This window comes from Mauremys reevesii, unplaced genomic scaffold (genome assembly GCF_016161935.1).
Source record: "Mauremys reevesii isolate NIE-2019 unplaced genomic scaffold, ASM1616193v1 Contig1, whole genome shotgun sequence".
NCBI lineage: Eukaryota > Metazoa > Chordata > Testudines > Geoemydidae > Mauremys > Mauremys reevesii.
Window position 1 is genome coordinate 3,827,720 of NW_024100715.1, and position 62,638 is coordinate 3,890,357.

The following is a 62,638-nucleotide window of genomic DNA, read 5'->3' on the forward strand; positions in this document are numbered from 1 at the left end:
CTCCAACACAGTAAGATGCAAATGTTATTGCACTATAGAAAAGGGGGGTGATTTGGGGCAGGGGCAGTGTGGTATAGCGGTATAGCATGCTGGACTGGTGTCTAGGCTGCAGGGGTTCTACAGCTGGCTCTGCTGGTAGGCTGCTGTGTGACTTTTGGGTAAGTCACTTTGCCTCCTTGTGACTCTTCTTCCCCATCTGTAAAGTGCTTTGAGATCTACAGACAAAAATGTTCTACAGGGCAGCCCAGAGGATTCAGGGGGCCTGGGATCTTTGATGGCAGGGCCCCTCTGCTTCAGTGGTAATTCGGTGACGGGGGGTCCTTCCGCTCCGGGACCCACCACCGAAGTGCCCCGAAGACCTGGAGCAGAAGAAGCTCCAGGGGCCCGGGCCTGGGCCCCGCAAGAGTTTTCTGGGACCTCCAGAGTGAGTGAAGGACCCTGCTCCAGAGGCCCAGAAAAACTCTCATGGGGGCTCCTGCGGGGCCCAGGGAAAATTGCCCCGCTTGCCCCTCCCCCCCACGCGGCCCTGATGTTCTGTAAGAACTAGGTGTTACTATTATTCTTTGTTCTGATTCTCCTGCCTCAGTCCCCTATTCTCCTCTTTCATGTTCTATATTTCCATCCATCTCCATGCATTTACTTCTCCCTACAAGACCTGTGTATCCTTTAAGTCCCCCTTGAGTCCCACTTTTCTTTCGTCTTTGTTGATTTTTTATAGAAACAGTTTGCTAAATACTTAAAATGTAATAAAGTGATTCCTATGTTAATTAACACATTTTAAAGATTGAGCATGCAGTCTGTTGTAGGTGTGTTGGTTCTAGGATATTAGAGAGACAAGGTGGCTGAGGTGATACTAGGAGGACCAGATGTCCTGATTTTGTAGCAACAGTCCCAAAATTCAGGGCTTTGTCTTATATAGGTGCCTATTACCACTCACCCCCATCCTCATTTTTCATACTTGTTATCTGGTCCCCCTATGTAATATCTTTTACTGGACCAGCTTCTGTTGGGGAGAGATTCAAGCTTTCAAGCTTACTCAGAGCCCTTCTTCAGTTTACCAGACCTGAAGAAGAATTCTGTGTAGCTAGAAAGTGTCTCTCTCTCCAACAGAATTTGGTCCAATGAAGAGTATCACCTCGCCCACCTTGTCTCTTTAAAGATGGAGCATTTCATTTACCCCAGTGTGTCCGACCAAGTTGCCATCAGAGAGACATAAAGGAACCTGGCTTACAGCCAGCTTCTACTGTACAGATCTCATTAACGTGCCTTAGGAAGTGTTGTGACTAAGAAGAAATCGCTAAATAGAAACCTGTTCCCAATCTGGAAACTCAGAAGGCTCGCCAGGGGTTGCTGTGAGGCGAAATCTCCCACTTACCAAGTGATAGATTTATCAAGATAAAGAAGCCCAGAACACTGCTTCTGGCAGGATGCCTGACTCTCTGCAGGATGCTTGCTCAGGGCTGTGAGCGCTGATGTATCCAGCAGGGCCCAGTTGAGGCTGGGAGGGGTGAGTTTGGCTGCTGCGTGCGGGAAGAGGAAGAGTTTGTAGCTTATGATTTATTTCTAAGTCAGGTGTGAGGTGCAGTGTTTGTATGGTTTTGGGGAAACGGCGAATAACCCAAATCCACCTGCCTGGATTGTAAGGGTTAAGTTGTTGTGGGGAAGCATTCTGTCCCTGCACACTCTCCCTACCTACTCACCTCTGCTGCTCCAGGTGGTAGTCAGTATTTCATGTCCTAGAGGTCAAGCCCCTTGTAAGTGCCCTAGGTAGACTAGATCTCCCTCCTCACCCCAACACACAGATCCAGCATGTGGGTGGGTGGGTCTCTGTGCTGATTGCAGGGAGATGAGGGGAGTTGGTTTAGGAAGCAGGAAAGGTGCACCCCTCATTCTGTCTGTTGTCCTGTCCTGCAATAATTATACCTGGCCAGGAAGTCTGAGAATGAATGTGGCAACTCGTATGGGGTCTTTTGTCAAGGTGTCCAATCTGAAAAGCTTCTCTTTCCTTATACTATTACATTCAGAAGTGTGGGCAGGTGTTAACACCTGCTCCTGCCACATCATGCAGGGTGCATATAATCTTATACTTGTATTATCCTATCACTTAACTCGAGCATACAAGGATTATATACGACGTAACCTGCTAGTTGATTATAACCATACAAGAAATGAGCAATAAACTAATACCATTGGCTACAGAAGCTTTATAATGATCAACACAAGGAGCTCAAACTTTCATTGAATTCAATGGGAGTTAGGAGCTGAAATACCTTTGTGGATCTGGGCGTCCATGTTGTTGAACTGGCAGTGAGTGAGAGAGGAATTGGCCACAAGAAGAGAGCAGAGGTGGAATGATTTTGGCAAAGCTCCCAGGATCTCCCCGGAGACTTGTGGGGCCTGAACAATGGGGAGTGGTTATCAGAATGGGGGAAGACGGATGTTGAGACATCCTAACTCAGTTCATGTCCTGGGAGGTTTTGCTGTGATGGCTGACAGCCTAGGGACTGAACCAGGGACCTCCAGAGCTAAAAGCAAGAGCTGCTACAGCTTGAGATAAGGCCCCAGTAGCCTAAGCTAACAGAGACTCTCATGCATTAAGATCCCCTACAAATCCCTGTCAGTTCTTTCTGTACTTCCACACTCTCCCCTTTTGTAGTTCTAGTACAACAAATATTTTCAAACCTCTATTTGCATTAAGCCATGGATTTCAGATTCTACACCAGATGTTATAACCTTAGGGGTTTTGATTGGATGTAATGACAATGCATGATTAGCATGGACATGAAAGGTATTACTTTTAGTACAGCCTTTACTACAACAACAACAACATAATCCTAAACTAACTAATAGCAATATAAGCAATAACATTCCCATAGCAATAATATGATGGGGTTGTTGTACAGTTTTAGTCACAAAGCACAATACATCATACTTAGTACATAAAATAGACACTCTATAAGCTGTATGAAAGGCAGGGCTGGCTCCAGACACCAGCCTACCAAGCACGTGCTTGGGGCGGCACCTTGGGAGGGGGCAGTGATTGGGGTTTGTTTTTGGTTTGGCCAGGCGGCGCTGGGGAGGGGGCCGGGACTTGGGCAGCAAGACGCGATGCTCGGGGGGGGGCACTTGGGCGGCACTATGCAGCGCTGGGGGGGCGGGGACTTGGGCGGCCCGACACGATGCAGTGCTGGGGGGGCGGGGACTTGGGCGACCCGACGCGATGCTCGGGGGGGTGGGGACTTGGGTGGTGCGATGCAGCGCTGGTGGGGCGGGGACTTGGGCAGCCCGACGCGATGCTCGGGGGGGTGGGGACTTGGGCAGCGTGACGTGATGCGGCACTGGGGGGTGGGGACTTGGGCAGCACGACGCGGCGCTGGGGGGCGGGGACTTGGGCGGCGCGACGCAACGCGATGCTCGCGTAGGGGTCGGGCGGTGCTCGCGGGGGCAGGGCGGCGCTTTTTTGTTTTGCTTGGGGCGGCAAAAATGTTAGAGCCGGCCCTGATGAAAGGCATACTTTTCAACTTGATATATATTTTGAAACATGAATTTGCCCTTGTATTTCAGAGATTCTTTGAACCTCTGGTAACAATGAAAGCAAATCTTGAAACCATTCAGGTACTAAACTAGTCCAATTAAAGGGTATCTGGAACCTAAGGCTACTTGCAAAATTCTATCTGCAGGCCAGTAAACAATATGATTGGCTGCAGTGGTAATGAGATTAAAATGTATATCTTGCAATGTGGTAGTTTTAACATACACACAGCTATCATTAACTTGAAAAAGTAGGTGTCCTGTCAGGATAGTTCCTTGTCCTCTACCCTCCCAGCAAATGTTATCATGAACAGTGACAACTTCCCCTGGCTTCAGTTTATGGATACACTGAAGCTGTAGGGGTTCTAACAGCCAAAATGTCCATTGACTCCCTATTCCTATCCAAAATGTCAGGTGTTATTCTAGGGGCACTGACTGTAAATCAGTTAGGTATACCAGGTGGTCTAATCTCCCAGATGTCTCGGTGAATAATCCAGTCCCACATGCATCCTCCCCATGGACCCATCAGGATTCGGTATGTGGGAGCCTACACCCCCCTAACCGGTCCATATGCTTGGAAGGAGCACTGTGAATGTTCACACTTCCACCCAGAAAGTCTCCAGTATGTCTCCATGACCACAGATCAGATGGTACTCCTGATGTGTCTGTAAGGGCAGTGGGCCAAGCCTGGTGCTCAAGATCATTCCGAATGGCCATCAGCTGGTCATTCAGGAAATCCTGAATTTCCGAACATGCTAGATCCCACTGCAATGCCTTCCCAGCCTCAGTGATATTCAATACCATCTCTGTCAGTAACTTCTGGGTTATTGAACTAAGGGTGGAAATGACATGTAACTCACCAATTCCAGCCTGTACTTGGGTTAGCTGAGCTCCAGAAATAAGGCTAGTGGCCTTTTCTAGTTGGCCCAATTTCTCATCATGTTCCTGGCTTTTAAGAATATTCCAAAAAAAAACAACAACAAAAAAAACCCTGCACTATTGGCCCCATCCCATAGGGATCCGGTCAAGTCCCTCTTCTTCCAGAAGAAATAACCCAGGTCCTCACTTGCACTAATCTAATGGCAGCTCCTTGTGAGCAATTTGGGTATGTAGAGGTGATCTGGAAACTGGATAAGGGCAATGTAAATTTGACAGTCCCTAGTGTTATATTAATCACAGTCCATTGATATCCTAATACATCTCTCTTTGGTGTAGTACTATATCACATCTGTTATTTAACTATTCTCAGGTACTTTCAAGAGGCATTGACACTAACAGCATAGGAGGGGGTGTATTGAAATAAGGTACAGGTTACATTATTAGTCACTGGAATGGTTTCAATACAGGTAAAATTTCCGGTGGCAGAACAAACTCTTTGGGTATTCATTTGATTATTCACTAATTGGGTAACCAAATAACAATAAGGGTCTCTTTCATGTAAAACAGTACAAATTCCAGGAATAGCCATCATATCTACTTCACTATAGAACCCATCAATTTCAATTACAGATTCTTGGGGTTCATTTGTAGTGATATCATATACTTCTATTTCCACTGATCCATTTATTCTCCACTCAAATGTTTGCTTATATGGGATATCCTGAACTTTAAACATATTTTTTCTTTTTTTTCCAAACAATCTTTAAATAAATCACTAAAGTGTGAAGGCCTTGGCCATTGGTTTTATCAAATATATGGCATTGTCTGTATTTGGATGTAATACAGGGGTAATAGTGTAATGGAGGAGATGGCAGGGGCAGTGGCAACAAGGTGCCTTTGGTACTTGTCATTTAACATCCAATTAGGGAGAGCAATACATGCTGAAGGATTTATCCAGAACACAGGGCGCAGCCTGTAGAATAAACCCCCAAATCCAATCAATACCACATTCCCAAGCAGGGGTCCCACAAATTTCTTCCTGCCAGTTTATAATTCTTTGTTTCTTCACCAGGATCAGTTCTTAGTGTCCTTTTTGGTCAGGAATTCCTGGACTTTGGCAATTTCAGTGGAGTGAGTGTTCCTTCTTCTTTCCCGAAACAGTCGTGGTTCAGCATCCTACAGGGGAGAGGTTACCAGCACATCACCCTGTAATGGTTTTGCTTCTTCTAGAAAAATTCAAAGGCACAGTAGGTCTGTTAGTGGACAAGGGAGAGGTTACTAGCACTTCACCTTGTCCTTTTTCCCTGCTGTCCAGAAGGCACAGAAGGAGAAATAGGCTAATCATCAGTAGGAGAATTCTCCCAAGATGGAGGGATCTTTTTGCAGTGAGAATCATTGGTCCAGGCAGTCAGTCTTTGGCACTTCACAGCGGTGTTGGTAGTCAGCAGGACTTAATAAGGGCCTTTTCAGCATGGAGCCAAAGCAGTCTTTTGTTGGTGGACCTTTACATAGATCCAGTCTCCTGATTCCAAGGAGTGGCAGGGCTGCTAGGGTCTTTGGGTAGCGCTTCTTTACCTCTGAGAAAAGAAACCTAACACATTTCATTAGTGCCTGGCAGTGTTTTGCAGATCTCATAGCTGCTTGGGCACATTCAAGCCCCACCTTTTCTTGGTTGTCAGCCAAGTTTTAGCTGTGAGCAGTGTCCTTGAATGGGGCCAGTGTCTTATCTTTAGACTGAGCATGCTAGCTATTTTTTTTCCAGTTAATTCATTCTGTTCTTTTTCCTACTCCCCTTCTTGGCTTATTTTAACCTACAAAGGAAACTTCCACTCTTCACTCATACACCTTTTCCCAACCATGAACACATAAACATTGCCATTATACAGTACATTAGTCTTATTATTCAATGTATGCCACGTATACCCTTCCATTAAAATAACTTTTATTACAGAGCTTTGGAGCAACAAGCTAGGACAAGCACACCCACTTTGAGGAGTTCACTCAATACAACCTCTAGTCCAATAGCTTCCCACCATCCCCAGCCCTCTGGCTAGAAATCTGAGGTAGCCAGAAGATCCCATGTGCAATATGGGGAGTGGGTTAACTTTTCATGTCCTTGCTTCCAAAGACTGTCGGTATGCAAATTTTAATAACAATTGTCAATTAAAAGATTTGGCTAATGAAGTTTCTTTTTCTTACTTAAGGAAATGTTCTAGACTTTAGTATATCACATTTTCTGATTTATGCAAACACTTTGTGTTCCAAGCTGAATAAAACAAGTATCTGCATTTTAATTTAACCCTTCTGTTTGATTTTAAAACTAGACTATCCTAAGAAAATATTAAACATAACAATTCTGGCCACGAGACAACCACCACAAGACAGGACATAGAACACAAAACATAATTCCTATTGTGCAAGTAAATGCATGGTACGTTAAATGCTGTCCAGCTGGCATCAGTTTTCTCTGATTATCTGAAAGACAAAAAACAGAGGTCTACCCTTCTGGGCAGTCAATCATCGCTTAAAATATACAAATACCCTTGTTGATTTCAGGCAAAAAAGAGGAATTACCCCATATTTTCTTGTATTTGTTTCATAGGCAGCCCAGGTTTCAGTGGCTTCTACCTTATCAGTTAGATAATTTGCATTAATACAGATGCGTTCTGGCTTGCTTCTGGATCCAAAGCTATTCACAGCTTAAAGATTCTTACCTTAAAAGGGACATAATTAACTTTTACCAGAATTTTGATGGCTTTTTACTTCTAACTCCTGCTTTCAAACACACAGTGATCTGAAAGAAAAACACTTCTTATAGTGCCCCTTAGAGACACAATAGCACTGTATACATTCTTTAGCTAATTCGACTAAATTGTTCATAGCCAAATAATTGCAATCTAATAATTTCTTTGCCTGAATTTATTTACAAACATTTCAAAGACACCAAGAACTTTCCTCTTTAGCATTTTTACAATGTTCAACTTCTGTTCCCTCCAGCAACTACAGAGTTAACTTCTCACTCTTTCCTTAAATCACTTGCTTGTCTCCCAACAGCCACTTTTATCCACTCAAATCACCATTTCAAGTATTGTCCTGGGTATCTGAAATCCCCATGCTTATATTTACTTACTCCTTCCTTCCACTACACCTCAAAAGTTTCCAACCTGTTTTCCAATCTCTCTGTCTGTTGCCTGCCCGCCTGGGCCCGATCCTGCTTTTCTCGCTGAACCGTCCCTTCCATGGGCACCAACTTTGTTCCACTACCAGTTTAGCTAGGAGGGTGGGCTTCTTAACTAGCCCCCACCCTTCCTGATCTCTTCCCTTAAACATTCTTACTCACAAGACTACCTGAGTCCTCCCTCGTGAGGCTTGCCACCTGGGCAAAAACACATGGCCCATTGGCGTTTAACTATTCAATTTCCTCTTGTGGCAAACACACTGCTGTTATGGCATATGCTGAGCACAAATGGTTACATTTTGACAAGTTCCTGAAGGACCGGTACTTGCTTAGCCAGGGCTTCCTTTTCTAACTGGAAGTCCTGTCTCAAGGCCTGCAACTTGCCCTGGGCGTATGTTTGAGTTGCTGCCTGGTTCATGATCTGTGCTCTTAATTGCTCAATTCTAGTTCTCAAGTACACATCTCCTCCCTTTTCTCCAACTACTCTATTGCCCAGTCCTGCTACGACTGGGGTAGATCCACCTTCCACCCTTCCCGGTCAACCAGGGTGGAGAGAGGAGAACTAAACCCCTCTCCATTTCTCAGACTTACTATGGCTGAGTAGGCACACCTTTAATCATGCAGTCCTCAACATATAAGACCAACATTACCAAACAAAGCAAACATAAAATAACAAGGGTAAAACAAATAGATGGTGTAAATTCTGCAGGGCTTCCCCCTTCTCAATTGTTCACCAAACTGTGACAAATTTCTGTTACCAATCTATCCCTCATGTCAGGTGATCAGGCTGACACTATGGGATCGTTGGGGGAAGATAAAAGAAAACACACCATATGACTGAATTTTTAAAGCTTCATTAATAAAATAATAGAACAACAACAGAGAGTGTTGGGAACGCTCCCACATCACTCAGGAATAACATTAATGCCCCAAGCCCTAAGCCATTTTCATACTCACACACGTACATCCAGACTGGCCACGTCTGTGTAAAACGTTCGGAGAAGGGGAATAGGTGGACGGGAGATTATCCTGTATACAGCTTGTCCAGAATTTCCAACATGCTTCCGCTCTTGGGAGGGCTGTTCTTTTACACCCTGGAATCTCCTGCGGTGTCTCTTTCAGAGATTCCAGTCCAGGTCGGCTGCCTGTGGCTTCTTCAGTGTCACCAAGCCACCCCGGCTCCGGGGTCGCAAAGGCACACTCTTGGATCTCACTGGACAATTAAGCTTTGCAAATGTAATCTCAGTTCTGTAACTTGTATTGCCTTTGGTTTGCCTCTGTCTATGTATATATTTTTTTTCACAGCCAGCTGGGGCCTAAAGCAGTTTTTCTTTGTACTTAGCATGGTCTGCGTTGATTCTTGACCTTGAACACAGAGCAACTTTCTCTTTATCCCTGGGCCAAGCTGAATTTCAAATTAACTCATTCCTTTCCTCAATAGACAAATTGCTCACACTGTCAGAGGCTTTTTTTGGTGATTAAAAGCGCCTCTTAGATGTATGATCTTATCTAGATTGAAGGTACCTTCTAGTGGGCATTGTTTAAATGGATTTTCACATGTGTAAAGATTCCAATTGTCTAAATACCTGCAGGTTTTAGGACCATAATGTACGTACATGAAATAAGATGGGGTACCCTTAGGGGGTGAGGTGGAATGCTTAGACTGTCCCCCACCCATTTTCCACTCACACACTCACAGGGGGGATGCCCTGTCTACGCTAGCGGCACATAAACTAAGGGTCTCTCCCTACAGGGTACTCACACAGGAGAGGCTAACGAGGATGGCCATGACCCTCCTACATTTCCCTTCAGCAAAGAGTGTCGGCTAGTCTCAGAGAGACGGCGCCGCTTACTGTGATTGCATCTAGTGAGATGTTCAGACTGTCAGTAGCCCACATAGAAAGGAAGCGGGGAGGGAAGATGGGTTCACAGGCTCCTAGACCCAGGTAGCTTCCTCGCCGGACGATGCCAAGCCGAATCAGCCCACCGTGGGTCGGATCTTCTAAGATCCTCTAGTTACCGGGCTTGCGTTAGAGTAGTCCTGGTCGCGAGCTTTCGCTTCGCAGAGTACTCTGGGCGTCTTCCGGTAACAGACACTCACACTGGTGTGTACAAACACACATACACACACACAAAAAACCCAAGGCCTTTATTTCCATATACCACAATGCATCTGTACCTTACGTCCGGACCCAATACCATGAGGCGGTATGACAACCCCTCTTGAGGCGGTAAAAAACCCCTCAGCCCCGGTACATACCTAATGCATTTCCCTATGCATTACCTAATACATTTCCCTATGCATTAACCTTGTTGGCCAACCAAGCAGTTCCCCAGTACTGCTTCAACCTAACCTTCTTGGGGGGTGGTAAAACCATTCCCCAATACCACTCTGCATCTGATCTTGCTGCACAGTCAGTAAGTTCAGATGGCATAAGCCCAACAGGGACAGAAGGCCCCACGGACAGTCCTCCTCCGATACCCCAGTAGAGATTTCAAAAGGTCTCATACCTCTCTTGTGGCGCCATGGGGTTCGAAGGGGAACGATACATAGCAGCTGCCTGTGTCTCAATAGGCGTTGCCATCCTGGACGAGCCCCCACATTGTCGGAGAAAAACTCAGTTCTCGCTTTTTGTTTGGGTGCAGCAGAGTCAGATACTTTATTCTGTTTAGCAGCTACAACAGGGAGAGAGTGCACTAGGACATAGGGTCTCCCCTTCCTAGACAGGTCTCTCAACAGGTAAACAATTACAGCAAGCATTTATACTTTTGTTACAGACAATAATAAGCAACAGCTGCATTTTGTTTATACATAGGTCATCCTGATATCTTGTTTTTCTCACTTAAGAGACGCCAGTCTACATATTGTATTATCTACACAAGGTCGAAAAACAACTTCTCACACAGTTCTTTTCCACTCGCCTCACACAATCCTCGCTTCTACAAATCTCGCGTTATTAGGGTTACAGTTAGCATAACTCTGGCCAACAGAGACTGTCATGCATTAAGATCCCCTACAAATCCCTGTAAGTTCTTTCTGTACTTCCACATCTGTCTAGAATTTTTATACGCAGGGGTATTCATGACCTTAATAAAATTTGTAAAACAAACAGACTTTGTACACTTCTGCCCCAATATAACGTGACCCGATATAACACGAATTCTGATATAACGTGGGAAAGCAGTGCTCCAGGGGGGCGGGGCTCCGCACTCCGACAGATCAAAGCAAGTTTGATATAACGCGGTTTCACCTATAACACGGTAAGATTTTTTGGCTCCCGAGGACAGCGTTATATTGGGGTAGAGGTGTACTTGTGAATGTCTGTGTGGTCACTCCCTTGATCTTTATTTGTTCCTAGGGACTCCAAATCTGAAGTAAGTAGCAAACGTGACTTTCACTCTGTTAAGCTTGAAACTGTAGGGACCACATCCAAACGCACAGTGGTGTAATACCACATTACAAAACTCACTTGAAATAAAATACAAGGCTACACTGCTATCTCTTCAGCTAAACAAAGAGAAGGTGAAGAGGTGACTTGATCACAGTCTCTAAATACCTACATGGGGAACAAATGTTTAATAACGGGCTCTTCAATCTAGCAGAGGAAGGTCTAACACAACCCAATGGCTGGAAGTTGAAACGAGACAAATTTAAACTGGAAATAAGGCATACATTTGTTAACAGTGAGGGTAATTAACCACTGGTAGAATAACTCAAGGTTCATGGTGGACTCTCCATCTCTGACCATTTTTAAATTGAGTGGATGTGTTTCTAAAATATCTGCTCAGGGGGTTATTTTGGGGGCAGTTCTCTGGCCTGTGTTTATATAGCAGGTCAGATTATATGATCACACATGCCCCTTCTGGCCTTGGAATCTATGAAGATGGTGAAACTGAGGCCCAATGGGATGAAGAGATTCCTAATCCTCTCCTTGTTTTATTATCAGACCTTGCTGTCTCCCAGAGCTGGGACTAGAACCCAGATGGGCTAATCCAAGGCCCTGGAATCAGTAGGAGCCAAAGGAGAAACAAAGGAGCTCTGATTTATAGCCCAGTTGCAGAGCAGATGGTTGATTTAAGAACATTTGAATCGCAGCTACGACCAAGTCGTCCATGAAACCTGAGCCCCTGCTGGGATGCTAGGAGAGATTCCTTTCCAAACACGCACAGCCCTGCACTACAGCTCTGTGGAATCTGAGCCCAAATGTGCAAACTTCAGAATGAGCAAATCATAGAACTGGAAGGGACCTCGAGAGGTCGTCTAGCCCAGCCCCCTGCACTCGTGGCAGGACTATTATCTAGATCATCCCTGACAGGTGTTTGTCTGACCTGCTCTTAAAAACCTCCAATGACAAAGTCTCCACAACCTCCCTAGGCAATTTTATTCCAGTGATTAACCACCCTGACCGTTATGAAGTTTTTCATAATGTCCAACTTAAAAATCCCTTGCTGAAATTTCAGACCACTGCTTCTTGTCCTGTCCTCAGAGGTAAAGGAAAACAATTGTTTTCCCACCTCCTTGTAACAATATTTTGTATACTTGAAAACAGTTATCATGTCCCCTCTCAGCCTTCCCTTCTCCAGACTAAACAAACCCAGTATTTTCAATACTCCCTCATAGGTCATGTTTTCTAGACCTTTACTGATGCCCTTCTCTAGACTTTCTCCAATTTGTTCACATCTATCCTGAAATGTGGTGCCCAGAACTGGACACAATACTCCAAGTGAGGCCTACTCAGCGTGGAGTAGAGCGGAAGAATTACTTCTTGTGTCTTGCTTTCGACACTCTGCTAATACATCCCAGACGGATGTTCTCTTTTTTTGCAACAGTGTTACACTGTTGACTCCTATTTAGCTTGTGATCCACTATGATCCCCCAGATCCCTTTCCGCAGTTCTCCTTCCTAGGCAGTCATTTCCCATTCTGTGTGTGTGCAACTGATTGTTCCTTCCTAACAAACCTACAACTGTGGAGGAAAAATGTATCTTAGTCACAGTGAATCTGCAGGCAACACTCACAGTGTTTGATTTAAAGGGGAGCCGTTCACCCAGGTCCAGTTCCTGGTGTGGGATGTGTTGTTCAGACCAATCCAGACACGGTTTGTACCATCTGCGATCAGGGCCGCCCGGGGGAGGGGGGCGAGTGGGGCCATTTGCCCCGGGCCCCGGGCCTTGCAGGGGCCCCCACAACAGCAGAGCAGCTAAGGGGGAACCTGGGGGGTGGCGCCGATCCCCCACTGAGCACATCCCCCTAGAGCGCCCTTAGGGGAACTGGTCAGAAGGTAGCAAGGTCTGGAATCCCTCCCCGCAGAGCACGACACTGCTGATTGGCTGCCGGGGCCTATTGAGCTGCTCCCATTGGGCCTCCAGCAGCCAGACCCCGCCCCCTCGCGCTGCCTCAGCACTCTGTGGGGGAGGGGCTGTGGGCTGGCAGCGGGATTAACTTGGGCTCCAGATGCAGCTGGGGCTGGAGCTGCGTGGGGGTGAAAGGAGTCCCGGGGATCTGGGGGAGGGGCGGCTGGTTCAGGGCAGGGGCGGAGAGGGCGGCTGGTTTGGGGAGAGGGGCTGGGGCAGTCAGGGAGCAGGGGAGGGGCGGCTGGTTCGGGGGGGAGAGGGGCGGGGGCAGTCAGGGAGCGGGGGGAGGGGCGGCTGGTTCGGGGGGGAGAGGGGCTGGGGCAGTCAGGGAGCAGGGGGAGGGGTGGCTGGTTCGAGGTGGCCAGAGGGGCTGGGGCAGTCAAGGAGCAGGCAGGAGGAGGGGTGGATGGTTGGGGTGGGAGAGGGGCTGGGGCAGTCAGGGAGCGGGGGGGGGGTTAGAGGGGAGGAAGTCTGGGGGTCTCTCCAACAGCAAAACACAAGCCTAGAAAAGCAGCCTTCAGTGGGCAGTGCTCTCCGCTGGCCCGGGCAGCCTGCACGGCCCCCAGCCTGCTTGCCTGAGCTGTATCATTAATGCATTTTACTTGGAAGATGCAGCCTGAGTGATTTAAAGGCCCCGACGGCTGCTGAAAGAGCTGGGAAAGTTGCAAACTGTCTCTGCTGGGCTTTTCATCTGGGTCGTACAATGCAAACCTGCCTGAGGCACCGCACAAGAGCTATGTATTGAGGCAGGCCATGCAGCTCACAGCTTAAGCTCTTCTAAGCTTGCAGCCATGGCAAAGGATTTGGGAGCAGTTAACAATTCTGTGTGGGTAAGAGATTTTTCATTTCCTGGGCCCTGCTACCCAGTGCCACAGGGAGACTGAGTGAGTAGCCTGGCTTGTCCTCTGCAGTCTCTTCCCTGCTTCTTTCCCTTGTGTTTGCAACATGCTGCATCTAAACCCCCGCCCCCTCCCCCAGGCCTTCCCTCCAGAGACCCAACCGCCTGGCTTCTCCTCCTTCCTCACTTTCTTCTTCTTCTCCCTCTCTGTGGTTTTTCTCCATGCCCCGTCCCTTGTCTGTGCTCCCTCTCCACCCCATGCACTGGATTAAGCACGTCTCTGCCTCTCTTGTTTATGGGCTCTGTGCTGGGATGGCAGAGGCAGGGGTATTGTTGCGTTCTCTGCTAGGTCTGTTGGGATCAGACTCTAAAATCAAACGCTCCCTTTGCTAGCAGTATCCCTCCGCCTGCTCGCAAAGGCTTCTGGCTAAACATTAAATCCAGGTGCTAGGGCAGAAGCAGCTACCCATGTACCCTCAATGGCAGGAGCTGAGCGTGGTTCCTCGCCCCCCCCCCACACTTTGGATTAAGGGGTGTGTCTTGGTGTATATTGGGGGTCTTGTCAGGGGGCGGGGAGGGGTTTGATGGGGCGTGGGAGTCCTGGCAGTCTGTCTGGGGGCAGGGGTGTGGATAAGGGTCATGGCAGTTGGGGGACAGGTAGGAGGTAAGGTTCTAGGGGGGCATTTAGGGACAAGGGTCCCAGGAGGGGACAGTCAGGGGACAAGGAGTGGGGGGATGTTGGGGGTTCTGAAGGGGGCAAGAAGTGGGAGGGAGTGGATGTAATTAGTAATTTGATATGTTGAGTGGAGCCTTTTTTTGTTTGTTCGTTTCCCCTGATGTTAGAACCTGCCTACGCCACTGCCCACAAGAATATATTATTCTATAGTATTACAGCTTTTTTTTTATGGAAGGGGCCCCCAAAATTGCTTTGCCCCAGGCCCCCTGAATCCTTTGGGCGGCCCTGAGGCGAAGACAAACAAATGCGGCTTGAGAACATATGCAGGCTGTTTATTTTGTCAGAATCCCATACGTAAAATTTATAATTTGTGTTTAACAGTCAGAGAAAGCTTTAACTTCTTGAATCTTAACATCTACTGTCATTAATGATTGTCAGGCCCTCTCATTGGCTGAACCTCCCCCAACTTTCCAGAAATATGAACATTTAAATAGACACAAATAGAAAAAAAATGCTTAAAACTAAACCAGTGTTATGCATGGAAATTACAAATTGAATACTGCCAAGCTTTGCTGTAGGTACTGGGTTAAGGAGTGGGGCTTTTTTTTAATCTATATGGTTATATGGCTACTGGGGCCATCATGCCCTTCATAGCTTGTGGAGGCTGGGCACCAGCGACTCCTTGCATTCCTCCAGTCCCCAGAAACAGGCAAATTAGGGATTAGTGGCACTGTTGGGGCCTCTCTCCACCCCTTCAGCCTGCAGTGCCCCTCGCTCCCCCCAGCGCTCCTGCCGGGGAGCAGGGGCTTCCTGAGGGTATGTCCACAGTGCAGCGGGGAGTGAGAGTCTCAGCTTGGGTACACAAACATGCTAAAAATAGTCTCATCTTCGCTGCAGCCCCAACCCCAGCCCCAACTGCACCATCTACAGAGCTATTTTTAGCATAAGTCCATGGACCCTCTTCTGGGCCGCTCGCTCCCAGATGTGGTGTAGACACAGCCAGTACATCCACCATCACTTGCTCGTCCTAAGGCGTGCGAGCTCGGGACTCCCATCTAATCATTTTGCCCCCAGAGCTCTCAAAGCGCATCACAGAGTTCAGTGTCATTACAACATTGTATAGGTGGAGAAACTGAGGCACGGCACAAGAAAGGGATTTGCTCCAGGTCACGTGACCAAGCCAGGAATAGAATACACCTTTCCTGGTTTCCTCTCTAGCCACTGGGCACCCGCACACAGACACCCGCACACAGACAGACACACACACTGCTCCCAGCAGCACTAGGGAACAAAGGGACTAGATCAAGGACTCAAATTCCCTTATTTTGGCAACTGTTGCGCCGTATCAGCTTAGAGGAAGAGGGCAGAGTCTCTATATAAAGACCTTTGAATTCATCCTCATGGGGCAGGAGCGCTTTCCTGGGCACTGACGTTCTCATTTCTTCACACCGTGACAGCGTCTTTCTGGCAAATCCACTTGAATTCGGCGCTGCAGGTTTCCGAGTTGATCCGGTTCCCCTTTACCACCCCGCAGCTGTTGGATGCAACAGGACCCGAGACCGGGAACCTGCAGAGCGAAGGAGAAAGGTAGTGATAGATGGATTAGAGAGACCCTCCTTTTGCAGTGATGGGACGTTGGGATAGGGGCTTTGATGATAGTGTAACCCATGGCCGAGTGCCTCTACTAATCTCATGGGATGGCTCCTTATCTCAAGCTGTAACAGCTCTTGCTTTTAGCTCTGAAGGTCCCCGGTTCAGTCCCCGGGCTGTCAGCCATCACAGCAAAACCTCCCAGGACATGAACTGAGTTAGGATGTCTCAACATCCGTCTTCCCCCATTCTGATAACCACTCCCCATTGTTCAGGCCCCACAAGTCTCCGGGGAGATCCTGGCCCCCCTTGAAGTCACTGGGAGCTTTGCCAGGATCATTCCACCTCTGCTCTCTTCTTGTGGCCGATTCCTCTCTTGCTCACTACCAGTTTAACAACACGGATGCCCAGATCCACAAAGGTATTTCAGCTCCTAACTCTCATTGAATTCAATGAAAGTTTGAGCTCCTTGCGTTGATCATTATAAAGCTTCTGTAGCCAATGGTATTAGTTTATTGCTCATTTCTTGTATGGTTATAATCAACTAGCAGGTTACGTCGTATATAATCGTATGCTCAATAGAGTTAAGTGGTAGGATAACAGAAGTATAAGAATGATTAGTATCTGGAAGGGTTAATTATATATTCGGTATCTAAGTAACAAGGGCTGAAACACACGGCTGCAGGCTGAGGCCTGCAAGATTTTAGCTTAGCTGTTGGAGTTAAGAAATGCTGAGATAAGCAAGTGACCGAAGAACAACCCAATGCCCTAAGATTATGGAAAAAGTGGTATCAAGTGGTGTCATTGTGAAAATCTAGCTGGAAGACTCATTTTAAATCATAAAAATGCTGTAAAGGCGCATCTGTTTCCAACATGTATCTTAACCACAGGACACAGGTTGTGCATCAATGCTAGTGAGAATAGAGAGAACCTACACGACCTATAGAAATCGGGGTACTGTATGTTTCTAGAGGACATCAAACCAATAAGGAAAAAGAGGGTTGACGCTTCTATGGGCACGCACAGAATGTAGGTATAGATCGAATCACATAAGGAAGATGCCCAGAGCAGGAAAATTGAGCTCCTTATGGGAAACTCCAGCAGGAACCATCCCTCGGTTGATGGGCAATCCATGCGAGACACATCAGTCCCTAACACTACTGTTAAGGTTGTGAGTATATTTGTAACTTGTGCATATGTCTGTGTAGAATTTCTATATGCAGGGGTCTTCATAACCTTCATAAAATTTGTAAAACAGAGAGACTTTGTACTTGTGAATGAATGTCTGTGTGGTCACTGCCCTTGGTCTTTATTCGTTCCTAGAGACTCTAAATCTGTAGCAAGTAGCAGAGGTGACTTTCACTCCATCGAAACTGTAGGGACCACATCTGAACGCACAGTGGCATAATACCACATTACAAAACTTACTCAAAATAAAATACAAAGCTACACTGCTATCTCTTCAGCTAACCAAAGAAAAGGTGAAGAGGTGACTTGATACCTACATGGGGAACAAATGTTTAATAACACGTTCTTCAATCTAGCAGAGGAAGGTCTAACACAACCCAGTGGCTGGAAGTTGAAGTGAGACAAATTTAAACTGGAAATAAGGCATACATTTGTTAACAGTGAGGGTAATTAACCACTGGTAGAATAACTCAAGGTTCATGGTGGACTCTCCATCTCTGACCATTTTTAAATTGAGTGGATGTGTTTCTAAAATATCTGCTCTGGGGTTTATTTTGGGGGCAGTTCTCTGGCCTGTGTTTATATAGCAGGTCAGATTATATGATTACACTGGTGGTCCCTTCTGGCCTTGGACTCTATGAAGATGGGGAAACTGAGGCACAATGGGGTGAAGAGGTTTACTCAGCCTGGGACTAGAAATCAGGGCTCTTAATTCCTAATCCTCTCCTTGTTTTATTATCAGACCTTGCTGTCTCCCAGAGCTGGGACTAGAACCCAGATGGGCTAATCCAAGGCCCTGGAATCAGTAGGAGCCAAAGGAGAAACAAAGGAGCCCTGATTTATAGCCCAGTTGCAGAGCAGATGGTTGATTTAAGAACATTTGAATCGCAGCTACGACCAAGTCGTCCATGAAACCTGAGCCCCTGCTGGGATGCTAGGAGAGATTCCTTTCCAAACACGCACAGCCCTGCACTACAGCTCTGTGGAATCTGAGCCCAAATGTGCAAGCTTCAGAATGAGCAAATCATAGAACTGGAAGGGACCTCGAGAGGTCATCTAGTCCATCTCCCTGCACTCGCGGCAGGACTATTATCTAGATCATCCCTGACAGGTGTTTGTCTGACCTGCTCTTAAAAACCTCCAATGACAAAGTCTCCACAACCTCCCTAGGCAATTTATTCCAGTGCTTAACCACCCTGACAGTTAGGAAGTTTTTCATAATGTCCAACATAAACATCCCTTGCTGAAATTTCAGACCACTGCTTCTTGTCCTATCCTCAAGGTAAAGGAAAACAATAGTTCTCTGTTCTCCTTGTAACAATCTTTTATATACTTGAAAACAGATATCACCTCTCAGTCTTCTATTCTCCAGATTAAACAAACCCAGTATTTTCAATCCTCCCTCATAGATCATGTTTTCTAGACATTTAATGATGCTCTTCTCTGGACTTTGTCCACATCTTTCCTGAAATGTGGCACCCAGAACTGGACACAATACTCCAGTTGAGGCCTAATCGGCACGGAGTAGAGCAGAAGAATTACTTCTCATGATTTGCTTACAACAGTGTTACACTGTTGACTCGTATTTAGCTTGTGATTGACTATGACCCCAACATCCCTTTCCACAGTGCTCCTTCCTAGGCAGTTATTTCCCATTTTGTATGTGTGCAACTGATTGTTCCTTCCTAACAAATCAACAAATGCAGAGGAAAAATATAACTTAGCCACAGTGAATCTGCAGGCAACACTCACAGTGTTTGATTTAAAGGGGAGCCGTCCACCCAGGTCCAGTTCCCAGTGTGGGATGTGTTGTTCAGGCCGATCCAGATGTGGTTTGTACCGTCTGTGATAGTGTTTATGAAATCCTGGGTGTAAAGCAAGCAGCTGGGTGACTCTCACACAGTCTTACACTCCCTGCATATACAGAGACACACACACCCCCTGCCACCCCCACCTCACCAGGAGATCTATCAGAGACCCAAAACATGCAAGGAAAATGAATTCTGACCCAATGAGGCCAGCACACTGCATTATACCCTCTCACTGGAGAGCTTCAGTGGTACTGAAGAATAGACCCATTTCCCTGAGAGTTGCTGAGTGGTAAAGGAGTACAAAATTAGTGGCACTACATTAATTCACACCAGCTGGAGAACTGGCCTTGTGCATTTCACTTTACCATCTCCTCTTGGTCCTGGATCATGAGCATTTGTGAATTCCTCAATTCACAGTCCTTCTGGCTCGCCTTCCAAATCTGGCTCCTTTTAGAATCCCAGTAGCACTTTCCCTTGTGCGCCTGCCAGTCCTTGGGGCAGAGTGCGCACCCGGCTCCCACTGGAAGAAGAAACAGAGACGAACTCACATAAAGCCAATATTTTTTTCCCAAGCCATTCAAAAGCCCTAGCCCTCAGTGGGCGCTAGGGGCCAAATTCCCAGCTGGTGTTGGTCAGCATGGAGCACATCAATTTACACCAGCTCCGGATCTTGCCCTAGAGCAACATAAATTACTATCTGATTTTGCCATGGGGGGGGGAGAGAAATTTATTTCTCCCCTTTTCTCATAACTCATAAAGAGCTGCAGGGATTTCACTCAAACTCCCTGCACCCACCGACCCCATATGATATAATAAATATTTGTCACAGACCAAGAAAATGAAGTTTGACCCTGGAAGTTGAATAGGGTGACCAGACGTCCCGATTTTAGGGTCTTTTTCTTATATAGGCTCCTATTACCTTCCCATCCCCATCCTGATTTTTCACATTTGCTGTCTGGTCACCCTAAAGTTGAATCTCAGAGCGTTTGCTGGCTCTAATTACGGTGCGAGGTGAGCTGTAGAGTGAGAACTACCCCCATGTGACCACTAGAGGTCACTGCTGCCATTAACACAGGTGAGTACTGGGGGGTCTGGGTACGTCGCAGGTCTCTGCTGAATATAGGATTGTTATTGAATTGGTTAGTTGTATTGCGATAGCCCGAGCTGGGCACTAAACAAACACGGCACAAGAAGACAGTCCCCACCCCCAAAGCGTATTTTTGTTATCTGCATTTTAGTAACACCTAAAGGCCACGCTGCCTTTATTTAGGGGAACTTGACTGCTACTCAAGAGATCTGGCGTCTTTCCCAGTTCTGCCACTGAGCTGCTGGGTGACCTTGGGCAAGTCACTTCTGGTTCCCCTCCTGCCCTTTGTTTAGGTTGCAAACTCTGCCAGGCAGGGACTGTCTCTCAGTGTGTGTCTGTGCAGCGCCCAGCACAACGGGGCCCTGATCTCAGCTGGGGCAGGGACTGTCTCTCCCTGTGTGTCTGTGCAGCGCCCGGCACAACGGGGCCCTGATCTCAGCTGGGGCAGGGACTGGCTGGGCCTCCATGTGCTACTCTAATGGACATAGTGACAGTCTCTACCCCAGAAGCTCAGTCTAAATAGAGAAAACATCCAAAGAAACTATCATTATCCATATTGTACAGAAGGGGAAACTGAGACCCGAGAGATGCGGCGATTTGCCCAGGCTCGGACAAGGAGTCTGTGACAGAGCCAGACGTTGTACCCAGGTTTGCTGTGTCCCACTCTGGCATGTGAGCAGTGAGCTTTTCCAGAAGTTGTTGAATGTCCATAGTCATTCCACGTCCCCCCGGCTCCCAAGATTCCCCAGCTCAGGTATTTCCCAGACTCCGAGCCCGGCATGGAAATCAGTTCAGAGACAGCCTGAGCTGAGATTACCTGCTGAGCCGCTCCGGGCTGGGTCACACAGACTCTGCCTGAGATGAGACACGAAGGCCGCCTGCCGAACATCGCATTCGCTGCTGCAACTGGCCTGTCCAGCCTGGAAACCTTCCAAAAAGCACCAGTGCAGAGGGAGGTTAAGACAGAGCTTCCTTACACACCATAAGGAGTTAGGTCACGTTTCATAGCACAGTGGGCAGGGAAGAGAGAAGGGGAGCGAATCTGGTCCCAATTCCCCATTGTCCTGCACCTTGTGGTGTCATTTACACTAGTGCAGATTGCCGCCATCTGCTCTGGTAGCAGAGCGAGTAAATACCATCGTATTCTCTGTGCTTTTTTTTAATTATTTTTTTCAATTAAATACCAAAAAAAAACAAAACCCCACAACCCAAACCAGTTTTTCACTTCTGTTTCCCTTTCCCCTTCTTTTTCCCCTCCTCCATTTTCTCATTAAAAAGGGCTGAGGGAAGGAAAAAAGGGGAAAGAATGGGAAAAATATTTTCAAATGTTTAGTTAAAAACCCCAGGAAATTTAAAAAATGTTTAGCGAAAGCCTTTGTCAAAAAAAAAAAGTTCAATTAACAAAAAAATTGGACCAAAAAAAAAAAAGCAAGCTGGTGCATTTAGTAACACTTTGCGCTTGTTTTCCCACTGGAGTGAATGGCTGGGCAGCAGGGAACCAGACCCATGGAGACAGGTTTCAGAGGGGTAGCCATGTTAGACTGTATCCACAAAAACAACGAGTCCTTGTGGCACCTTAAAAATGAACACATTTTGGGGGGCATAAGCTTTCGTGGGCTAAAGCCTGCTTCATGAGCTGTATCGAGTCAGACCCATGGAGGTGAGCTGGTCTGGAGAACATGGTGGAAACAGCCCCATTCATGCCCCCGCTGGAGAAGATGAACCATAGCTGGTGGGAGAATAGAAGAAAATTGCCACTGCAGGCAAGAGGCCTGATTCTCACTTACCCTGTTCCTGCACTTGCAATAGGCACCGAGGTAGAAGGGTTACAAACATAAGAGCTGCCATATTGAGTCAGACCAATGACCCATCTAGCCCAGTATGTGTCTCTGACAGTGGGGGACAGGTGGGGTCCCAGAGGATGTCTAAAGGGTAGAGCTGTGGGTTAAACATCCCCAGGGCCTGGAGGAAGCCAGTGCCTGTGCCAGATACTTACCCCAGACATGCTGAGCAATCACAGCCAACACCAGGAGGACACAGACAGCCCCTAGAACTCCCACAGCAACTTTATAACCGTCGAAGACGGGAGGAGAACCTGTAAAAATTCAAACGTGGGGAAACTGTTTCAGTGAAAGATAAAAGTGGCCATGGAGGGACTTCCTGCTAAACCTACCAACCGGATTGTTGTACTAATCTTGGTCCATTCCCGGCAATTTCCACATCTAGTTTTGTTGGCCTCACTTGCAGGGTTAGCGCGACCATCGCAGTGTAAGATCTTTGGGGTAGGAGTTGGGTTACACAATTAATAGAAGTAATACAGTAGCACCTAGAAGGCCCAGCTGAGATCAGGGTTCCATTGTGCCGGGCGCTGCACAGACACACAGGGAGAGACAGGCCCTGCCCAGAGGATCACCTTCTATAATTAGACTAGACAGACAAAGGAGAAAAAGAGGCACAGAGACTTGACCAAGTTCACAAGCAGGGACCTAACCCAGGTCCCCTGGCTTTTACCCTACCCAGTACATCATGGCACGCTAGAGAGATATACTGCTATTTCAGGCCAGGCCAGCCAACAGTTCTTAACAACTTTTTTTCCAATTACTGTCAAGAGAATCAGCAGACAATACAATTAAGCAGCCCACTGTTTAATCCCTCCTTGTCTCTCTGGGTAGGAGTGTAGGTGTTGTCACACTGGATCAGAGCATGGGTCCATCTTATACAGTCTCCTGTCTCGGATAGGGACCAGTACCAGATGCAGTCGAAGGTGGTATAAGAACCCCATCGCTATAGCAACCAGTCTGGATGCCGAGAGCTCTGATGCTTACCCAGCTCCCTGACCAGTCTCCTTTACTGGTCTCTGTGGCGCTATTCTGAACAGCCGCCACAATAATTTTATACCATCGAAAGCGCTGTCAGAAAAACACTTGTTCACTCCCTCTTGGAGCTGTTGAAAAAAAATGTTGCAGCCATGTCAGAAAATGTGGATGAGTTTTTCATGAGTGTTTATGAAAGGGAACTAAAAAGGGCCAAAGTGGAGTTTGAAAAGCAAAGAGCTAACAGTGTCAAATCAACAAGATGCTTTAAATAGAGCAGAAGCAGGAACAATCTCTGCAAGAATAAGTTAGTCTGCTGGATAACCGTGATTTTAAGGAAGATAAGGACATTTCTGAGAAGCTAAATATCTTTCTTTGCATCAGTCTTCACTACAAAGGGCGTGGGGTGGATTCCTACTCTAGCTCTGCTCTTTGCTGATAATAATGTTGAGTTCCGATCAGAGCCTGAGAAACAAAAAGAGGAAATTGATCATTTAAAAAATGTCATAAAATCACTCAACTGTGGTTGAGAATGTTAACCCCTTTTCTTTTTAAATGGCGCTTTTCTGTTTTGAACCAAAGCCCTCTGTCCGACTCTGCTGATCTGAAATCAGGACTGAAAGAAAGAGATTTTGCAGAACAACTAAACAGGCAAAAAACATTTTTTGTCTTCACGTTTCTGATCCCTTTTTTTAAACTGCAGGAGTTTGGGGAAAAAAAATCAAAATATTTTTGCAAAAAATTCCATGTTTGAAGCGGGGCAAAAAAGGCCATTTTTTCCCAAGGAAAACCTGTTTTTGCTGGGGCAGTTTCAATAACCTTTGGTTGTGCCCTCACTGAAACCTAAAGGGCAGACGCCCTTACCGAGTGGACAGTGTAGATTGGTTTATAGAGCAGTACCTTGGCTCCGGTGCTGAGATGGCTGGGTTGAGATTATCCTCTTCGTCATGATAGCGTAACCATTTTCATCCTCCATCTTCTGATGCCTGTGTCGGGTTTGGTTTCTAACAGAGGATTGGAGAATAAGAAGAGAAGCCTGTGGATTCCGGCTGGTCTCCACAAGCCTATAGAGGAAGTACTGGCTCCTCCCCAAGAATCAGGTGTGAAACCACAACATGCAGAAATGCTGGTGTCTGATGGCTCCAGGCACGACAGTGGAGCCAGATGCTAAGGAGGTATGGGCAGGTGTCACATGGCCGTATTCCCGACCTCGGGGGCCAGATGTTCTTTGGGAATAAGGCAGCATAGCTCTGCTGAATTCAGTAGAGCTGTATACTGACTGACACGTGCTGGGAGGCTGCCCCATTGACTCCAACAGAGCTACAGTCGATTCACCCCAGCCAAGAATCTCGTCACATGGACTCCAGTGGAGCTACGGCCCATTGACACCTGCTGAGGATCTGGGCCCATTGACGCCAATTGTGTGACAGATGATTGACACCTGCTGGGGATCTGGGCCCATTGACTCCAATGGAGCTATGGACAATTGACACCTGCTGGGGATCTGGGCACATTGACTCCAATGGAGCTATGGACGATTGACACATGCTGGGGATCTGGGCACATTGACTCCAGTGGAGCTATAGATGATTGCCACCAATGTAGTGACAGCCGATTGACACCAGCTTGAGATCTGCCCCATTGATGCCAGTAGAGTTATAGGCGATTTATACCAGGTGGGGTCAGGTTCAGAGCAGTTTGTGGGGAGGAGACCTTGATAAGAACTAGCTGATAAGAACAGTCATACTGGCTCAACCCAATGGTCCATCTAGCCCAGTATCCTGTCTCTGACAGTGCTCACTGTCAGATGCTTCAGAAGGAGTGAACATAACAGGGCAATTTATTGAGTGATCCATCTCCTGTCATCCTGTCCCTGCTTCTGGCAGGCAGAGGCTAGGGACACCCAGACCAGGGGGTTATATCCTCAGCCATCTTGGCTAATGGCCATTGATGGAGCCAGAGGTGAAAGTGGGCCGGTGCAGCACTCCGGTATGAGCCAGCACATGGCCTGCACGCACACAGCCGACTTTTGGCTCCCTACCGTCAGTGGCATTGTCAGAACCTACTGGCAGAGTGCCGATGGGGGGGGAGAAGGAAAAAGGGGCAGCTGCCCCAGACCCCAGCTTTGGGGGCCCCTGTGGAGCCCAGGGCAGCCCGGGGGGCTAGTGGGGGACCTGCTTCCAGCTGGGAACAGGGGTCAAGCCCGTCCCTGCACTGACTAGCAGCAGTAGGAAGAGGGGCAACCCAGCCCTAGCCGCTTCCCGGCCCCGGCACTCACCGGCAGTGGCAGGAAGTGGAATGTCGCAGCTGGGAGCTGGTAGAGTGGAGGGGGCTGGGGGTGGGTCTCTCTGCTTCCCCCCGCCCCAGTCAGTGGTAAGGCTGCTGGGCCCCATGCAGGGTGCACCGGTAAGTCTTGGCGTCTACTTTCACTCCTAGTTTAATTCATTTTGAACCCTGTTATACTTCCGGCCTCCACCACATCCCTGGCACTGAGTTGCAGCGGTTGACTGTGCATTGGGTGAATTACTTCCTTTTGTTTTAAACCTGCTGCCTATTCGCTTCACTAGGTGAGCCCTAGTTCTTGTGTTATGTGAAGGGGTAAATAACGCTTCCTCAGTCACTTCTCCGGACCAGTCATGATTTTATAGACCTCTATCATATCTCCCCCCCGCAGGTTTTTTACCCTCTGCTCACACTGCATGTGTTTCACACACTTCAGTTTGATCATATCTGCATTACCACCCACTGCTGCCAACCACAGTGAGGGATCATAGGGCAGCTGCGATGAAGCCAGCTTCCTGTGGGTCAGCCCTTGCTGATGTGTGGGAAGCCTGTTTTCCATTTGCTCACCTTCGAGCCAGCACTGATTGGCTGGTTCACTTTGGGCACAGCCCATCCTTCCTGTGTAAACAGCAATGGGGGTGGGGGGGAGAGGACAACACTGCAGCTTCCTGCCTGGAGGGGGCCCAACTCATCTGTCTGCAGTGGAGTTTGCTCCCTTGCTTGGGAGGTTTGAACACTTGGATCCAGAGAGATGTGCCAATGTCGGCCAATCATCTAGTGGCCATGCACAGAAGCTGGATTCCCCAATCCGCCAGGCCCAGGGAAGTCTGTCTCTCCTCTCCCCACCAGCTTCCTGGTAGCCCAGCTCCCCCGGACAGGGGTGTCATAGAAACACACGACTGATCTGGGACCCTCTCCATCCCCCCCGTGACCCCACTGAGGGCAACAGCCTGGTGCAAAGGGTGAACATGTCAGCTGAGCTAATTAATTGGTTGATAGACTTATACCAGGGGTTATTTGAATCCCTGCAATGTAACAAGTTTGATGCTGATTTCCTAGCCTCTGGGGACTGTGCAGGGGGACAGAAGGGGTTTGAAGGGAGTAATGAAGACCCAGTCAGTCCAAACTGAGACAGGCGGAGGGAGATGCTTTAAAAAGAAGAGCCCTGCTCACCTGCAGGCAGAGTGAACAGCTCTGAGACTGAACCTCTTCTCAGGGAGAGTGAGTTAAGTTTCTGTTGCTTCATGCTGGCTTTGGGCATAGAGTGCCCCAGAACTGCACAGGAGGGTGGGTGGAGAAGCCCAGGGACTCACAAGGGGGCGCTGTGGTAAGGACGTGCTATAACAAACCGAATTTGGTCCTGGTGTGAATGAGCGAGACTCCCTATGCTCATGCTAGGACAGGCTTGAGCTTCTAGCGCTGGGGATTGGGGCGTGAATTAAATGCCAGTCACTTTACACGCTGGTGGTAGGACTTGCTTTACAATAGCAGCCAGAGAAAACTCGGCTTCACTCTCACTTAACCAAGTAAAAGCCGGTAATACTGACACCTAGTGACCAGGAGACATTTGAGCACATGCTGCCCAATAGCCATGAAAGCCATTTGGCTATAGGTCACTGGAATATTGTACTAGCCTTGCTAGGCCAGTGTCCTATCACCAAATAAAAGAAAGGGGGCAGGAGGCTGACTGAACCTAGGGGAGAGGTTTGCATTGGAGACCCCAGCGAGCTAGAGCCAATGCTCGCTCCACAGAGGGTTGGAGCTTCTCAAGAAGCCAGGAAGATGCACGATAGGTTAAAAAAATATTCAGACAGATGTGATTTTATTATTGTCTGTATTACAGTCGCATCAAGTCTTCAGCAGAGATCAGTGCCCCCCTGTGCAAAGATAAATGAGACACACTCCCTCTACTGTATAGCTTATAGTCTAAATAGAAATCTGGTCACAGACAAAAGGGACAGGCCCAGAGATAGATACAATAAGTAAAAACAGATAAACAAACAATCACATTTACTTATGATCAAGGCTACAATTTTAGCACAGGTATTTTTATGAGAACTCCTGCGACAGGGCATGGGGAATAAATAAATCATGGATACCCAAACCCTGCTGCCTGGGGTTGAATTACTGGTATTTTCAAGAAGTCATGGAGGGCTCTTTTTTTAAAAAAAGAATCTCAGTGTCTGTGAGCTCCATCACAGATTCGTAGCCTTACAAGCTACATGGAGGAGTATTTCATTGTAAAGATGGGAAACGAAGGCACAGGACAGTAGAAGGCCAGATTTTCAGAGTAGCTCAATTCCCAGTTAGGCAACAGCATGAGCCTTCGGATTAACACCCACTCACAGTCTGAGCTCTTGAATATTCAGCCCTGAGAGACTCACCCATAGACAGGGGGTTGGTGGAAGACCCAGGTGTCCCAGACCAGAGCCTTAAGTGCAAGGGCATCCCTGGCCTCACATGGGGAGAAGTCACATCCAGGCTAGTGCAATGATCAAAGCTGGTCAACATACACACAGGAGGCGCCTGCACCTCAGCCATTCAACGCTATTAAAGTGTTGCCTCTCGGCGACATTGGGGCAGCCAGCTCAGTTCCCGGGGCTGTACCACCTCTCCATTCAGTGGGATCTCCTCACCAGCCTCTCCATCTCAGGTTCCAGCCTCGTGCCAATGTGAGACACAGGCCAGCATGTAAACAGGTATCTGCTGAGTCCGAGATCCCTTCCTCTTCACAACCATGACGGGTACCTGGTCCTTCTCTCCCATGTTTCCAGCAGACATAAAGTGCAGTAGCAGTAAACAAAGCAGTGATGAACCCCAATGATATCCACACGCCATAGTGGCTTCTTGGCTCTGGAAAGAAAGCCAAGGATAAGAGTCAGTTTAGACACAGCTGGATTAAGAGAAGATGGGTTGCCCAGTGGTTAGAGCCCTCGCCTAGGACTTGGGAGACAAGGGTTCAATTTTCTGCTCTACTAGTAAGTCTCTCTCTGAGCCTCAATTCCCCCTCTCCAGTGTGGATAATAGCACTGCCCTATTGCAGGGAATGTTGTGATGCTGAATCCAAGGTGCTCAGATACTAACATGATGGGGGCCAGATAAGTACTTTAGAACGAGCCTTATTGAGAACAAGCTGGCCTCTGCTACAAAGATCTGTGTTTGTACAGCACCTAACACTCTGGGGTCCTGGCTATTAACCCAAGGCAAATAATACATGGTAATTAAAGTCACTCAGACTAGAGTGAGGGTAATCCTGTGTTGCTGCCTCTCATGAGGTTTGGTGCTTTCCTTAAAGCCCCAGCTCCTGGAGTCCTGTGATTAGAGACACTCTGCTTTCACTTGGGTTTTCTCAGTGAAGGTTTCTAGCCCTCATGGCTGTGGGGAGAGTTTGAAAACACAGCCCCTAGAGGTAGGTGCAAAAGGGGGGACAGAGGCTGAGCATCTAGCTAACTCCCTTTTGAGCCCTGGTATAGTATTGGCCTTCACACCACCCTCTGGCAAGGAGTTCCAGAGGTTAACAGTGCATTATGTGAAAAAATACATTCTTATGTTTTAAACCTGCTACCTATTAATTTCATTTGGCCGCCCTTTGTTCTTGTATTATGAGAAGTAGTAAATAAGGCAGTGTTACTTACTTTCTCCACACCACTCATGGTTTTATAGACCTCTATCATATCCCCCCTTAGTCACCGCTTTTCCAAACTGAAAAGTCCCAGTTTTATTAATCTCTCCTCATACAGAAGCCATTCTATACTCTAATCATTTTTGTTGCCCTTTTCTGAACCTTTTCCAGTTCCAATATATCTTTTTGAGATGGGGCGACCACATCTGCACACAGTATTCAAGGTGTTGGCATACCATGGATTTGTAGAGAGGCAATATGATATTTTCTGTCTTATTATCTATCCCTTTCTTGATGATTCAACATTCCGTTTGCTTTTTTGACTGCCGCTGCACACTGAGTGAATGATTTCAGAGAACTATCCACAATGACTCCAAGATCTTTCTTGAGCGGTAACAGCTAATTTAGACCCCATCATTATATCTGTATAGTTAGGATTATGTTTTCCAGTGTGCATTACTTTGCATTTATCAACATTTAAAAGTTCATCTGCCATTTTGTTGCCCAGTCACCCAGTTTTGTGAGATCCTTTTGTAGCTCTTTGCAGTCTGCCGGGGATTTAACTATCTTGAGTAGTTTTGTATCATCTGTAAATTTTGCCACCTCACTGTTTACCTCTTTTTCACAGGGCTCTAATTATCTGACAGCCCCCGGGTGATCACTGGGATCAAGACACAAACGCCTCAAGTTCTGGGTAAAAAATGATCAGGCATTAACCCAGTTCTGCACAATCCCACTGGGAAGTGCTCCTGTAAAGAGATTCAGATCATTAACACTTACCCCCCTTGGGAGAGCCGTTGGAAAGCATCCCTCGGCTACTTCCCTCTCCAGTTGGGCTGGCAGCGGGAGTCTCCGATATAGGCGGTGGGAATGAGACAGGACCTGTTGGCAAACAGTAGAGCATAGATTTCAAGGCAAGGAGACGCTATTAGGTCAGCTGATCTAATCTCCTGTATAACCCAGGCCAGCGAACCTCACCCAGGGATTCCTGCATCCGGCCCATATCTGGTGGTGGAGCTAGAGCATTTTTTCCCTGAAAGTCGTCCAGTCTTGATTTAAAGACTCCACAGTGATGGGAGGCTGCGATCCACAGCATCTTGCAGGAAGCAGTAACGCAATATCTAAGCTCTGATCTAGCCCTCCTGCCCAGTACCGTAGCATTGTGCACCTCATAGTCCTTTTAAAGCATTTCTCCTCCCAACATCCCCCCATGGTGGGGAAGCACCGTTATCCCCTGTACCAGGGCAGTTTGCTCTCGGGCTGGAGAGTTTAGGGCTAAGCCAGCCCTGATCACGGGAATCATCCCACCCGAAGGGAATCCAGAGATTCCAATATAAAGGGCAGGGCAAGGCGGGGCATTGGTTGAAAGAAAGTTGAGCCTGGCAGCAAGCTAGGGAAGCCCAGGAATCAGGAGATGTATTGAGCTGAAACGGATACAATACTTGGTGTGTTTTGGGACTGCTGAATTCTGCATTTGGACAAACTCCGTTGTCAGCCTGGAGAAGTGCGGTTCGACAATTTTGGGTGGAAGGATAGCTCAGTGGTTTGAGCATTGGCCTGCTAAACCCAGGATTGTGAGTTCAGTCTTTGAGGGAGGCGTTTAGGGATCTGGGGCAAAAGTCTGTCTGGGGATTGGTCCTGCAGGGGGTTGGACTAGATGACCTCCTGAGGTCCCTTCCAACCATGATAGTCTATGAAAGTGACTGGAACCTGTGTGAGTTCTTAAAGGGGCCCTGATGAAGAAACAAAGGCAGATTGGTGGCCATGATACTATATCCCCTGACAGAGGTGTGCACACCCCCCCCCTTCCCCCGACAGATTTGTAAAGATATTTAAGTGTTGCTGCGCACAGGGTCACAATGCCTAACTGAGTTAGGAGCCTACATCTCTTTTCACAAGGGATTTAGGCACTTAGGAGAAAAGATCCAATTGACAGAATCTCAGCTCCCATGTGCTGAAATGCCTTTTGGAAGAGAGAGTTAGGCTCCTAAATCAGTTAGGGGCTGCAACACTGTGCATAGCAACACCTAAATATCTTTACAAATCTGGGGCTAAGCGACATGGCCAAGGTCACACAGACAGTCTGTGGCAGAGCTGGAATTGACCCAGTCTCCCCTGAGGTGGTAGACCAAGCACAAGGCCCTCCTTTCTCCCTAAACATGGGAGGAGAAAGAGGCCCAGAGGGAGTCAAACACAGCAAGTATTCAGCACTTCTCATCCATAGATGTCCAAGTGCTTTACAGAGCCAGTCAATATCTTCCCCATTTTACAGATAGGGAAATGGAGGCACGGGGGGGGGGGGGGCAACTTGCCCCAGGTCACCCAGAAAATCAGGGACAGAGCTCTGAATGAAAGCCAGGTCTTTGAAGGCCCAATCCAACGCCTTACCCACTTGACCCATCTGCCTCCAAGAAAGCAATCCCAACTGTCTACAGGGATCTCAGGGACAGAGAGGCCAGAACTATGCAGCTCTAAACGACATCCACTTCTGCACATCGGATGAGAGGGAAGAGGCTGTGAGTGAGACTGAACCAAGTCCCACTGGCAGGGCCACCCAGAGGATTCAGGGGGCCTGGGGCAAAGTGGGGGAGTTGCGGCGGCGGTCCAGATCTTCGGCAGCATTTTGGCAGGGGGGGCCCCCTTCAGTCGCTCTGCGTCTTCGGCAGCACTGAAAGGCCTTCCGCCGCCAAAATGCCATCTGAAGACCCAGACCACCGCCAGGCCAGAGGCAAATTGCCCCACTCCCTCTCTGGGAAGCCCTATCCACAAACCTCGAGGCAAGTCACCTGGGAAACTTACCAGGCACCATCAGATTGATACGAGCCGTGCAGGTTTTAGAAAGGTCACTAATGACTTGGTATTCTCCTGCCATCCATTCACTTGCATTCTTCACAGTAAAGAGGAGCCGGTCTGATAGAGAGATCCGTCCCCGGTACGTGCTGTTGTAGTAGTTCCGCTTTCCTTTATTAGTTAACAACAGGATGGAGTGACAAGCAGAGTCGGAGGCGGTGGCCGCGATGGTGGTTTGCATCTTATACAAAGTAGATACCGGTATATTCTTAGGTATGTTAGTTTTAACATGCCCAGAGGAGCCTTCAGGCACAGACAGGTTATAGAGGTGACAGGCTCCAGGCCCTAGAAGGAAAAAGTGTATGAGCGACAAGTGGATTCTAAACTGCTCTTGTGGAAGACAACGATTTCATCTGGAGAGGAAGCAGGCACGCGGCAGGTCCCGGCTCAGGAGCAGAGCTAAAGCTCAAGGCGTGGGTGGCAGAAGGCTGCAGGTCAGGACTATGGGGCACTGGCAGAGCTGTGGGCAAGGGCAGCAGAATCTTCCCAAAAGTGGGGGGGCCAGGGGCCTCCACCCCCTCTGTGGCCCTGCCCCCTCTTACCCTAGAGGCCCCACCCCTGGCCAAGCCGGAGTGGGGCTGGAGAGCCCAGGCCCCTCCATCTGCCTGGGGCAGGGCCCCCCCCAAGAGCAGCCCCTGGCCCGTGTCTTCACCCCCCAGACCCTCTGCCCAAGGCGGTGGAGTGTCCGCGGCTCCCCACAGCTGCCTGCGTAATTGTTACCCCCCCGACTCCAGCAGGGGGCAGGGCCTCGGAGCCACAGCCCAGCCGTGGCAAGAGCCACGCAGGCACCTGCAGGGAGCCAGACGCTCTGCCTGCCTTGGGGTGGGAGGTGTCCAACGGGCAGGGACACAGGCCAGGGGCTGTTCTTGGCTCCACCCCAGGCAGGTGGAGGGTCCATGGCTCCTCACAGCTGCCCAGGCTCCCCAGTCAGGCTCTAGCTGCCAACCTGGTGGGGGGAGGGGGAGGAGGAGGAGGAAGGGCAGGGGCCAGCCACCACCTCCACCCCCACCCCCATGGCTGGGGGTGGGGCAGCTCTGGGCTGGAATAGTTGAGGGTATTCACAGAGCTCAGGGGCGGGGGGAGCCCAGGGCTTGAAGGAAGAAGTGGGGACTGAAGGTGAGGACAGAGGAGCATCCGCAGAGCAGGAAGGTGGGAAGCCAGGGGCTGGAATAGCAGTGGGAACATGGGTCAGGATTAAGGTGAATTGGCAGAGCTAGGTGGGGTGATCCCAGTGGGGCCTGGGATCGAGGGGCACTGGCGGATGTAGGAGGGAAGCCCAGGGCTAGGAGAACTATAGGGCACCAGCAGAGCGGTATATAATGAACCCAGGACTGCAAGTTGCAATGCTGGGATATGGGATGGGTGCAATACGCTCCGTGGAAAGGGAGACAGACCTGGGCTCCCCCATGGACTCACCCCTCAGCCGAGCATCCCTGGGGGCTGCTGCAGGGGAGGGCGGGTCTGCTGGAGATGCGCCCTGCTACCACTGGAGATCTGAGGCTGCAATCCCAAGCCAGCTCCACCCAATGGTAATTAAGGGCCAAGATTTACAGGGCCAGATTCTTGTCCCATTTCATCACCTGGCTGAGAGCCACATCTAGAGTGCTCAGCAACCCTCCCCCACCCCAGGCGACACTTCAAAGACCCACAAAGTCCAGATTGTGGGGTGGGGGGAGCAAGAGGTGGGGGTAAATATGATTAAGAGCCACCAGCACACCTTGCCCTGTCCCACAAACACCCCCCCCCCCCCATCTCCTGCCCTGGTACCCCAAGTTGGACAATAAAATCAATCTCTGCCTCAGATTCCCGCCACACACACACACACACACAGTAGCAAAGTGACTCACAGTAAAAGTATGTGTGTGTGCATACGTGCGCAATCTGAGGCACTGATTGATTTTATTGGCCAACGTGGGGTACCAATGCAGGAGATGGGAGGGAGGGTGTTTTGTGGGGTAGGGGTAAGGGGTGCTGGTGGCTCTTAATCATATTTACCCTCACCTCTTGCTCTCCCCCTGCCTTATAATCTGGACACTTAAATCTAGATTACACACACACACACACACACACTTTTACCATGACTCACCCTGCCACCACTTGCAAGAGGCCAGTCCAGCCTGCCAGTGAAGATCCATTTCCCCACCACCACCACCCACTCACAAGTACAGATCCAGCTCCTTATTTTCCAGCCCTGCCTTCTCCCCATAGCAATAAGGGAAAGACGCCCTCCTCCAACTTGTCCCCTGCCAGGTGGTGTGGCTGGCTCAGGCACAATAAGGGGCCAGGGAGGTTGGATAAGGGGCAGAGGATCCCGGGGGGGAGGGGTGGTCAGGGAGTGGTTGGATGGTGCGGAGGTTTGGGGGAGGCAGGCATCCCAGGGGTGGTTAGGGGTCAGGGCAGTCAGGGACTGGCAGCAGGGGTTGGATGGGGGTGGGGTACCAGGAGGGCTGTTAGGGGTGGAGGGTCCCGGGAAGGGGCAGGCAGGGGACAAGGAGCAGGAGTGGATGGGGAGGGGGCCTGGCTGTTTGGGGAGGCAGAGCCTTCCCTACCCGGCCCTCCATAGTTTTGCAACCCCGCTGTGGCCCTCGGGCCAAAAAAGTCTGCCCACCCCTGCTCTAGCTGCTACCCTACAGCAGAGGGATGGATGATCCATCCCTAGCAGCCTGCTTTCCCACATCCCCAGCAGGAGAATTCCACCCCCACCTCCCTATTCTGCCACAATCTGAAATAAGGATCCCACCATATTCCTCAGGAACCCAGCACAGCTGTGTCCCCCTCCCCTTATCTCCACTACCCATCCCCCCACTCACCTGCCACCTGTCCGCACCCTGCGGCCAGCCAGAGGGACTCAAGAAAGATCAGCGTCTTCAGTCCCCACATTGGTCCGAGTAACAGCTGCTAAATGCGTCTGTCCCCTTCCGTACACACGGGGACAATGGTTGAAATTTTCTTGCCGGCTTGTATTTCCCGGGAACTTGTACAGACAAGTCATGACCTTGCGTAATCCAAGCCCATTGGCTGGCTCCGGGTGCCAGCTGACAGGATCTCCTCCCTACGGGGACAGAGGGCAAACACTGAAATATGCTGGATTACAAGGCAAACCCGGAAGCATCCCCCACCTCCGCCCACACCCGTGGGCTGGAAGAGAACCAGGTTTTGGAGGCCAGGAGGTTGTTCAGACGGACGCTGGACTGGCTCGAAATAGAGACGGATCATTGGAGCCCTGAGCGGATACAGACATTTGGATCCGCGTTCCACATTTTATGGGTATCCGCAGCAGCGCCCTAGATCACTGGTAGAGACTTGCGCTGATGCAAAGATTCGGATCCACATCTGATCCGCAAAGATCGTAAACCCCAAACCCACATCTGCGGACAGGCAGTGGATTTGCGAGACCCGACACATTAGCTTCTCTAAAACGCCCAGCCAAGGATGGGAGAAACTGACACACGTGCGCAAAGGAAAGCGCAAGATGAGACAGAGGAAGCGTGTTTTGGGAGGAGGAGATGGGTGGGTGCGTGTGTGTGTGAGAGAGAGGCAGATACCTTTCAGCTTTACCCACCTTCAGGGTGATTTGCAGCTGTACGAGCTCCCAGCCCAGCAAACACCAGGCCACATAAGTAACTTTTGCTCACTTGGGTCCCGATCCTCTGAGCAGTTGTGCAGAGCTGTGCCCCCAGCAGACCAAACACCGATCTGACTGTACTCTGTGGGAAGTCCCACACCGCACGTGATTGCAGGATCCCACCCACGCTGGGACAGCATTTTTCAGACCAAGATGGTTTCCCAGGTCATCTGTATCCCCTCCTCCTGCCCTAACCTACCCCACGCCCAGAGCCAGGGATAGAACCTAGGAGCCCCGATTCCCAGTACCCCCCTGCAGCTCTTACCACTAGACACCATTCTCTAATCTCTTCCCAGAGCAGAGGTTTTCTGTTCTAAAGTTCCGTCCAGTCCTTACTAAGAAGCTGCTTTGCTGGCCAGCAGGGAAGCACCCGTACAGGCTAGTGGGGCTGAATGAGGAAATCCTGCGTTTGGAGCCTGCCTTTCACTGGGGCTTAGAGGCCAGGGAAAAGCCTGGGAGTGAGAGATGCATGGTCCAGGGCTCCTCCTGGGAAGATGGAAGGTCTTAGGCAGCACCCACACCCCTGGGAGCTCTGACCCTCACCTCCCTCCTAGCCCTCCCCCTCCCTGAACACAGAGCAGCCATTCTAAGCGGGGAGAGGGGGGGGGCATAGGGAAAAGAGGCTTCAAGGCACTGTTACAAAGGAAGTTCACAGCTTACCTGCTGGTAGGCCCCCCTTTCTGTGCAGCATCCCCTGCAACTGAGCCTCTGAGCCATCTCCCCTACTCTGGGCACAAGCAGCCACATGTGCTCTGCAAACCCATATTCCAAGCCAGCACCTAAGCATGGTTAAAAAAAAAAACCGCGGGATTTAGCCGTGCCTGTCTAAAAGCCTGGTGATTGGCTGTTATTAGCATACTGTCCTCTGATTGGACACGGAGTAGGGCGGGCGGAGCCAGCAGCAGAGAACAGCGTGTAGCAAATTAACAGTAATCAGCATAACGCGCGGGAAGCTGCAGAACCGAGAGGAGCCTCAGCTGCTCTGAATTCCCTCCCAGAGGTTGGTGTAAAGTGGCCGTCGCTTTAGCGGAGTCAATGGGCCAGATCCCCGGGTGAAACCACTTCTCTAACCATTAGACCACGCTCCCCTCTCAAAGCCAAGAGTGGAACAGCCAGTAATTGCTCCCTTGCGTGCGGCCAGCTAGGAAATAGCTTGTGTAAAATCCGCTGCCAGTATCACTCAAGGCAGGACTCCATAACTAGAGATCATCGTGGCATCTAATCTCCCAGCTGAATAGCACAGGCCAGAGAACTGCCCCAAATACTTCCCAGAGCAGATCTGCCCTGCTCACGTTTCCTGGCCACTGGGCATGAGGGAGGGACCCGGAAATCAGCCTCTTCCCCAGCTATAATAAATAAAAAACAAGCAGCCACAGGGGGTCTAGCTTTGCCCACTTGGGGGATTAGCCCTGGGTCCTCCTGATCTCTTCTGCTCCTTGAGGAAAGGAACAGAGGCTGCTGCCTCTGCAGCTTCTCTCCTTACAGTGGAGGGAGGTGATTTCGGGATATTTTAATTTGTAAGCTAGTTTCACATGAGGCAGGGCAGACGTGTAGGTATGGGGGCAAGTGGGCACACAGAACAGTGCTTGCAAACTGTATCTATTCAAAGCATAACATGAGGCAACAGGAGACACTGAGCCAAAATGCCGGGGTCAGTTTAGTGGGGCTAATACAGTTGGGACTGAGAGCAGAATTTGGAGCATTGTAGTTAAGGTCTAAATTGGGCGGCTAGAAGGCTAGACGGGTGTCAGATGGCAGGAGAACGGAGCTGGGAGCAAAGGGATAAAGGAAATAGGTGCATTCAGAAAGAGAAGCTAGGTTGTTACTATGCTGTGTGACTGCACTGCCGTGTCTCTGTCTGTGCTGTCCTGGACCCCAAAAATCTCTCCCTCTAGTTTAGTCTATGTAAATCCTTATCCCACAGCCCATGGGATTATTGGTGCTTGCCTAGAGCCCTGGTTCTCAACCAGGGGTACATGCATGTACCCTGGGGGTACGCAGAGGTCTTCCAGGGGACACATCAGCTCATCTAGATCTTTGCCTAGTTTTATAACAGGCTACAGAAAAAGCACCAGCGAAGTCAGCGCAAACTAAAATTTCAGACAGACGATGGCTTGTTTACACTTCTCCATAGACTACACACAGACAGGTAAGGACAATATTTATATTCCAATCGATTTATAATTATATGATGAGAAAGGAAGCAAATTCATAGTAACAGTGGCTGTGACACTTTGGTATTGTTATGTCTGATTTCATAAGCGAGTAATTTTTAAGTGAAGTGAAACTTGGGGGGACGCATGCAAGACAGATCAGCCTCCTGAAAGGGGTACAGTCGTCTGGGAAGGCTGAGAGCCGCTGGTCCAGAGGCCAGTAGGTATACGTCTACACAGCAAGGGAAAACCCGTGGCTGGCCCATGCCAGCTGACTCAGGCTTTCGTGGCTTGGGCTATGGGGCTGTTTCATTTTTGTGTAGACTTCTGGGCTCTGGGACCCTCCCACCAGGAAGGGTCCCAGAGCCTGAACTCCAGGCTTAGCCCAGATGTCTACACTGCAATGAAACAGCCCTGCAAGCCCAAGTCAGGTGGCACGGGCCAGCCACGGGTGTCTAGTTGCTGTGTAGACATGCCCTGAGTTTCATGCAGGCACTACGCTGGTTCTGGTACCACGTGGCCTGTCTGTCTGAATATTTATCCTGTGCTGATCCTACAACTTTCCTGAGTCATCTCCACTGAGTGAGCCCTGTGACTAATCAGGGGCAGGAACAGCCAGTCACAGGAAAATGTGAGCCACCCATATGTGACTGTGCAGAATTTGAGCAGTGGTGTTGTAGCTGTATCTGTCCAAGGATCTACAAGGTGGGTGAGAGAGCTTTTACTGGACCAACTTCTGCTGGGGAGAGAAACAAGCTTTCAAGCCTGTCTATTCCAAGCTCTGCTGCTGGGTGAGTGTGTGTGGGGGGAGGTAAATTGCTTTCCCCTCCCCCATGCCTCAGTTTCCCCATCTGTGAAATGGCACAAATATTTTTTGTAAAGTGCTAGAAGATCTACTTTATGAAAAGTGCCAGATACAAGCTAGATATTATTATTATTATTATTACATTTTATTTATTATTAAAGATTGTGAGGAGTTCAAATACTCTGATAAGGGGAACCCTATGGCTAGAGCCCCACTGATCTGGGGGGGAACCAGAAAAATCTGATATCCATTGGTGTAAGTAAGGGGAAACTGAGGCCCACACAGGGCCATTTTCCATGTGACAGGCTGCTGCCTACATATATTGCAGGTGGCCCCTTTAATGTGCCATGCACTCTTGGCACACAGCTCAGCCTCCGGCAGCAACGAATTGTGCCACTCTAGTGATTTCTCTGTGGGCCCCCTGTTGGCATGGTGGATCCCTCCCCGCACAGAGCCCCCTGCAGGAGTTGCATTCCCCACCTTCTTCACTGGACCCAGGCTGCTCAAAACCAGGTTGCAGTGGGTAGGGGGACACTGATCAGAGTGAAGACCCGAGGCAGTGGGAACCTTGCCTACCCCCACCCCTCCTACAGTTGGTCTTCCATGTGCACCATGCCATAAAGGGGGAAGAGGAGGTGGTTTTTTAAACCCCTGCAGAGGCTTCTGTGTGAGGATGGAAGGGCCAGCTGCTAGCATCCCTGCAGAGCTCGGTGCTGGATTGTTTTAGCGGTTTCCCCTGGACACCCTGCTCTTCACAGCAGTGCTCAGGTGCCTGCTGTTACAAGCTGCCTGTGCCCTTCTGGATCAGGCTCTCTGCAAACTCAGGCAGACCTCACTGTGTCAGTTGGGGGCATTGTTGGACACTGATCTTTGCAATCCTGGGGGGGGGGGAGGTGGTGCACAAAGAACCTGCCCTGGGGTGAGGGGAGGAGGAATGGAGCACACCCAGGGCACCTGCCGTGATGATGAGAAGGGGAAAGAGTGGTGTGGGAGAGGGAGACATGGGGGGGACACAGAGCCCCTGGCATGGAGGGGCACACAGATGGGGGTAGGAATGGGGGTGAAAAGAGACCCTGGCAATGGGAAGAGGCAACATTGGAGAGGGGATTGTGAGGGTGGCACACAGCGCCTCTGGGCTGGGGGGGAGAAGTGAGTCTCCTGGTCTAGGGGTCATGGAGATGTGGGGAGCACACAGAGCCCCTGGCATGTGGGAGGGAGGTGGCAGTTGCGGGGGGTGGGGGTACGTGCAACAGAGCGGGATGGTGGGAAGGGAGGATGCAAGGACCTTTGTTGTGTGCAAGGAGCTGGACACAGCTAGGCAGCTGACCCCCCTCAGGAGAAAATAAAAGCGGGGACTTTTGCAGAAGCTGCAGGGTGGGGGGGCTTGGCTAGAAAAGATTCTAGTTTGAGAGCAGGGGAGTCGCTTCAAGCCTTGGGCTGGAGGGAGTGAACCGGGCTCTCGGCAAAGGGGGCGGGGATCTCGGTGGAGCGGAGTTGTTTACATCGCAGCTGGATAAAGTGCGTAGCCCCGGCTTTGGCTTTCGCTTTCGTGTTCTGGATCTGCCATCGAAGGGGTGGGTGTGTATCTGTTTGTTTGTGTTGCTCCGGCAAAGGCTGCCCCCCCCCAGCGCCCTGGCGGGTGGGTTTATTGCATCGGGGTCCGAATGCAACCCCGCATGTTGCTGTCTGAAGCTGCACTCACCTGGGGTGTGTGTGTGTGGGGGGGGGGGTGTATGTGAGGAAGGGCCGGGGGCGGGGGGGCTGCTTCCCCTCTGCTGCCTTGTGTGTGTGTGTGTGTGGGGGGGGGGATTGCATTTCTCCCGCTGCCTTAGCTCAGGAGCTGAGCCTGCTTGCTCGGGGGATGGGGGCTGAGGCTGCGGGAGTTGCATTGAACTGTGGCGCCGGGGCGGGGGGGGTGAAGGGGGGATTGTCTGCTGCCGTGACTGTTGTTTGCACGGAGTTGGGACACGGGATTGGAGGCCCTTAGCTTGGCATTGAGCAGGCGGGGCTGGCACCAGAGAGGGGCGGGGCTCCAGGTGTTACAGGATGGACCCCACGCGTGTCAGGGTGGAAAACTGCATGTCACTGCCCAGATGATTGTTTCCCTAGGGATTGTCTCCCCGCGGAATAACTTTACTCTGGCACCACTGCTCCGGATTAGCTGCTCCGTGTGTGAACGCTTGGCCTTCACATTCGAGAATCAACTTCCAAGGGAGGGCACAAGGCAGGCCCTTCCTCCCTGCACCCCGCTCCCAAGCAAGTAACTCCTGGGCTCACTTCACGGTTTTCTTCCTTGCCTCTCGCCTGTACTCGCGGCTGGGGACCGGGAGGGGGCGCTCTCCCCTTGCAGTCAGTGTCAGCACGGTGCTAGGGGGCGCTGTGCTGCAGGGAGTGGGGCTGGGGGCTCAGCAGGGGGCGCTGTCCCCTTGCAGTGAGTGCACCAGTACACCAGTGAGTGCACCAGTGTGGCACTAGGGGGCGCTGCAGGGCTGCCCGGGGGGGGGGAGGTGAGGCAAGTGGGGCAACCCCCACAAGAATATAGTATTCTATAGTATTGCAACTCTTTTTTTATGGAAGGGCCCCCTAAATTGCTTTGCTCCAGGCCCCTTCAATCCTCTGGGCAGCCCTGGGGCCCTGTGCTGCAGGAAGTGGGGCTGGGGGGCTGAGCAGGGGGTGCTCTCCCTTGGCAGTCCGTGCTGACCCCAGTGAGGCGCATGGGGAGCTAGGGTGAAGGTGCTGCTGAAGGTGCCACCTTTAAGCTGCACCCCTGTAACTCATGTAACCCCACTGGGGTTCAGAGAGCCTGGCCCCTTTACGGCCTTGTCCTGAGGCAGCGGAAGAGCTGGTTGCCCTGGGATGGGGAAAGGGGGAGCGACAGGGTGTGCGTGTCTGGAGCTCCAGACAAGAGAGCTACAAGCCAGCAGGCCCTCACGTAGCGAAGCAGCCGAGAACCTGCCCGAAGCCTGGAAGGGGCAGAACGGCCGACCGGGGATGCCCCAGGACAGGAGCCGGGAGGAGCACCGTGCCAGGGAGAAATCACCCGAGAAGGACAAACTGGAGCTGGACCCAGGATCCCTGCTGCCCAGAGCTGTGTGGGACCATGAGCGCTGGAGCCTGTGACCTTGCATTGGGAACAAGGAGGGAGGCTGTTAGCTAGTTAAGTGGGGAGGGGGTCGCCCTGTGTGGTTTTGCAGAGAGCTGCAGAAGAGGGCACCGGAGGGGTTTGTTCGGGAAAGTTCACTGCCGCCGAAGGTGACCGGGAGCACCCAAGACTCACCACTGGACTGGAACTTTGCCCAGATCACCTGAACTCTCCGTAGATGCATTGCTCGGTGCCTGGCCTGTCAGCCCGCTGGTACCACTGGGCCTGTGGGGCCTCGTGTTGGATATAACCCTGTTTTACCGCTCCCCACCCACCCACCATCTTCCCCCTCTGTTTTTCCCCATTCATCCCTCTGTAAATAAATATTTCCCTCTCCTGTATTCACTGGACTGCTCTGGGTGTGTGGTGTGTTTACTCCAGGGGGGTGGAACAGGAGTTTCCCTGCGGCGTTCCTGCAAGCGCCTTTTCTTGGCCGGAGCTGCCTGCAGAGCGGACTCCATCTTGGCCATGAGGATGCCATAGTTGCACTAAATTGACTTTAAAAATTGATCTAGTTACACTGAGGCAAATACCTAATGTAGATACCCGTCACTGGAAGGGGGGAGGGGACCCAGAGGCCATACCCCCCCTTTTACTGGCTGTAAGAGCAAGCAATAGGGGGAGGGGCAGAAGAGCAGGCATGTTCTTGGGGAGACAAGGTGATGGAGGTGCAAGGCCTCGGGAAGCTGTGGGGTTAGGGTGGGGTCTTGGGGGAAGGGGCGGGGCCTCCATGAGAATAGGCAATGTCTGGGCAGGGGCCTTTGAGGGCACGGCAGGGGGTGGGGCGATGGTTTGGGAGCCTGTGGCCCCCTCACTTTTAGCACGCTTCTGCTCCCGGCCCTTCAGTGGTTTGTCTTCCTTCAACTGGTTTAAATCTACATTAGGAATCTACACTAGTATAATTAGAAGATCAATGTTAAAACTGAGTTAGTTACACTGCTACAACTTGTCTGATATAGACAGGCCATAGATTAGCAGTACAGCACATTCCGCTTGTTCACAAGCTGCTGGTTGATGCCTGAAAGTTGCCATTATCCGAAGCTGCCTGATAAGCGGATGTCAGGGTTGTGGTGCTGTAGCCAGGATAGGACTCGCTAGGACATGATTTCTCTGGCTCCAGCCCCGCAAACCTGCCTGCAAGCAGGGGCTTTCCCCGGAGAGTGGGCGTCTGGAGGATGCCAGCCTTTTTTTTAAGCTGTCAGCCAGTTGCCAATAGCCAGACCAGTTACCTTTATAGTCAACTGGACAGTATCGGTTCCAGGCAAAATGTAGTGAGGGTTGTTATTAAGAAGCATCTACTGTAAATACATCTCTGGTTGCGTGTGGTTGCCTTTTCTGTGTCACTTTCCTGAAGAGGAGAGGGGCATTCCAGTTAAATTTCCATATGGGAACTGGCTTCCTGGAAAATCCCCCTTCAGTTGCACTTTGGACGGGGGCAGTTCTCTTCTTTTCCAGTGGTGGGTGAATAAATCCCCGTGTATAATCTCTGCCTGTCTGTTTTACTTTCTGAATCCCTTTGGAGTCCAGTGGTGGGCAGGAGATCCAGGGTTCTGAGGCAATGTGAGGTTTTCGTTACACTGCTAACGCCTCTGGATGTGCGGGCAGGGCTGGGGAAGGAACTAGGGTGCAGAGAAACCCAGCCAACCCTTGAAAATCAGGACTGTTTTTGTCTCCTGATTTCAGTTCGGTCCAGTAGCCGCCAAGGGCAGAGGATCTGGCACTGGGATCTCTGCGGTTGATTGCTGCCTCCAAATTGGACCCAACTGCAGCTAGAGAGGAACTGGTCAGAGCCCAGCGCTCGCACCCCAGCGTTCATCTGTCTCGGTGAGAGAGGAGAGGTGACACAAGGCGTGGGTCCCATGGATTCGGAGCAGCCGCTTAGTGGAAGAAAAGGTAACTGACGCTTGACTGAGTAGGAACAGTCTGGAGGCTACATCTATACTTAGGGTATCCAGGTGCCTGGTTCTCGACTGCAAAGTCCGGTTACTGCTGGTGGGGGAGGCGCTGGGTCATCACCTGCGCCAGCCCCTACTCAGCCGGGGTCACCACCTCCTGCCTCGGGCGGCTGCAGCTCCCAGCCCCAGCTCTGCAGGCGAGATATAATGCCATTTTTTTCAAAGATCCTATTCAAATCTCCCTGATTGCTTCAATAGTCACTGGGAGATTGACGCTGATTCCGGAAGACTCCAGGCCAATCCTGAGAGGTTGGCAACCCTACGTGAACCTGGTTCCTTGTGTTAAATGTGGAAGCACAGACCTTTGTGCCTCAGACTGTGAGGGGCTCCGTACCAGGAGCACTTTCTCAGCAGCATTAATACTTCACCATCTGTTCCTCACCTGGGAAGCCAGTTGCCCTGGCGATGGGCCGGCTAATGGAATTCTACGTGGTCTCTGGCAACATAAATGCTGATGGTGCTGAATCTATCTGGTGCCATGAACGGGTTTTGTTCTCTTTCAGGTGACCTGTCTCACCTCAAACACAGGACAGCTGTTAGGTGGAAGGTCCCGCTGATCATCAGTGTACTCGCAACTGCTGTTGTGATTGTTGTGATTCTCATGATACTTTTGCCTGGTGAGTTGTCGGCCATCACTGCCCGTTCCCATTCCCCAGCCACGGGCTCTCTCCTAGGCGACGTGAGGGGGGAGGCATGTGGGGTCAGATGCCCCCTCAGATTTCTGTCAGGGTGCACGGGTGAGAGGGACATGCCTGCAAAAGGCACCAGCAGCGAGTGCTCCCGCCGAGCCCTGCTTGGTGGCACCCAGAGCAGGGGAGCGAGACGGGGCTGGCAGCCCAGGGTGCGGGGAAGCCAGGTGACTCGTGATTCGCATCCCTTCCTCGCCAGCCAGCAGCTGCAGTTACCAGTCGCCTCTGTTTGGCTTGAAATTACATGTATGCGATGCTTCCTACAGCCGCCTCTGCTGGTCCCTTTGGTTACCCCCCTCTCATACTTTCACAGCTTAAAGCAGCCTGTCTGCCTGAAAGTGTTTCCACAGCTTGTGGGGACCGTCCCTCCACAGGAGGGCTTAGGAGACTCCTGGAATCAGATTTTAAAATGCTCCAGGCCAGATGTTCAGGACCTAACGTGCTGAGCCCTTCTGAAAATCCAGCGGCTTCTTTTGGTGTGTCAGTGGGAGCTGAGAGCTTGTGCAAATCTGGCCCTGAAACCTTCTGAAATGTCTGGCAGCCGCGCAGAAAGGCTGCCAGAAGAGGATGGTTGGCAACTGTGCTAGACCAGAGGACAAGTCAGCCCTGAGCAAACAACCAAAGTACCTTTAAACGGGCAAATCTGGGCTTGCACCTGGTAAATGACCCATTTCAATGCCAGTTGATTCGTTGGCACAGAAACGTGCTACCCACGATACACAAGGTGGCACATTTATCAGCTTCCTCTCTTGAATTTAGAAAAAGCAAAGGGACCAGTCTCTTATCACTGTTACTCTCTTAACTTCAGGGAAATCTCCACCCGAATCCAAGCTGCCTCATGTCTATGCCCCAGCCCAGCTAAATGAAAAACGCCCAGCCCCCTGCTGCCCGGATGGCTGGGTCGGGTTTAGAGGGAAATGCTATTATTTCTCTGATGCCGAGGGGACCTGGGACTCCAGCCAGAGCCTCTGCTCTTCACTCAATGCCTCCCTGGCTGAGATCGACACCCAGAAAGACCAGGTAAGGAAAAACAAAAAGTAAAACTGATCTAGGCACCAGGGAGCGTGTTGGTATGATCTTGTCCCAGGGCTGCTCCTAGTGCTCTTGTGAGGGAAAACCAGCTGGAACAAAAGCTCTGGCAGCTGGACTCTCACCTCCGATAGATACAAATATTCATATATTAAAAATAATCCAGCCGTGTTAATTAGAACATTAGAACGGCCATACTGGGTCAGACCAATGGTGCATCTAGCCTGGTATCCTGTCTCGGATGGTGGCCCTTACCAGAGCTTATGGGGTAGGGTACAGAACAGGGCAGTTCTGGAGTGACTCCAGTTCTGGAGCCTGGGGTTGCATCCCTGACCATCTTGGCTAATAGCCATTGATGGGACTTACCTAGTTCTTAATGGTGATCTGCAAAGGGTTTTTAAATACAATTGAACTTGGGCCCCAATAAATCTTAATCCGTCTCTGAGGACACTAGATGGGGAAGGCTGAGAGTTACTACCGAGAATTTGTTCTCGGGTGTCTGGCTGGTGGGTCTTGCCCTCTTGTTCAGGATCTAAATAATCACTATCTATTGGGTCGGGAAGGAATTTTCCTTGTGGGTCAGATTGGCAGAGACCCTGCAGGTCGTCTTGCCTTCCTCTGCAGCATGGGACATTTGTACGTTTAAACTAGAGTGTATGATTCTCTGTAACGTGAAGTTTTTAAATTATGATTTGAGGACTTCAGTAACTCAGCCAGAGGTTATGGGTCTATTACAGGAGTGCCTGGGCGAGGTTCAGTGTCCGGTCATGTGCCAGAGGTCAGACTAGATAATCAAGAGAGTTTCTTCTGGCCTTAAAGTGTGAGTCTTGCAGACAAGTGGTATCCACCCCAGTTCCCCCCCACCAGATATCTGCTCCAGTCCTCCCCACCAGATACCTGCCACTGTGCCCAACAGCATAAGCATGTTAGCTGGATGTCGCTATTAAAACATTTAGCAGCAAAATAGTTAACGTTGAGTTAGACATCACTAGGTTTCAGAGTTAACGCGGGTGGAGCTGAAGTGTGCAGTTCATAGCTAATGTTTAAGACTCTCTGCAGATTCAGGGACCATCTACACTAGGAAATGGATTTGTTTCAGGCAACAGGTCCCCTTGAAGTGGTGACCGAAAACAGCTTAACCGTTATTAATTAATGAATAATGTGCTTTTCTTTTTTAAGGACTTCATTATGCGATATAAAGGCGTCTCTGAGTTCTGGATTGGCCTGAAGCGAGAAACGGCGCAGCCTTGGCGATGGGTGAATGGCGAACAGTTCAATAACCTGTGAGCCCTTTTCTAGCTAGTTACTTTATTGGGTTCCAAATGGGAACAGGGCTGAATTCAGGCAGATAAAAAAATTAGTTATTCCCAAAACACTGATTACTTTTCTCCTTTGTGACATTTCTCCCGGTCTTTGGGGCTCATCCCCCCTTGCTGACCTAGCAGATCAGCAGGCTGCATGGCCCTTCCACAGGCTCCCACCCTCTTACCTGGAAAGGAGAGACCCAGGTATTTTTCTGAAAAGTTCAGTGGGGATTTAAGCCCAGATTTTAAAGGTACTTCAGCATTGCAAAGCCGAAATAACTTTCAGACGTGACTTAGGCTCAGAGGCGGATTAAGGTTTTTGTGGGGCCCTGAGCCAGAGCAAGTGGGGACCCCTTCCCCCTGCAGTCCTGCCCAGCCCCGCCAGCGCTCTTGCTGGGGAAATGGGATCAGGGCACAGGGGCTTGCCTCACTCCGCCCACCTGGCGCTCCTGCTAAGGAGTGGAGGGAAGCCCCCACACCCTGACCCCGCTCCCCAGCTGGAATGGTGGGCAGGTGGGGCAGGGCACAGGGGTGCCCCAATTTGCAGGGACCCCTAGGCAAGGGTCTCATTGGCCCAGTGGCTAATCTGCCACTGCACAGGCTTCTAAGTCACTTGGGCCTTGCAATGCTGAGCAGAGGAGCAGTGCCTAAGTACCTTTCAAAATCTGGACCTTAGCCCTTCCTCCTCCTGCCTAGTGAAAAAAGTAGGAAGAGAGGCTCCAGGGCGCTTGCTGAGTTAATGCCAGTGGCTGCTGGTGAGGAATCTGGCAGGACAATCCCTGACCTCACAGCTGTGCTGCAGAAATAACCACACTTGTGACTTAGGCTTTGGCTACACTTACACTTCAAAGCGCTGCCGCGGCAGCGCTTTGCCAGCGCAAGTCAAGCGCGCCAGAGAGCAGAGGAGCCTCGCTGTCCCGCCTCCCCTCCTCCTCCCTGTGGGGGTAAGCGCTGGGGCCGCCGCTCCATCACTGGGCACACACTGCTTTGCACACACAGCACGCACATTGCAGCGCTGGAGAGGTGTTGTCACCTGTTGCTGCACTGCTGCATGCAGTGCTGCAAAGTGTAGCCCCCCAGCTATGATAAAAGGTGTCTTGCATTGCCAGTGTGGACAAAGGACCGTTCCTGAACCCTACTGGAGATGAAGATTTTAGTCTTTTTTCAGAGTAGCAGCTGTGTTAGTCTGTATCAGCAAAAAGAAAAGGAGTCCTTGTGGCTCAAACAAATTTATTTGAGTATAAGCTTTCGTGGGCTAAAACCCACTTCATCGGATGCATGTAGTGGCAGATACAGTAGGAAAATATATATATATATATATATATATATATATATATATATATATATACACACACACACACACACACACAGAATATGAAAAAATGGGTGTTGCCATACCAACTGTAACAAGGGTAATTAATTAAGGTGAGCTATCAGCAGCAGAAGGAAAAAAACTTTTGTAGTGATAATCAGGATGGCCCATTTCCAGCCATTGACAAGAAGGTGTGAGTAGCAGAGGAGGGAAAACATTAGCCTGGGGAAACAGTTTGTGTAATGACCCAGCCACTCCGTCTTTATTGAAGCCTAATTTAATGGTGTCTAGTTTGCAAATTAATTCCAACTCTGCAGTTTCTCGTTGGAGTCTGGTTTTGAAGTTTTGTTGTTGTTGGAGTATTGCGACTTGGAGATCTGTAATTGAGTGGAATGAGTGATGCAGGAAGGGGGCGATCCCGAGGGGTTTCACCGGATGGGTCCATCCGAGGGGCACATGCCTGGCCCCTGCCCGACTCTTATCGCCCGGATGTCTCTGTCGCAGGTTTACGGTAAGAGGAGAAGGCGACTGCGCGTACCTGAGTGACAGCTTTGCCACTTCGTCGTGGTGCTCCACGAAGCGCTACTGGATCTGCAGCAAACCCGACGGGATGCGAAGGGAGGACGCGATGCCGGGGGACTGAAGGGCGAAGGCTGGGAAAACGCCTCAAGGCCCAGCTGCCTGACGCTCCAAACATTGCTCATTAAGATTATTATTTTTTTTAAATAAGCCTCCCTTCTAATTTTCTCTGTGTTGTGGCTCCTGTATAGCCCTCTCCTACCTGGTTGTGTAACTAAGACTTGATCTACACGTAAAGCTTAAAACTCCTGAATGCTGTAGTTGGCCTGATGTAACCCCCAGTGTAGACGCAGCTAAGTTGACCTAGCTACCGTCACTGGGAAGGCGGTGTTCCTACAGTGATGGGAAACCCCACTGTAGGATGTGTCTGCTCTGGGGTTATGCCAGCGTAGTCTGCTGCCATGTCCCCATACTGTAGACATGGATTAAAACCCCTTCCCAGCTCCCCCTGCTGTCTGTCAGGGTGCGTCTACACTGCAATGGGGGTACGTGATTAAAGCAATGAAGGTGCAGCGGCAAAGGTCTTTACCCAGGGTTCCAGCCTGTGTTGCTGCGGCCTCATTGCTCCAGTATGAGCTACATTAAAATTAGCATGTGTATGTCGTATATCTGCATGAATGGCCACCAAACCCTGTGATTGCAATGTGGACATACCCTCAGCTCTGCTGTGCCGGCCGAGCAGGAAGGCAGCACTGCTTGAAAACGGACGGAGACAATCGTAAACAGCAACAGGCGAAGACAATCCACAGCAAGCAGGGATGTGAGGCAGCCGCACACAACATCCTCCCGAGGGAAGGAAGCTGCGGCAAGAGACAAGCAGCCAGGCTGTGGGTTTTCTTCGACTGTTGCAGAACCAGGCTCTGGTCGCTCATGCTGTCTCCCAACCCTGAGCAACAAAGTTGTGAGTTAAGGCTAAGTGGGACCGGGATCCGAACTCACCAATGGTCCCTTTGTTAACGCTCATTCAGTGCTGCCTCCTGCAGAGGGTCAGCTGTGTTGCATTGTCTCCCAGATCAATACGTAGTTGCTACATCTTTGCTAGAGAGTCTGCTTTGGGGAACCAAGATGATTATTAAGGAGGGCCAGAAATGAGAGGCAGGTTAAAATGGAAATTGAAATGTCTGTATGCTTGAGAGTGTTAGGGCCTTGCTGTGCTTATTGAGACTGGAAAGGGAAGGCCAAGCATGCCAGAAGTTGATAACTAGCTAGGTGAGCTAGCAGAAAAGTTAGAGGCACCTGTGAAGAGGCTGTGGAGATGCCTAGGAGCGGCGTTTGCCCTTGTGAGAAGGCATCCGGTTGTGTGCTCTGTAGTAGCAATGCGTCACCATTGCATTCCACTGACAGGAATTTGCCTACAAACTTATAGGCAGAGCAGATGCCTTTTACTTTAATTGAGGCCTCTTTACGAGTTCGTGGCAGAGAAGCTGAGGTGTAATAGAAACCTTTCGATTGCGCTCGACTCTCACCGTGATCAAGTTTTTAGTCAGTGAGAAAAACAAACCACAAAATCTGATTCGGGGTCAGCAGGTGGGTTTCCTGACTTCGTGAAAGAAACTTTGAACTTTCTAGTGTAGACTTAGCCGAAGCGCTGTCGTGGGAGCACTCCCACAGCAGTGCTTTGATGTGTGAGTGCGGTCGTGCATGAGCGCTGGCTGAGAGCTCTCCCAGCGCTCCTGGTAATCCACCTCCACGAGGGGAAAAGCTCCGAGCACGGCTTGCGGCGTGCTGAGCCTGTCCACACTAGCGCTTTAAAACACTCAAACTTGCTGCACTTGAGGGTGTGTGTAGTTTTTTCACCCCCCATAGCCAACAAGTTAGAGCAGTTTAATTTGCCAGTGTAGACATGGCCTTAGATAAGTGCAAAGGTCAACGTGGTCAAACCCTAAGACATAGTCTTTAGATGCTAGAAGGGTCATTTGCAACTGTTGCTTAAGAGTTTAATTCCCCTCGGACTCCTTTGCAAGCCAAGTTACAAGTACTTTTGTGGAGGACAAGATGCACATTTTCCCCTCGTTTGGGTATTTTCTATCTGCATCATCTGTTCAGACCACGGGAGGCTGAATCTAAATAATTGAAATGTATAAAATCTCACAACTAACAAAAATTAATTGTGTGATGCCATGGAGTGTTCACTGGTCACCTAGTTAACGATTTGCTGTTCATTCCTTCTGTTTTATAAAGTTTGCTATGATTTTGTCAGTCCTATAAGCTAACTGGAAAAAAAGCACCTTATTTTTTCTTCTGTTGTAATTTGCTCATAGTCATTGGCCATAAAGTTTAAGGCAAGACAGTACCTCTTGTTTTATTTAATCTGTCTTCCGTCCTAACTTAGAGACAACTGAACATTTTCTAATGAAAAGTTTGTCAGAAAATAGGATGTAGTTGAACATTAATTTTTTTGAAGAAATGTCATTTTCAGTGACTTCATATTTTAAAGTGTTTTGAAGCTGTTGGTTGTTTAAATTTATTATCAAACATTGGGCTTCCCCCTGAAATTGTTTTTTCAGAATTTTGTAAATGTTAACGGTGGAGTTTTTTTCATTCTTCTCTCCACTTTCTGGCTGCCTTCCAACTTTTGCTAGGTGGAAAACAGAGAGCATTTCTGAAAGTAATACTTTTGTGTTAGTGGAGTGGGGGTAGGAGTCGGGGTGGAGGGGGGGGTCAAGCACCCACCAGTGGGAGCAGAAGTCAACACCTCTCCCTGGCAGCTGCGATGAAGCCAGCTTCCTGTGGGTCAGCCTTTGCTGTTGCGTGTGAAGCCCATTTTCTATCTGCTTGCCTTCAGGCCAGCACTGATTAGCCAGTGTTCTCCTGGTGGTTAACTTCGGGCACAGCCCATCCTTCCTTTGTAAAGAACAGCTGGTGAGGGAAGACAGTGCTGCGGCTTCCTGCCTGGAGTGGGGCCCAGCTCATCTGTCTGCAGTGGGGTTTGCTCCCTTGCTTCGGGGGCTTGAACACTGGGCTCCACAGAGAGATGTGCTGGTGTTGGCCTATAATCTGGCAGCCATGCACAGAAGCGATAGGCGGATCCACCAGTCCCCGGGCGGTCTGTCTCTCCTCTCCCCACCAGATTCCTGGTAGCCCAGCTCCCCGGAGGGGGGTGTAATAAAAACACACGACTGATCTGGGACCATCTCCATCCCCCCATGACGCCACTGAAGACAGCAGAAAGGATTAATGTGTCAACTGGGGTAATTAATTGGTTGATAAGACTTATACCAGGGGTTATTTGAATGCCTACAATATGACAAGTTTGATGCTGATTTCCTAGCCTCTGGGGACTGTGCACTGGGACAGAAGGAGTTGGAAGGGGGTAAAGAAGAAGACCCAATCAGCTTGAACGGAGACAGCTGGAGGGAGACACTTAAAAGGAAGAGTCCTGCTCACCTGCAGGCAGAGAGCGCAGATCTGAGGCTGAACTCCATTTCCCAGAGAAGAGGTTTTTGTTGCTTTGTGCTGGCTTTGGGTGAGCTGTGCCCCAGAAGAGAGAGAAGTTTGGTAAGTGGCCCAGCTGGAGAGCAAGGTAGCGGGGGGAGAAGCCCAGCTGGGATGCTGAGGGGCTTGCAAGGGGGTGCTCTGGTAAGGACATGCTATAACCCAAACTGCATTTGGTTCTGGCATGAGCGAGTGAGACTCCCCCTAGAGGGAATGGCAGTGGGGCAGGCTTGTGCAGAGCAGCCCTGGGCATCTAGCACTGGGGATGGGGTGTGTGAATTAAGTTTGTCACTTTACACCCTGGTGTTAGGACTTGCTTTCCAATAACAGCCAGAGGAGACTCTGCTTTACCCTGGCATAACAGACTGAAAGCGTGTAATATTGACACCTAGTGGCCAGGAGACATTTGATCTCCCTCTGCTAAAGGTTTCAGAGTAGCACCCGTTTTAATCTGTATCCGCAAAAAGAACAGGAGCACTTATGACAGTTTAGAGATTAACAAATTTATTTGAGCATAAGCTTTCGTGGGCTACAGTCCACTTCTTCGGATGCTGGAACATGTATTGAGGAGATCACACACACACACGCCCCATGAAAAGGTGGGAATTGTCTTACCAACTCTGAGAGGCCAATTAGGGTGATTTTAGCTATTTGGCATTAGGATACTAGCCCAGCAAGGCTAGTCCAATATTCTGCCATGAACCAAAAAAAAAAAAAGAGGGGGAGGGCAGACCAAACCCAAGGGAGAAGTTTGCATTTGAGACCCCTGGAGAGCTGAAGCCAATACTCTCTCTCCACTGCAAGTTGGAGCGTCTGAAGAAGCCAGGAAGGTTCACAATGGGTTAAAAAAAAAAAAAAAAAACACTCAGCAGAGATCAGTGTCCCCTTGTGCAAAGATAAGAGACACTCCCTCTGCTTGTAGTCTAAATAAATATTTTCCCCACAGACAGAAGGAAAGGGGAGAGAGGCACAGAGATAAATACAATAATAAAACCACTTTAAAACAATTAAAATCACATTAACTCATGATTAAGGCTACAATTGCAGCATGGATATTTTTATTAAAAGTCACAGACAGGATGCAGGCAAGAAACAAATCATGGATGCCCAAAGCCGCTTCCTGGCATTGAATTACTAGAATGTTCAAGTTGTTGTGGAGGGCTCCTCTTTGGGGACACACCCACACTCTCAGTCCCTCCCCTAAAGTGCTTATAATCTACACAGAGGAGTGTCTCATTTTAAAGATGGGGAAACTAAGGCATGGGACAGTGGAAGGCCAGATTTTCAGAAGAGCTTGGCTCCCAGTTCAGTAGCTCCATGATCCTTTGAACTAACACCCAGCCCCACACTCTGAGCTGACTATACAGCCCTGAGTTAAAATATATTGAGATATACCTAGCTCCTAGAACGGGAAGGGACCCCAAGAGGAGGTCATCGAGTCCAGCCCCCTGCCTTCACTAGCAAAACCAAGTACTGATTTTTGCCCCAGATCCTTAAGTGGCCCCCTCAAGGATTGAACTCACAACCCTGGGTTTAGCAGGCCAATGTGCAAACCACTGAGCTATCCCTCCCCCCAGTTACTCAGTCGAAGTCAGACAGGGAGTCTGTGGAAGAGCCACAATTTAAAGCCAGCTCTCCCAAGTCCCAGCCCGGTGCATTGAACACAAGGGCATCCCTGGCCTTACATGAGGAGAAGCCACATCCAGACTCAAACCACAGGCTAGGGTGGTGATCGTAGCCACCCAACACCCACAGGCGGCGCCTGCACCTTGGCCATTCAATGCTATTAAAGTGCTGCCTTTCGGCTGCGTTGGTGCAGCCAACTCAGTTCTGTACCACCTCTCCATTCAATGGGATCCCCTCACCAGCCTCTCCATTGGGTTCCAGCCTTGTGCTGCTGCGAGACACAGGCCGCCACGCAAACGGGTGAGTTTGCTGAGTCGGAGATCCCTTCCTCTTCACAACCATAATGGGTTATTGGTCCGTCTCCCCCGCGTGTCCAGCAGACAAAGTACAGCAAAGAAAGCAGCAAGCAACACCAGTGAGGCCCACACACCATAGCGGCCCCTTGGCTCTGGAAAGCAAAGGGAGGAGAAGAGTCAGTTTAGACACAGCTAGCATAAGAAAAAGGAGGGTGGCCCAGTGGTTAGAGCCCTCGCTTCAGAGACCACAGTTCAATTCCTCTCTGCACATTGTGGATAATCACCCTGCCCTATCACAGGGGATGTTGTGAAGCTGAATACGAGGTGCTCAGATATTAACATGATGGGGGCCATATAAATACTTTAGAACAAGCCTTACTGAAAACAACAAGCTGGCCTCTGCCACAAAGATCTGTGTTTGTACAGCACCTGACACCATGGGTTCCTGGCCATTCATACAAGGTAAATAACACATGGTAATTAGAGTCACTGACTACAGCAAGGGTAAGCCTGTGTTGCTGCCTCTCATGATATTTGGTGCTTTCCTTAAATCCCCAGCTCCTGGAGTCCTGTGATTAGAGGAGACTCACCGCTTCCATTTGGGTTTCTCAGTGAAGGGTTTAGTCCTTGTGGTTGTGGGGAGAGTTTGAAAACACAGTCCCTAGAGGTAGGTGCAAAAGGGGAACAGAGGCTGAGCATTGCAGTGTCCTGCCACCCCAGAGCGTGGCACCCTGGCTCCCTAAACAATTCACGGGGCCCCTAAGAAAGGGATTCACACAAGCCAGCGTGCAAGGAAGGGGGCTGCCTAAGGTAGCGAGTCGGAAATTCTGAGGAGAAGGCTGTGACTAGGTGCCTCCTTCCACTTGCAATTCACAGCCGTGCATCTTCTCCTGGAGTTAGGCACCTAGGCCGGGTCAGTCCTTTTTTTTGAGAACAAGATGGCGATGTCTAGTGGTTAGAGCATCCACCCAGGACATGGGAGATCAAGACTCAAACCCACGGAGAGAAGCAAAGACTTGAACCCATGTTCCCCCTCTGAGGAATGTGCTGTAACCACTGAGCGGGGTCCCTCAGTCCCTCCTGGAGAAGCTGTTCCACTGGGGATAAATAATTATCTGGAGAGCCCCGAGAAATTCACAAAATACGAGACACCGTGGTAAAAACCTCACCCCGCAGTGGCAGCACCAGTCTCACAAGGCTGGGCCTGGCTCTCCACTCCTGACTCGTGAGCTGGCACACGGGGTCACATCACCGCTCAGGTATGGGGGTGGCCGGGCCAAACCGGGCTGGGGGGCTGGGATCGGCCCTATAGGGCAGGAGCTGCTGCTGAAGGGTGAGTGCAGGGCAGGCTCACTCTCCAAACTTTCCCTTGCTGAGCAGCCGGACCCCTTCCCTTGTCCAGCCTGGCCTGGCCCAGCCCAGGGCCTCCCCCTGCTTCCACACCTCCCCCAGGGACCTGACCCCCGGCTACCACCATGTGAATAAAACAAAACTTCACACAATTCCCTCCAAATAGAACAAAATATTTAAAAATATTCACAGGGCTCTAATTATCTGACAGCCCCCGGCTGCGGGTGATGGCTGGGATCAAGACACAAACACTCCAAGTTCTGGGTAAAAAATGATCAGGCTCCTGTAAAGAGATTCAGGTCATTAATACTTACCCCACTCCGGAGAGCTATTGGAAAATGTCCCTCGGCTACTTCCCTCCCCAGTTGGGCTGGCAGCGGGAGTCTCCGATATAGGCGGTGGGAATGAGATAGGACCTGTTGGCAAACAGTAGAGCACAGATTTCAAGGCAAGGAGGCACCATTAGGCCAGCTGATCCAATCTCCTGTATAACCTGGGCCAGAGAACCTCACCCAGGGATTCCTGCATCCGGCCCGTATCTGGTGGCGGAGCTAGAGCATTTTTTTCCTGAAAGTCGTCCAGTCTTGATTTAAAGACTCCACAGTGAGGGGAGGCTGCGATCCACAGCATCTTGCAGGAAAGCAGTAACGCAATATCTAGGCTCTGATCTAGCCCTCCTGCCCAGTAACGTAGCATTGTGCACCTCATAGTCCTTTTAAAGCATTTATCCTCCCAACATCCCCCCATGGTGGGGAAGCACCGTTATCCCCTGTCACAAGGCAGCTTGCTCTGGGCTGGAGAGTTTAGGGCTAAGCCAGCCCTGATCACAGGAGTCATCCCACCCGAAGGGAATCCGGAGATTCCAATATAAAGGGCAGGGCCGGGGGGTTGGTTGAAAGAAAGTTGAGCCTGGCAGCAAGCTAGGGAAGCCCAGGAATCAGGAGCCCTGTCGAGCTGGAACAGATGTAGTACTCTGTGTGTTTTGGGACCGCTGAATTCTGCGTTTGGACAAACTCCATTGCCAGCCTGGCGAACAGCGGCTCAACAATTTTGGGTGGACAAAGTGATTGAACCTGCGTGTGTTCTTAAAGGGGCTCTGCTGAAGGAGAAGCAGAGGCAGATTGGTGGCCACAATACTATATCCCCTGACAGAGGTGCGCAGGGTCACAATGCCTAACTGAATTAGGAGCCTACATCTCTTCACAAGGGATTTAGGCACTTAGGAGAAAAGATCCCATTGACAGACAGTAGAATTTCAGCTCCCATGTGCCCAAATGGCTTTTGAAAGAGTTAGGCTTCTAAATCAGTTAGGGGCTGCGACACTGTGAGTAAATACCTTTACAAATCTGGGGCTAAGTGACTTGCCCAAGGCCACTCAGACAGTCTGTGGCAGAGCTAGGAATTGGCCCTGTGTCTCCTGAGTCCTGAGCCAGCAGACCAAGCACAAGGCCCTCCTTCCTCCCTAACCATGGGAGGAGAAACAAAGGCCCAGCAAGAGTCATAAACAACACTGAGCGCTTATAACAGCACTTCTCTCCCACAGACGTCCAAGCGCTTTACAGAAGAGCTCAGTATCATCCTCCCCATTTTACAGAGGGGGGGAAACTGAGGCACGGGGGCAGCGACTTACCCAAGATCACCCAGCAAATCAGGAAGAGCTTTGAATTCAAGCCAGGTCTTCAAAGTCCCAATCCAGCGCCTTACCCACTTGACTCATCTGCCACCAAGAAAGCAATCCCGAGGGACGCCTAGGCAGGAGAACTATGCAGCTCTGACCAACATCCCTGGGAATTATACACCACTCCCACACATCCGATGGAGAGGGCAGAGGCTGACTGAAACAGAGTCCCATTGGCCATAAACTTTGAGGCAAGTCACCTGGGAAACTTACCAGGCACCGTCAGATTGATACGAGCCGTGCAGGTTCCATGAAGGTCACCAACGACTTGGTATTCTCCTGCCATCCATTCACTTGCATTCTTCACAGTAAAGAGGAGCCGGTCTGATAGAGAGATCCATCCCCGGTAGGTGCTGTTGAGGTAGTTCTTTCCTTTATTAGTTAACACCAGGATGGGGTGACAAGCGGAGGCGGCGGCCGCAACAGTGGTTTGCATCTTACACAAAAAAGATGCATTCTTGGGCAGGTTTATTTCAACATGCCCAGAGGAGCCTTCAGGCACAGACAGGTTATAGAGGGGACATTCTCCGAGCCCTAGAAGGAAAAGGTGTATTCGTGACAAGTGGATCCTAAACTGCTCTTGGGGAAGCCAGTGATTTCACCTGGAAAGGAAGCCGTGGAAGTCCGCGGGTTTGTTGCAGGTCCAGAGTCACGAGCAGCGCCAAAGCTGGCTGCGGGCAGGGTAGTTCAGGGCTGGGATAGCAGAAGGCTGCAGGTGGTGATGGAGGGGCACCAGAAGAGCTGTGGGGGGCAGAGGGCTGCAGTTCAGGACTGAAGGGCACTGGCAGAGCTGTGGGGGGCAGCTCTGGGCTGGGACAGCTGTGGGGACTGTGAGTCAGGGTTGAGGGGCATAAGCAAAGCTCAAGGAGGGGGCTTGGAAGCCCAGGGCTTGAAGGAAGAAGTGAGGACTGAAGGTCACGACACAGGGGCATCTGCAGAGCAGGTGGGGGGCAGAGCCTGGGGCTGGAACAGCAGCGGGAACGTGGGTCAGGATTAAGAGGAATTGGCAGAGCTGTGTGTTGGGGTGTGATCGCAGCGGGGTCTGGGAATTGAGGGCCACTGGGGGAGGAGGGGAGCCCAGAGCTAGAAGAACTATAGGGCACCAGCAGAGCTGGGTATAGTGGACCCAGGACTGCAATATTGTGTATGGGATGGGTGCAATATGCTCAGTGGAAAGGGAGACAAACTGCTCCTCCCACTCCAGCCCTGGGCTCCCCTAAAGACTCATCTCTCAGCCTAGCACCCCTGGGAGCTGTGGAAGGGAAGGACAGATCTACTGTGAGATGCACCCTGCTACTGATAGAGATCTGAGGTTGCAATCCCAATTCAGCTCCACCCACTGAGAATTAAGGGCCAGGATTTGCAAGGCTGGATTCTTGTCTCATTTAATCACCTCCCTAAAAGCCACATTGAGTACTCAGCACCCAGCAGCTCCTGGTGGAACACTTCAAAGAGCCCCAAAGCAACTCAGCTCTGAAAAAAATCTGGCTTTTAGTGTCCAGATTGTACAGTGATGACCAAGAAGCGAGGGTAAGTGTGGTTAAGAGGCACCTTCACACTTTGCCTCTACTCCTGCAAAACAAACACCCCCATCTCCTGCCCTGGTACCCCAAAGTTGGCCCATCATATCAATGAGTGCCTTGGATCCTCTCACACGTTTACCCAACACACACACGCGCACACCAGCAAGAGGCTAGCCCAGCCTGTCAACTCAGATCAAGATCCAGCTCCTTGTTTTCCAGATCTGCCTTGTCCCCATAACAATGGAGGAAAAAAGACATCCTCTTCCACACCTTCAACTGCCTGTCCCTCTCTTCCCTCCAGCAGGAGGAAACCTCCCTCCCTCAGCAAAAGGGAGACCCCCAATCTACTCCCTAGCTGCTCCCTTGCAGCCAGGGCCGGCTCCAGACCCCAGCGCGCCAAGCGCAGCATTGGGGCGGCGTTTTGCCGGCAGGGCGGCTCCCGCGGACCTTCCGCAGTCATGACCGGACCAGCGGACCCTCCACAGGCACGTCTGCAAGAGGTCCCGGGGAGCCAAGGGACCGGCGTGCTTGGGGCGGCCAAATTCCTAGAGCCGCCAAATTCCTAGAGCCGTCCCTGCTTGCAGCAGGCAGAAGGACCACCCCCTGGTTCCACTTTTCCCCTCCATCCCCGTGCGCTATGAACCCAGCACTGTGCCCCATTCAGGTCTCCCCCAGGGGCTGTCACTTTCTTGCACTCCAGCACCAGGCACCCCAAGGTGGGCAGGGGCTTGCCACACACCCTGAGCAATCCCGGTTAGGTGACGCATGGGGGGGGGGGGAAGAGAGAGATGTGGGGTGACATCCCCCACTCACCTGCCACCTGCCCGCACCCTGCAGCCAGCCAGAGGGACCCAAGAAAGATCAGCGGCGTCTTTAGTCCCCACATTGGTCCAGGTAGCAGCTGCTAAATGCGTCTGTCCCCTTCCGAAAATGGCTGAACTTTTCTTGGAGGCTTGTGTTTCCCGGGGAAATGGACAAACGCGTGTCATCACCTTCAATCCAACTCCATTGGCTGGAGCTAGGGGGCAGTCAGGAGAAAGAAAAGAAGAACAACTGCAATAGGCTGGATTGTAAAACAAACCCGGACAGATCCCACCCACCCACACACGTGGGCTGGAAGAGAACCGGGCTTTGGAGACCAGGAGGTTGTGCAGAGGGACACTGGACTAGCTCGAAACAGAGACAGAACATTAGAGCCCTCAGCGGATACAAACATTTGGATCCGCATCATAATTAACATGTATCCGACCCGTAATCCGCATTCCACCTTTTATAGGTATCCGCACCAGCACCCCAATCTCACTGTCAAAAACTTGCACGGATACAAAAATTCGGATCCACATCTGATCCGCAAAGATAGTAAACAACACAACCACATCCGCAGATATAAAGCGGATTAACAGTGGATTTGCAGGGCTCGACAGATGCTCACACACTAGCTTCTCTAAAACTCCCCTCTCCAACAGTGGCCAGGGTGGGACAGGTGAAACTGACACACACGCTCAAAGGAAACAGCAAAATGAGACAACCATGTTGGCGGGAGCGGGAGGACAGAGAGCAGCTACCTTTCAGTTGTACCCATTTTCAGGGTGATTGGCAGCTGTACGAGCTCCCAGCCCTGAAAACACCAGGCCACATAAGGATTTGCTCACTTGGGTCCCGATCCTCTGAGCAGTTGTGCAGAGGTGTGCTCCCAGCAGACACCAGTGTCCCTAAATACTGATCTGGCTGTACTCGCTGGATAGTTCCACACCACAGGGGCTTCCTGAATCCACCCCCCCGCCGGGGCAGCGTTTTTTTCAGACCAAGATGGTTTTCCAGGTCATCTGTGTGTCTCCTCTCCTGCCCTAACCCACCCCACACCCAGAGCCAGGGACAGAACCCAGCATTCCCAGTGCCCCCTGCAGCTCCAAGAGCAGGGGGTTTCTTCTAGTCCTCACTGAGAAGCTGCTTTGCTGGCCAGCAGGCTGGTGGAACTGAATGAGAAACCCTGCGTTTCCAGATCACTTTTCATTGAGCCTTAGAAGCCTGTGAGATGCATTGTCATAGACAGCAGCACCCGCACCCCCTGGGAGCTCTGAGACTCATCCCACCCCCAGCACTCCCAGGGCTGTTTGCTTCTCCGCCCTGAACACAGACCAGACATTTTGAGGGGGGGGGGGCAAGGCCCTCTCAAGGCACTGCTACAAAGGAAGTTCACAGCTTACCTGCTTGAAGACACCCCCCCTTTCTGTGCAGCATCCCCTGCAGATGGCCCCCATCAGCCATCGCCCCCTCTCCGAGCACGAGCAGCCAGGAGTGCTCCGAGCGCCCCATAGTCCAAGCCAGGCCACACAAGCCCCTAGACAGCTGCATGACCAAAAGCCCGCGATTTAGTCTGGAGGAAGCCTGGTGATTGGCTGTCATTAGCATACTGTCCCCTGATTGGACACGGGGTAGGGCTGGTGTATCTAATATCAGAGAACAGAGTGTAGCAAACTAACAGTGATCAGCATAACACGCGGGAAACCGCAGGGCTGGGAGGGGCCCCAGCTGGTCCCTTATGTATTTAGACAGCTGCTGTGTATTCCCTCCCAAACATGGTGTAAATCAGCAGTCGCTCTATTGGAGTCAATGGGGCAGATCCCTGGGTGAAACCACTACTCTGACCATTAGCCCACACTCCCTGCTCCAAGCCAAGAATGGACCCGCCAGCCAGTAATTGCTCCCCTGCATGCTGCTGTCTAGGAAATAGTTTGTGTAACCCGCTGCCGACGGGCGTGTATCATTCAAGGCAGGACTCCGTGATAACTAGAACATTTGTGGTCATCTAGTCTGCCCGCCTGAATGAGGCAGGTCAGAGAACCGCCCCCAAATAATTCCTAGAGCAGATCTGCCCTGGTCACATTTGGAGGCCACTGGGCATGAGAGAGGGACCTGGAATTCCCCTCTCCCCAGCTGTAATAAATAAAAAACAAGCCGCCCTGTGGTGCCCAGCTCCACCCCTTGAGGGAAGGGCACAGCCCTGGTTTTGCTCGATCGCTTCTGCTTCTTGAGGAGAGGAGCCTGGGCGGCTGCATCTGTTTTCTCTCCTTACAGTGGAGGGGCTTCCGGGTTATTGCTGTGTGTCCGTCTGTACTGCCCTGGGGCCCCAATATCCCTCCCTCTAGTCTGCTCTGTAAATTCTTATACCACAGCCCATGGGATTACCGGTGTTTGCCCAGCGCAGTGGTTCTCAACCAGGGGTACATACATGTATCTACCTCTTGGGGTACACAGAGCTCTTCCAGGGGGTACCTCAGCTCATCTAGGTATTTGCCTAGTTTTACCACAGGCTACATAACAAGCACTAGCAAAGTACAAACTAAAATTCCATACAGACAATGACTTGTTTATACAGCTGTGTGTACTACACGCTGAAATGCAAGTACAATATTTCTGTTCCAATCGATTGATTTTATTATTCCAGGGTAAAAATGAGAAAGGCAGAATTTTTTCTGTACTATGGTGCTCTGACACTTTTGTATTTTTACATCTGATTTTGTAAGCGAATCATTTTTAAGTGAAGTGAAACTTGGGGGTACAGAAGACAAATCAGACTCCTGAAAGGGGTACAGGAGTCTGGGAAGATTGAGAGCCACTGGCCTAGAGGCCGGTGAGGGTATGTCTACACAGCAAAAAACAACAACCCATGGCTGGCTCCTGCCGGCTACCTTTGGCTCTCATGGCTTGGGCTCTGGGGCTGTTTCACTGCTGTGTAGACTTCTGGGCTCGGGCTTTGGGACCCTCCCACCTCTAGGGTCCTGGAGCCTGGACTCCAGTCTTAGCCCAGATGTCTACCCAGCAATGACACAGCCCTGCAAGCCTGAGTCAGGTGGCACGGGCCAGGGACAGGAGTCTAGTTGCTGTGTAGACATATCCAGAGTTTATTGCAGGCACAATGCTGCCTCTGGCACCAAAGGGCCTTTCTGTCTGTCTCAGTATTTATCCTGTGCTCATCCTACCACCTGCCGCACTGAGTCAGAGTCATCCAGGGAACAGCCAGTCACAGGGAAACATGTGTCACCCATATGTAACTGCAGAATTTGAGCAGTGGTGTTGTAGCTGTGTCAGTCCCAGGATGTACAAGGTGATTGAGGTGTTATCTTTTACTGGATCAACTTCTGGTGGGGAGAGAGGTGAGCTTTTGAGCTACACAGAGCTCTTCTTCAGGGCTGGAAAAGGTTGTCCCAGCCCCACAGCAAAATGCAGGGCTCTGAGATCACTCTGATATCGGGAACATCATGCTGGATTGTTTTGAAGGGCTTCCCCAGAACACCCTGCTCCTAACAGCAGTGCTCAGGCTGTTATTAGTCACCAGTGGCCTTCTGGAGCAGGCTCTCTGCAAATTCAGGCAGACTCACTGTGTCAGCTGGGGGTATTTTTGGCAGCTGGTCTTTGGAAACCTGAGGGGGGAGC

The 62,638-nt window shown here is 50.4% G+C and overlaps 3 protein-coding genes across 3 annotated transcripts; 1 reads left to right on the forward strand and 2 right to left on the reverse strand.

Moving 5' to 3' along the window:
- Window positions 1–15,882: 15,882 nt before the first annotated feature.
- Window positions 15,883–23,940, reverse strand: LOC120392408 (killer cell lectin-like receptor subfamily F member 1). The gene is made up of 6 exons (XM_039517147.1): window positions 23,846–23,940; window positions 22,129–22,227; window positions 20,950–21,060; window positions 19,411–19,565; window positions 18,987–19,099; window positions 15,883–16,023 (listed from the first exon to the last, which is right to left on the reverse strand). The coding sequence occupies exons 1-6, from the start codon at window positions 23,919–23,921 to the stop codon at window positions 15,900–15,902; spliced, it is 678 nt and encodes a 225-aa protein (XP_039373081.1). The 5' UTR covers window positions 23,922–23,940; the 3' UTR covers window positions 15,883–15,899.
- A 2,599-nt stretch (window positions 23,941–26,539) lies between these two features.
- LOC120392395 lies at window positions 26,540–36,415 on the reverse strand. The gene is made up of 6 exons (XM_039517123.1): window positions 36,397–36,415; window positions 35,986–36,104; window positions 35,263–35,407; window positions 31,650–31,985; window positions 29,631–29,732; window positions 26,540–28,081 (listed from the first exon to the last, which is right to left on the reverse strand). The coding sequence occupies exons 2-6, from the start codon at window positions 36,070–36,072 to the stop codon at window positions 27,861–27,863; spliced, it is 891 nt and encodes a 296-aa protein (XP_039373057.1). The 5' UTR covers window positions 36,073–36,104; window positions 36,397–36,415; the 3' UTR covers window positions 26,540–27,860.
- A 3,795-nt stretch (window positions 36,416–40,210) lies between these two features.
- On the forward strand, window positions 40,211–48,645 carry LOC120392417 (early activation antigen CD69-like). The gene is made up of 6 exons (XM_039517156.1): window positions 40,211–40,543; window positions 43,109–43,318; window positions 43,884–43,997; window positions 44,878–45,089; window positions 46,278–46,381; window positions 48,219–48,645. The coding sequence occupies exons 2-6, from the start codon at window positions 43,285–43,287 to the stop codon at window positions 48,355–48,357; spliced, it is 603 nt and encodes a 200-aa protein (XP_039373090.1). The 5' UTR covers window positions 40,211–40,543; window positions 43,109–43,284; the 3' UTR covers window positions 48,358–48,645.
- The last annotated feature ends 13,993 nt before the right edge of the window (window positions 48,646–62,638 follow it).

Coding starts and splice junctions, on each gene's coding strand:
- LOC120392395 (XM_039517123.1), bottom strand. CDS start 36,072: ATGTGGCTGCTTGTGCCCAGAGTAGGGGAGATGGCTCAGAGGCTCAGT. Junction 35,408..35,985: donor AAAGGGGGGCCTACCAGCAG/GTAAGCTGTGAA, acceptor GACTTCCCACAG/AGTACAGTCAGATCGGTGTT. Junction 31,986..35,262: donor AGCTGCAAATCACCCTGAAG/GTGGGTAAAGCT, acceptor TTTTCCTTCTAG/GGCCTGGAGCCTGTCACCTC.
- LOC120392417 (XM_039517156.1), top strand. CDS start 43,285: ATGGATTCGGAGCAGCCGCTTAGTGGAAGAAAAG. Junction 43,998..44,877: donor TCTCATGATACTTTTGCCTG/GTGAGTTGTCGG, acceptor TCTTAACTTCAG/GGAAATCTCCACCCGAATCC. Junction 46,382..48,218: donor GGCGAACAGTTCAATAACCT/GTGAGCCCTTTT, acceptor TCTCTGTCGCAG/GTTTACGGTAAGAGGAGAAG.
- LOC120392408 (XM_039517147.1), bottom strand. CDS start 23,921: ATGGAGGATGAAAATGGTTACGCTATCATGACGAAGAGGATAATCTCA. Junction 19,566..20,949: donor AGCCCGGAGCGGCTCAGCAG/GTAATCTCAGCT, acceptor TTCTTCTTCCAG/TGGGAGCCGGGTGCGCACTC. Junction 16,024..18,986: donor TCCCCTTTAAATCAAACACT/GTGAGTGTTGCC, acceptor TTCGCTCTGCAG/GTTCCCGGTCTCGGGTCCTG.